General features: G+C 39.2%; 3 protein-coding genes, 2 long non-coding RNA genes and 1 pseudogene across 8 annotated transcripts in view; 3 read left to right on the forward strand and 3 right to left on the reverse strand.

Annotated features, from left to right (window-relative positions):
* The first annotated feature begins 5,391 nt into the window (after positions 1-5,391).
* LOC126601432 (E3 ubiquitin-protein ligase UPL2-like) lies at positions 5,392-21,190 on the forward strand. 3 transcript variants are annotated; one of them, XR_007615736.1, is made up of 18 exons: positions 5,392-5,606; positions 5,827-5,953; positions 8,051-8,146; positions 8,221-8,427; positions 8,565-15,129; positions 15,223-16,322; positions 16,414-16,716; positions 16,801-16,999; positions 17,112-17,377; positions 17,486-17,784; positions 18,153-19,272; positions 19,351-19,497; positions 19,627-19,707; positions 19,792-20,017; positions 20,108-20,247; positions 20,649-20,755; positions 20,910-21,062; positions 21,100-21,190. XR_007615736.1 is itself a non-coding variant. In XM_050268144.1 (17 exons), the coding sequence occupies exons 2-17, from the start codon at positions 5,858-5,860 to the stop codon at positions 21,010-21,012; spliced, it is 11,055 nt and encodes a 3,684-aa protein (XP_050124101.1). In that variant the 5' UTR covers positions 5,392-5,606; positions 5,827-5,857; the 3' UTR covers positions 21,013-21,190. The 3 variants fall into 3 exon arrangements, 2 of the variants coding, with proteins under 2 accessions (XP_050124101.1, XP_050124102.1); XM_050268144.1 differs by having other exon boundaries at positions 20,910-21,190; XM_050268145.1 differs by having other exon boundaries at positions 5,830-5,953; positions 20,910-21,190.
* A 1,414-nt stretch (positions 21,191-22,604) lies between these two features.
* Positions 22,605-34,428, forward strand: LOC126605874 (uncharacterized). The gene is made up of 2 exons (XR_007617057.1): positions 22,605-23,109; positions 34,184-34,428. It is a non-coding gene; the product is annotated as an uncharacterized LOC126605874 (long non-coding RNA).
* LOC126605876 (uncharacterized) lies at positions 22,665-23,909 on the reverse strand. The gene is made up of 2 exons (XR_007617058.1): positions 23,299-23,909; positions 22,665-23,207 (listed from the first exon to the last, which is right to left on the reverse strand). It is a non-coding gene; the product is annotated as an uncharacterized LOC126605876 (long non-coding RNA).
* Positions 34,429-34,868: 440 nt separating the features above from the next.
* Positions 34,869-41,287, reverse strand: LOC126605873 (kinesin-like protein KIN-14R). Its single transcript, XM_050273321.1, has 19 exons — positions 40,983-41,287; positions 40,537-40,835; positions 40,242-40,413; positions 40,073-40,143; positions 39,805-39,988; positions 39,555-39,664; positions 39,376-39,475; positions 39,219-39,305; positions 38,973-39,149; positions 38,568-38,841; positions 38,149-38,310; positions 37,800-38,015; positions 37,681-37,718; positions 37,225-37,388; positions 36,853-37,104; positions 36,693-36,758; positions 36,180-36,254; positions 35,618-35,680; positions 34,869-35,528 (listed from the first exon to the last, which is right to left on the reverse strand). The coding sequence occupies exons 1-19, from the start codon at positions 41,176-41,178 to the stop codon at positions 35,052-35,054; spliced, it is 3,183 nt and encodes a 1,060-aa protein (XP_050129278.1). The 5' UTR covers positions 41,179-41,287; the 3' UTR covers positions 34,869-35,051.
* A 3,415-nt stretch (positions 41,288-44,702) lies between these two features.
* LOC126601763 (uncharacterized) lies at positions 44,703-59,289 on the reverse strand (annotated as a pseudogene).
* A 9,098-nt stretch (positions 59,290-68,387) lies between these two features.
* LOC126603953 (E3 ubiquitin-protein ligase BRE1-like 2) overlaps positions 68,388-72,089 on the forward strand; it is a 7,637-nt gene continuing 3,935 nt past the window's right edge. Inside the window, exons 1-11 of one of the 2 annotated variants that reach the window (XM_050270979.1) lie at positions 68,388-68,702; positions 69,172-69,333; positions 69,441-69,528; positions 69,606-69,836; positions 69,981-70,148; positions 70,397-70,590; positions 70,722-70,805; positions 70,906-71,025; positions 71,103-71,289; positions 71,373-71,533; positions 71,934-72,005. In XM_050270979.1, coding sequence (XP_050126936.1) covers positions 68,595-68,702; positions 69,172-69,333; positions 69,441-69,528; positions 69,606-69,836; positions 69,981-70,148; positions 70,397-70,590; positions 70,722-70,805; positions 70,906-71,025; positions 71,103-71,289; positions 71,373-71,533; positions 71,934-72,005 — 1,575 coding nt within the window. In that variant the 5' untranslated portion in view covers positions 68,388-68,594. The remainder of the gene's footprint in view (positions 68,703-69,171; positions 69,334-69,440; positions 69,529-69,605; positions 69,837-69,980; positions 70,149-70,396; positions 70,591-70,721; positions 70,806-70,905; positions 71,026-71,102; positions 71,290-71,372; positions 71,534-71,933; positions 72,006-72,089) is intronic. The other variant, XM_050270980.1, reaches the window with a different exon arrangement.

Below are 72,089 nucleotides of genomic sequence, written 5' to 3' on the forward strand. Positions count from 1 at the left end.
CATACTTAGGGCCTCTGTATTTAGATCTCGTATAAATACTCGAGGGACTCAATTGTAATTATGTAATAAAGGAAGGGGCGAATATGTAATAAGTGAGGAGCCTTTATTCTATAAAATGACCACTCACCCTCACAATTAGAGGGGCCTCACTCTCACCCTCAGATGCCAACTCTTAGGCCTGAAGCCCCCTCACCCTCTCAGATCCCCTCTCACATTACAAAGGTTTTCTCCTTCACAATCCTCTCAGAGAAATACAATATCAATGTGGACGTAGCCCAAACATTGGGGTGAACCACGATACATCTTGTGTTATTTACATTTCTTGCAGATTCACGGTCGGATTTACGTTGTTCCAAGACCTCCGGTTTTGTGCATCAACAAAAATCAATTAAACTTCATCAAAATCCATGATTTTTTAAATCTGTTAAAATCCCTCAAAATTCCAATTAAATACAAAAAAGAAAGATGGGGATTTGAATATGTTTTCCTTTGTAACTACAAGTGTCAATCGAGAACTTAGTTGTTGATATTTTAATTATACTTTGTTTGTACCATACTTAGGGCCTTCGTATTTAGACCTCGTATAAATACTCGAGGACTCAAATGTAATTATGTAATGAATAAAGGGGTAAATATGTAATAAGTGAGGAGCCCTTATTCTATAAAATGACTCATCACTCTCATCATTTAGAGGGGTGAAGGTTTTTGGCCTATAGCCTTAGAGAGAAAACAGAAAATAACCTAGAGAGCACACTGTCTCTAGCCTTCTTGTATATTCGCCATTCAGAGTGAAACAATATCAACATCAGTGTGGATGTAGCCCAAACATTGGGGTGAACCACGATACATCTTGTGTTCTTTACTTTCTTGCAGATTCACGGTCGGATTTACGTTGTTCCAAGACCCCTCCAGTTTTGTGCATCAACATTTGGCGCCATCTGTGGGAAACGACACGAAAAGTTATGTCGGTTATCTTTCATTTTTTTCATCTCACCACCATGAGACCTCACCACAATATTCACCGTGAATTTGCAAAAAAAAAAAAACCCAGGAAACCAAATACTCTATCTCTCACTTTGCTATCCTCTTACAAAAAAAAATCACAAAAACCAAGAACACCACTATCTTTCTCTAAATACCCAGAAAAGCCCATCTCTCTGTTTTAAAGAAGAAGAAGAAGAAAACAAAAATGCGGCTGTGGATACTTTGATGGGTCATCCTCGCGTCACTATCCAACATGAAGCTGCGCTGCCGTTGCCGCTGCTGCTTCTGCTGTCCTTGCTATTTCTGCTCTTCTAGCTCCTGCTGCTACACACTAAAAACCATGGCTAACACAAGTAGTATCAGTGGTTCAGATGCTTACAATATCACTCCAAGGCATTCCAAGATTGCATCAATGAATTTTTAAGGGATATTAGCAAGTGACAGTGGTACATGGATAACGATAAGCTGTACGAGTGCAAGAAGAACTCTAGCATGTTGAATGCTTAAGCATTGCTTCCGTGCAAATGAATTCACGTGCCTATCATGATGGTGAATGGGTCGTCTATTTGTAGGGGAAGGATTTATATAAATCTTTATATTAGTACCTTTTCTTATTTGAACTCGATCGATCTGTGCTTGTTTCTTACGTTCATGTTCGTAAACTAATGTTTCGTTTGCAACTATTTGGTAGAGACGGGTCGGCGGTAGCGGTAGTGTTTGTTGGCAGTGGCGTTCTTAGTCCCCCATTTCAAGAATGTGAATAGGAAGTTGTGCAGCGGCGGCTTCACTGGCACTGTCGCCATTATTCCTGATCAACTCGCACAGCTCAAGCCTTCAGAATTTCAAGCCCATCGGGCGGCTATACATACAAGACAACTTGGTAATTTAATGGCGTGAGCCTGAGGGCTTGGTATCTTTTCCGGTTAAAGTAAGCATGTGCTATCCAAATCTCTTCACATCATCGCCAGTGTATGGGACGGCGCACAACGCTATTGTCAGTTATCGCTCTTTTAGTTGCTGCTCGGGCGGGCCCGACACTACCAGCCCGTTGCTAAGCTGTGAGATTTACCTCAGAGATGTGGCACCCCAATGTTTACGCTGATGGAAAGGTTTGTGTTTCAATTCTTCATCCCCCTGGTGACGATCCAAATGGCTACAAGTTTGCAACTGAGCGCTGGAATCCAATTCATACAGTACTGTCGGCGAGCATGGAAACCAAGATGCAGGCTTGTGGTTGAGCTGCAGTGATGGTTTATCTTCAACAACCCACTTGGACAAAGGGAATAACTTTTCCCAACAAAGACTTAGCTTTACTAGATATTCACATGAGCTAGCATGTTGATGCTCTGTCGCCTAAGGCTAAAGAAAAGTTGAATTCAGAGTTTCATGACGCTTTGAATAAAGGACCGATGACTTTGTCGACCGCATGGAAAAAGATAAGCGCTTTATCTTTTGTCTGATTTATTTAAAATTATCATTTGTTTATTTAATGTCTTATTATTTTTGTCATGATGACTAATTATAAAATAATAATTTTATTATTTTTATGTCAGGATGGCTTTTGATTAAATAATATAATTATTATTTCTAATATCATATGATTACTACCACGTTATTGATTTATACAACATGTGATTTATCAAACAACTGAATAAATCATTTATTCATGATTATATATATACACACACATTTAGGCAATACCTAATATATTATTGATTTATATAACATGTGATTTATCAAACAACTAAATAAATCATTTATTCATGATTATATACACACACACACACATTTAGGCAATACCTAATATATTATTGATTTATGCAGCAAGTCATTTATCAAACAATTGAATAAATTATTTATTCATGATTATATATATATACACACACACACATTTAGGCAATACATAATATATTGTTGATTTATGCAACATGTTATTTATCACACAACATAATAAATCATTTATTCACAAAAGGCACATAATACAATATTATGCATTGACAAACTTTGTCAATTTAATTTATTCATTATACGATCGTACTTATACTGTCATTTATTGTCAGGAATTATTGAGCAACTAGATCCATTGATCAACATTGTTTCTAATTAAAGAAGTCTACCAACTTATAGACTGATAAACCACATGCTCATGGTGATCTCTTGTCTAACTAGACACCCACTTGCTTATCACCAACCAGGTGATTAAAAGTACGTGCAGTACTCCAAAATTATTCGGCAGCCTGCCGCTATTATCACAAACAAGGTGATCAAAAATACGTTCAGTACTCCAAATTTATTCAGCACCCTACTGCTATTATCACTAACCAGGTGATCAAAAGTACGTCCAGTACTCCAAAATTATTCGGCAGCCTGTCGTTATTATCACCCACTAGGTGATTAAAAGTACGTCCAATATTCCAAAATTATACATGAGCATCACTCATGTCAATCATACATAAACATTCATGAGCATCACTCATGACCATCATTCATGTCAACATTCATGAGCATCACTCATGTCAACATCCATAAGCATCACTCATGTCAATCAATATAAACATTCATGAGCATCACTCATGTCAATCAGCTTCGAAAGCTTCATTTACAGAAAACCAGCTTCGAAAGCTTCATTTACAAGAGCTCCAACTTCGAAAGCTTCATTTACAAAGCTCCGACTTCAAAAGCTTCATCTACAAAAGCTCTAGCTTCAAAGCTTCACCTACAAAGCTTTAGTGCATGGTATACAAAGACCACCTCCAAACAACCGCCACTTCGGCTCATACATGGATTGAATTGAAGTCTCCAGCCAACATACTCTATTGACTAAAAACTTAGGGTACTACGCTATGTACCATATATTGGGCTTCTGCAACTGGGTCTCATGAAAAATACTTGGGGGACTTAGCCCATTATTTATGTACTGAGGAGCGAATCCTTATTCTATAAAATGGACTCCCTCACTTTCATTAGAGAGCATCCATTATTCATGTATTGAAAAGCGATCCCTTATTCTATAAAAGGGACTCCCTCACCATCATTAGAGAGCATCGCCGCCTGCTGAGCAACCGCCTCGCCGCGAGCACCAACTCTAGCCTATCATTTTTGTATTGAAGAGCGAACCCTTATTCTATAAAAGGGATTCCCTCACCTTCAACGTCACAAGCCGAGCCAACCAAGACAACATAAGCCATAAACAGAGCAGTTATAGACGACATCTAGTTACTTCAGCCCACACATGGACTGAATTTCAAGTCTCTAACCAAAAGACTCTCTTGACTGAAGACTTGGAGGACTACTGTTTGTACCATACTTAGGACATTCGTATTTAGACCTCGTATAAATACTCGGGGGACTCAAATGTAATTATGTAATGAATGAAGGGAAAATATGTAATAAGTGAGGAGCCCTTATTCTATAAAAGGACTCATCACTCTTCTCATTTAGGGGGTGAAGGTTTTAGGCCTCTAGCCTTAGAGAGAAAACAGAAAATAGGCTAGAGAGCACACTGCCTCTAGCCTTCTTGTATATTCGCCATTCAGAGTGAAACAATATTGTTGATGCACAAAATTAGTGAGGACTTTGGTACAACAGAAAGTGTCAAGTTTGTGACCTTCGCTAGATCGCTCCGGTCATTAATGTGGATAAATATGTAAATGGATAGAGACATGGAAGCAAACACAAGATGTACGTTGTTCACTTAGATTGGCTACGTCTACGGAGTAGAGGAGTTCTTATTAATTGTGAAGGGTACTAGTGAATACTAGTGAATGATTTAGTGCAAATGACATTAGGCAATATTGTGGGAGAATGATCTCCTTTTATAGAAGAGAGTTTCTAGCTTTGTTTTGACATTGACACGTGTCGTGTTGTGATTGGCTTCTGATTACGTGTCGCGCTGTGATTGGCCTCCTGGTTGGAGGGAAACTCTTCTGGGTGACGGTATAATGTTGACCGGTGCTCAGTAGTTTCGGGATTGGTCAAGTATGGTACAAACAAATATCAACATCAGTGTGGACGTAGCCCAAATATTGGGGTGAACCACGATACATCTTGTGTTTTTTACTTTCTTGCAGATTCACGGTCGGATTTACGTTATTCCAAGACCCCTTCAGTTTTGTGCATCAACATACTCCAAAGCTAACAAGTTACAACTTACAAGAGGACAACATACCACGGCCGGCACAAATACCAATACCCTAAAACTTATTATCCCAAAGAGTGGGAAAACTTAGCCCAAAATCAAATGGTTGGAAAAAAAAAACCCTTAAAACTCTCTAGAAGCATGTAGTCCAAGGGACTTTGTTGTTGTTATCTCACTCGTATACACACATAACATACTTTATTTTCTTTTTCCCGAATGGGCTTGAAATATAAAAACGAAAAATCAAGAGTAAAATGCTCGACAAACCAACTAAAGAAGAGAGGCAGACCTACACACACAGCCTACAGCAATACAAATACATACTCTCTCTCTCTCTCTTCTTTCTCCTTCGCTTACAGTTTGGGGTTTCGCCTCTCTCGCTGTCTCTCTTCAAATCTCTCGACTTTCTCGTCTCTCTGCTCGTTACGGCCTTCGGCCTTCGGATGTGTATGCATCCGTCGCCTCCGTCTCTCTCCTCTCTCAGGTGTCCCCCTCCGCTCTCTCTCTCTCTCTGTATCTATCGCTGTATCCATATACCTGATTTACTTTTTCAATCAAGGACAAAAATTTATAGGTTTTCTCGTTTTAGGGATTCGTGGTTTACCCTAAACCGCCAATTTCGTTCATGTTTGCTTTTGATTTTTGTTTTCTTTTCGTGGGTTTTTATATTTTGCTTTTCTGTGTTTGGTTTTGGGGGTTTGAAGTAGTTCGAAGTAGGGAAGCTGAGGTGAAAAGATGACAACCCTAAGATCAAACTTGCCGTCGAGGATTCGGCAACTTCTTTCAGCCGACGGTGCTCTCGGGCCATCCATCAAACTCGACTCCGAGCCAGTGAGTTATCTCTCTCCGTCTCCCTCTCATCTAGTTTAGTGTAAAAAATTTACCTGAACTTGTTATGTGTGTGTATCGTGCAAATTTTTGGATTTGTGTTTATTTTCTCATTCTAGTCCTTTAAACATTAGGGTTTTATCAGAATCATCAGGGTTGTTAGAGATAGGCCCTTAGGTTTTCGGACCGCATTGTAAACCCAACTCTAGGTTAAATTATGTGGAGGCTGTATTGGGCCTGTAACATGTGCTTTTTAAATTTTAGAATTGGTTATATGCTTAGTTTTTGTTAAAGTTATTTAAAGTTAAAGATGGTTGTTTGGCTGCTGTTGTACAAGTGAATTTTCAATGCTTGTTTCGTATATAGGTTATCCACAAATCTACTATTATACTTGTTCTAATCGATGGATTGCTTTATTATAATTGTTAGTAGTACTAGTGTTATTGTTATAAAATAACATGTCGTGTCACTCCTAGTTTCACTATAGTTTTCTTATTATTAAGTTTTACATTTTGATATTTGATGACCAAGGATCGTAGTATATTTGTAGATTTTCTATTCTCCTTTTTCGATATTGTTTTTCTGATTTTTTTTCAGTTATATTATAATTTGTACAATCTTATACATCATGTGGGATAGGGATAGAATATGCTAGTGAGTATCCTGGTACAACAATATTTGAAAATTCAGCACTGAATGCCTAAACTAGCAATTGAAGTAATTATGTACAGTTTCATTTACTTTTTCTGAATCATTAAGTGTTCGGAGGTTATACAGTCCAATAATCAGAAAAGGTACTTTATTTATATGATAGTTAGAGCATTGGCAGGCTACTTTCTGTGAAATTTGGAGAGTTTGGCAGGCTTCTTTATGCTAGTTTGGGTTTAGGGAGAGGAGACTGCTCTTTTCCCTTTTGCTGTCTTTTTTAGTTATGATTGGCTCCAGTTGGTTTTGTGTGGTCCTCTTGACCACCAGCCTTCCGTTCTGTAACTTTCTATGCGTATGTATGTCTCTTTAACCCCAAAAAAAATTGTAGTTAGAGCATGTTCTGTAAGATTTACTGTTATCTCTAAGTACTATACTAAAGCGATTAAGTTGCAGTTTGGTATTTTATACTCTTTACTTTGTATTGGATACATGTTATTTCTTTTCCCTATATATGGGTATACCGGTCAAGAACCAGGTATATGTAGAGTGTTGAGAAACAGTGCATTTGATTTATATCTGGTTTGAGTATGGCACCAAAATTATTTGTGCTACACAGGTTCTTGTAATATTGCCCAGTTTCTCCATGTCCAACTATGTTTTGTACATTTACCTTTTTTATCATGCTTAAGATGCACCCCAAGTTGCTAGTAGCAGACCCAAGTATCTTCAATGAATTTGTGGAGTATGAACTTAAGAATGCCAGTGGTATTATTTGCTGCAGTTGATGCAAATATATTGTGGACAGCATTAACTTAATATGTTCAATTTCCTAAGTAGTCTCTTTCTGTTGTTATGGAGATAATACAAATTTTTTCTAAACCCAAAGTTGCTAGTAATTTTATCAGTTCGATACTTTTTATATTTAATGTAAATAAGTTTTCTAGTTGTTAAAATTACTTTTTGTAGATTTTTTGGTATTTCTTATTGTTATATTTGAGGCTTTCCTTTCTTTTATTTACCGATCTTCCTCTTCTATTTTTCCATTATTATTATTAGTATTATATATATATATATATATATATTTTTTTTTTTTTTTTTTGGTGTTAGGCACTGAGCTTCCTTAGGCTCTTAATTGATTTTGTTTCCAGGATAAGATTCAACTGATGTCAATTTCTAAAATTGAGACAACCTAGCCGTGATAAATTTTTGTTTTATATAAATATTCATTGATGTTAATAATCTCTATATGGTATAGGAGTCATGGCAGAGTTATATATTTTCCTTTTTAGGGTTGTGAAATTTTGCAGCTGAGGAAGATTTATCCCCTCCTTTGAGGATATTACCGATAGCTATATCACCTAATGTTATACATAGCATAGTTTTCTTTGACTACATTTTCTTTCTGACGTTTTTAGTGTGCGATACCTTATGACTGCATTTCGTTTGTTTCAGCCTCCTAAGATCAAAGCCGTTATCAATAAAGTGATACAATGTCCGTTACAAGATATAGCAATACCTCTTTCCGGTTTCCGTTGGGAGTACATTAAGGTACTCCTTATTTTTCTTGGGTGAAATTTCTTCTTATTTTTCTTTCTGTTACTAATATGATGCTTTGACTTCAGGGTAATTTTCACCATTGGAGGCCGCTTTTTCTGCATTTTGATACATATTTCAAGACATACTTGTCTTGTAGAAATGATCTACTGTTGTCGGATAAAATCTTAGAAGATGATAATCCGTTTCCAAAGCATGCAGTGCTACAAATTTTGAGAGTGATGCAAACAATTTTAGAAAACTGCAATAACAAGAGTTCATTTGATGGCTTAGAGGTATGTTTTCTTGGCGGATGAAAAATTGTGCTTTATTTTTTGGGTCTGATCTCTGCATTTATTTTTTGGCTCTGATTTAGCGGAAGTGTTTTTACCATGTGTCTTTATAATGTATCAATATTTTATTTCTTTTTCAGCATTTCAAGCTCCTGCTTGCATCAACGGATCCCGAGGTCCTTATAGCTGCATTAGAAACTCTTTCCGCACTTGTGAAAATAAATCCCTCCAAGATGCACGTCGGTGGGAAGATGATCGGTTGTGCTTCTGTAAACAGCTATCTCCTGTCTCTGGCACAGGGCTGGGGAAGCAAGGAAGAGGGATTGGGTTTATATTCATGTGTTATGGCAAACGAGACTACCCAAGATGATGGGCTCAATTTGTTCCCATCTGATGTAGAAAATGATTCTGACAAGTTGCAGTGTCGAATAGGTTCTACGCTCTATTTTGAATTGCATGGGAATGCCCAAAGTACAGAGGAGAGCTCTAACAATGTAAATAATTCTTCCAGTTTGGGGGTTATAAACATTCCAGATTTGCATTTGCAAAAGGAGGATGATTTAAAGCTAATGAAACGATATATAGAGGAGTACAGGGTACCTCCTGAACTCCGGTTCTCACTGCTGACAAGAATCAGATATGCTCGTGCCTTCCGTTCTCCGAAAATATGTAGGCTGTACAGCAGGATTTGCCTTCTTGCATTTGTTGTGCTTGTTCAGTCTAGTGATGCCAGTGTAGAACTGAATTCCTTCTTTGCTAATGAGCCAGAGTACACAAATGAACTAATCAGAATTGTGCGGTCCGAAGAATCGGTGTCTGGGACCATCAGAACGCAGGCAATGCTTGCCTTGGGTGCTCAGTTAGCTGCATATTCAGCGTCTCATGAGCGGGCACGAATCTTGAGTGTATCTAGTATCAGTTTTGCAGGGGGAAATCGTATGATACTCCTGAATGTGCTACAGAGAGCTGTTAGATCATTAAAAAACTCCAATGATCCAACTTCTCTTGCTTTTGTTGAAGCACTTCTTCAGTTCTATCTGCTCCATGTGGTTTCATCATCAGCTACGGGGAGCAATATTAGAGGGTCAGGCATGGTACCGACATTCTTGCCACTTTTGGAAGATTCTGATCCTTTGCATTTGCATCTAGTCTGTTTTGCTGTCAAAACTCTACAAAAGCTCATGGATTACAGTAGTTCAGCTGTGTCTCTGTTTAAAGAGTCAGGGGGAGTTGAGCTTTTGTCTCAGAGACTACAGATAGAGGTACACAGAGTTATTGGTTTGGCTGGCGATAATGATAACTCAATGGTTATTGGTGAAAGCTCAAGATACAGTGACAACCAGCTATACTCACAGAAGAGGCTCATCAAGGCTTCATTGAAGGCACTTGGGTCTGCTACATATGGCGCTGGGAATTCCTCCAGAGTGCAACACTCCCATGACAGTTCTTTACCTGCAACTCTTTCTCTGATATTTGGGAATGTGGACAAATTTGGTGGTGACATTTATTACTCTGCAGTGACTGTTTTGAGTGAAACTATCCACAAGGACCCAACTTGCTTTTCTGCTTTGCATGAAATGGGTCTCCCAGATGCATTTATATCCTCAGTTGTAGCTGGCATTCTTCCATCCGCAAAGGCTCTTACTTGTGTACCTAACGGTCTTGGTGCTATTTGTCTTAATGCCAAAGGCTTAGAGGCTGTGAAGGAAAGTTTAGCATTACGCTTTCTTGTTGACATCTTCACGAGCAAGAAATATGTTATGGCAATGAATGAAGCCATTGTTCCTTTGGCAAATGCAGTGGAAGAGCTTTTGCGCCATGTATCTTCGCTAAGAAGCACTGGTGTCGATATCATCCTTGAGATAATTGATAAAATTGCTTCCTTCACTGACAGCCACAATACAAGGCCAGAAGGAAAGGCAAATGGGAGTACTGCTATGGAAATGGATTCTGAAGATAAAGAAAATGAAGGTCGTTGCTGTCTGGTTGATTCTGTAGATTCAGCTGCAGATGGGATCAGTAATGAGCAGTTCATTCAATTATCTATCTTTCATTTGATGATACTGGTCCACAGAACAATGGAGAATTCTGAAACATGTCGGTTGTTTGTCGAGAAGTCAGGAATTGATGCATTACTGAAGCTTCTTCTCCAACCCACTATTGTACAATCATCTGATGGGATGTCTATTGCTTTGCACAGTACTATGGTTTTCAAGGGTTTTACTCAACATCACTCTGCTGTCCTTGCCCGTGCATTTTGCTCCTCCCTTAGGGACCACCTAAAGAAAGCTTTGTCTGGATTTGGGGCAGTTTCAGGATCCTTTCTGCTGGAACCTAGGATGGCATCAGATGGTGGAATTTTTTCTTCTCTGTTTCTTGTTGAGTTCCTCTTGTTTATTGCTGCCTCAAAGGACAACCGCTGGGTAACTGCATTGCTTACGGAATTTGGAAATGGTAGCAAGGATGTTCTTGAAGATATAGGACGTGTCCATCGTGAAGTTTCATGGCAGATTGCTCTTCTAGAAGATACCAAGTCTGATGCGGAGGATGATAATGCTGGTTCTACCACTGAGTCACAACAGTCAGAAACGAATACAAGTGAAACTGAAGAGCAAAGGTTCAACTCTTTTAGGCAGTTCCTTGACCCGTTGCTCAGAAGGAGGACTTCTGGCTGGAGCATTGAATCCCAGTTTCTGGACCTTATTAGCCTATACCGCGACCTTGGTCGCGCCACTAGTTCTCAACAAAGGACAAATTCTGATGGTCCTTCAAATCTTCGGATTGGATCCAGTCATCAATTCCAACATTCTGGGTCTTCAGATGCTGTTGGTCCTCTTAATAAAAAGGAGTATGACCAGCAGAGGTCATATTATACTTCTTGCTGCGACATGGTGAGATCACTTTCTTTTCACATTACCCATCTGTTTCAAGAGATGGGGAAGGTCATGTCGGTTCCTTCTCGTCGACGGGATGATATAGTGAATGTTTCTCCTGCTGCAAAATCTGTGGCTTCTACTTTTGCGTCCATTGCATTTGATCACTTGAACTTCGAAGGGCCTGCTAATTCTTCTGGATCCAAGGATTCCATATCAACAAAATGTCGGTACTTTGGTAAAGTTATTGATTTCATTGATGTAAGTCTACTGGAGAGAGCAGATTCATGTAATGCTGTTTTGCTAAATTGCTTATATGGTCATGGAGTTATCCAGTCAGTTTTGAAGACATTTGTAGCTACCAGTGAATTGCTCTTCACAGTTAGGGCTCCTGCATCCCCCATGGAAACGGATGATGGGAATTCAAAGCAGGATGAAAGGGAAGATATTGACCATTCATGGATTTATGGTCCTTTAGCTAGCTATGGTAAACTTATGGACCACCTAGTGACATCTTCTTTCATTTTATCTCCTTTCACAAAACACTTGCTAGCACAACCCCTGGCAAATGGAAATATACCTTTCCCGCGCGATGCTGAGACCTTTGTAAAGGTCCTCCAGTCCATGGTACTGAAGGCAATTCTTCCTCTTTGGACTCATCCTCAGTTTGTTGATTGTAGTTATGATTTTACTAGTACCGTTATTTCTATAATCAGGCATGTATACTCTGGGGTTGAAGTGAAGAATGTTAGTAGCAGCAACACTGCCCGTATTACTGGCCCCCCTCCTAATGAGACAACTATTTCAATGATTGTGGAGATGGGCTTTACCAGGTCCAGGGCAGAAGAAGCTCTGAGGCAAGTTGGATCAAATAGTGTGGAGTTGGCAATGGAGTGGTTGTTTTCCCATCAAGAAGAGACTGAAGAAGACAATGAACTTGCTCGGGCACTTGCCATGTCTTTGGGTAATGAATCAGACACTAAGGAAGCTGTTGCAAATGAGAATACTCAGCAGCTTGAAGAAGAGATAGTCCAACTTCCTCCTGTTGAGGAGTTGTTATCTACATGTGCAAAGCTTCTGCAGATGAAGGAACCTCTAGCTTTTCCAGTTCGAGACCTGCTAGTAATGATATGCTCCCAAAATGATGGTCAATATCGGCCTAATATCATCTCTTTCATTGTTGATCAGATTAAAGAATCTAGTTTATGTTTTGACAGTGGAAAAAGTACTTTGCTATCTGCTCTTTTTCACGTTCTTGCTTTAATTCTTCAAGAAGACACAATTGCACGAGAACTTGCCTCGAAGAATGGTCTCGTGAAAGTTGCATCAGACCTACTCTTCCAGTGGGATTCTGGTTCAGTTGGCAGGGAGAAACATGAAGTTCCAAAGTGGGCAACAACAGCTTTTCTTGCTGTTGATCGGCTGTTGCAGGTGGATCAAAAACTGAACCCTGAAATTGCAGAACAGTTGAAGAAGGATGGTATCAGTAGCCACCAAACACCACTTAGCATTGATGAGAACAAGCAAAATAAGTTGCAGTCTGCATTGGGATTATCTTCAAAGCATATAGAAATGAAAGAGCAGAAGAGGCTTATTGAGATAGCTTGTTCTTGCATCAGGAACCAGCTTGCTTCTGAAACAATGCATGCTGTTCTGCAGCTTTGCTCTACTCTCACAAAAACTCATGCTGTTGCTGTTCAATTTCTTGATGCCGGGGGTTTAAGTTTACTGCTTTCTTTGCCAACAAGTTGCCTCTTTCCTGGGTTTGACAATATTGCTGCTACCATTATCCGTCATGTTCTGGAAGATCCTCAAACTCTTCAGCAGGCAATGGAATTTGAGATAAGGCACAGCCTTGTGGCAGCTGCGAACAGGCATTCTAATGGTAGGGTTTCTCCCCGCAATTTTTTATCAAGTTTAAGTTCTGCAATTTCCCGTGATCCTGTGATATTTATGCGTGCTGCTCAGACTATTTGTCAAGTTGAGATGGTTGGTGAAAGGCCTTACATTGTTTTGCTGAAAGATCGTGAGAAAGATAAAAGCAAGGAAAGGGAAAAAGAGAAGGATAAATCTTTGGATAAAGACAAAACACTAATGGCTGATAGTAAAGCTGCTCTGGGTAATATAAATTCAGTAGCTTCTGGCAATGGACACGGCAAGGTTCATGATTCAAAAAGTGCTAAAGTGCATCGAAAGTACCCCCCTAGTTTTGTCTCTGTGATTGAGCTTCTTCTAGATTCTGTGTGTACTTATGTACCGCCATCTAAGGATAATGTTGTCACTGATGCACCACCTTCAACTGACATGGATATTGATGCTGCTGCTACAAAAGGGAAGGGTAAAGCAATTGCCTCAGTGTCTGAGGATAACAAAACTTGTACCCAAGAAGCTCCTGCATCTCTTGCAAAGGTTGTATTTGTTTTGAAGCTTCTAACTGAGATCTTATCAATGTATGCTGCATCTGCACATGTTCTGCTTCGGAAAGATGCTGAAATTAGCAGTTACAAGGCCGCCAGTCTAAAGGGTCCTACTGCTGTATGCACTGGTGGAATATTTCACCATGTTCTTCATAAGTTTCTTCCATATTCACGCAGTGCCAAGAAGGAAAAGAAAGCAGATGGTGACTGGAGGCACAAATTAGCAAGTAGGGCTAGCCAGTTTTTAGTTGCATCCTGTGTTCGTTCTTCTGAGGCAAGGAAGAGAGTTTTTAATGAGATCAGTTTAGTCTTTAATGAATTTGTAGAATCATGCAATGGTTTCCGGCCACCTAACTACGAAATACAAGCTTTTTGTGATCTACTTAATGATGTTCTGGCTGCCCGTACTCCTACTGGTTCATACATTTCCGCTGAAGCTTCTGTCACTTTTATAGATGTTGGTCTGGTCGGGTCATTGACTCGAACTCTCCAAATGCTGGACTTGGACCATGCTGACTCACCTAAAGTTGTTACTGGTCTTCTCAAAGCTCTTGAGTTGGTAACCAAAGAACATGTTCATTCTGCTGACTCAAATTCTGGTAAGGGTGACAATTCTACCAAACCTCCTGATCATAATCAATCGGGAAGGACAGACACTATTGGTGAGAGATCCCAATCTATGGAAACACCATCCCAGTCCCGCCGTGATTCTGGTCCAGCTGAGCACATTGAGTCTTACAACGCGGTCCAGTCCTTTGGTGGTTCTGAGGCTGTGACAGATGATATGGAACATGACCAAGATCTCGATGGAGGTTTTGCTCCTGCAAATGAAGATGAATATATGCATGAAAACTCGGAGGAAACAAGGGGTCTTGAAAATGGCATTGATACTATGGGTATACGGTTTGAAATTCAACCTCACGAGCAAGAGAATCTTGATGACGATGACGAGGAGGAGGATGAAGATATGTCTGAGGATGATGGAGATGAAGTAGATGATGATGAAGATGATGATGATGAGGAGCATAATGATCTGGAAGATGATGTGCATCACCTACCACATCCTGACACTGACCAAGATGATCATGAGATTGATGATGATGAGTTTGATGAGGAAGTATTAGAGGAAGATGATGAAGAAGATGATGATGAGGAAGATGGAGTTATACTGAGGCTGGAGGAAGGCATAAACGGGATTAATGTTTTCGACCGTATTGAGGTTTTTGGTAGAGATCCTGGTTTTCCTAATGAAGCACTTCAGGTAATGCCAGTTGAAGTTTTTGGTTCTAGACGTCAAGGGCGCACTACTTCTATTTACAGTCTTTTGGGAAGAACTGGCGAGAATGCCACTCCATCAAGGCACCCTCTTCTGGTTGGACCTTTGTCGCTGTCGTCAACCCCCCCTAGACAATCAGGTAAATATGTTTAAATGCTTTTGATGTTACTTCTTGTATTTGATATATTATTTTGGTAATTCTCTTCTCTGATGGTGGGTTCCTGGCTTCCAGAGAATGCCCGTGATATGGTATTGCAAGATTTAAACTCAGAGGTCACGTCGTCAAGATTGGATAATATTTTCCGATCACTGAGGAATGGGCGTCATGGACACCGATTGAACTTGTGGATGGATGATAACCAGCAAGTTGGTGGATCAAATCCAAGTTCAGTGCCACAAGGACTTGAGGATTTGCTTGTGTCCCAATTGAGGCGACCCATGGCTGACAAGACACCTGAAGAGAATAAGACAAAAGCAATGGATCCTCAGAACACAGCTGAAGCTTTAGAGTTACAACCACAAACAGGTGTCAGGCCCGAAATTCCCGTTGAGAACAATGTCACTATTGAGAGTGGAAGCCTGCCTCCTCCGGAGACAATTGATGACTCTGGAAATGCTGATTTGAGACCGACTACAGTGAGCGAATCTCTACAAGCAATGGACATGTCTAGCATGCATCCTCAGTCCGTTGAGATGCAGTTTGAACACAATGATGCAGCTGTGAGGGATGTAGAAGCTGTGAGCCAAGAAAGTGGTGGAAGTGGAGCAACTTTAGGGGAGAGCCTTCGTAGCCTTGATGTTGAAATTGGGAGTGCTGATGGTCATGATGATGGAGCAGAGAGGCAAGGTTCTTCTGATAGAATGCCACTTGGTGATTCACAGGCAACTCGAGCAAGAAGAACAAATGTATCTTTTGGGAATTCTGCCACTGTCAGTGCAAGAGATGTTTCTCTACACAGCGTAACCGAAGTGTCTGAAAATTCTAGCCGTGAGGCAGATCAGGAGGGTCCAGCAGCAGAACAGCAACTTAACAGTGACGCCGGTTCTGGGGCAATTGACCCTGCTTTCTTGGATGCCCTTCCTGACGAGTTGCGTGCTGAAGTTCTCTCAGCACAGCAGGGTCAAGCAGCTCCACAGTCAAATGCTGAGCCACAAAATGCTGGAGATATTGATCCTGAATTCCTTGCTGCCCTTCCTCCTGATATCAGAGCAGAAGTTTTAGCCCAACAGCAAGCTCAAAGGCTACATCAGTCTCAGGAACTCGAAGGTCAACCAGTTGAAATGGACACAGTCTCAATAATTGCAACATTTCCTTCAGAGTTGCGTGAAGAAGTACGTTATTCAGGTTCCTTGGGCTATATTAAATTAATAATCAAATTTGTAATTCAAGCTGTAATATTTTGTTTTTGGTTTATGTGCTCAGGTTCTCTTGACTTCATCTGACGCTATACTTGCCAATCTTACCCCTGCTCTAGTTGCGGAGGCAAACATGTTACGTGAAAGATTTGCCCATCGTTATAATCGTACCCTGTTTGGTATGTATCCTAGAAACCGTAGGGGTGAGACTTCAAGACCAGGTGAAGGCATTGGATCTAGCCTGGACAGGATTGGGGGAAGCATTGCGTCACGTAGATCAATTGGTGCCAAGGTAGTTGAAGCTGAAGGCGCCCCATTAGTTGACACAGAAGCTCTGCATGCAATCATTAGGGTTCTTCGTGTTTTTCAGGTAGTATATGAGTGTAATAATATTTATTCGTTTTTATTTTGATTTTCCTTTTCTTACGAGAAACTGATTGTCACAATTTTACAGCCGCTGTATAAAGGTCAGCTGCAGAAGCTTCTGTTGAACATATGTGCTCATAATGAAACCCGAAATTCGCTTGTGAAAATTCTCATGGACATGCTAATGCTTGATACAAGAAAGTCCGTTGATCACTCAACAGCTGCTGAGCCCCCGTATCGGCTTTATGCTTGCCAGAGTAATGTGATTTGTTCACGCACTCAATCTGGTAAGATCTCCTTTATGGATGATTTGTTTGAGATATGTGAGGATGTAACTGTGGGATTATACCGTAGCAGCTAATTTGGTCATCGGTTCTAACATTGTCTGTTACTCTATAGGTGTTCCGCCATTGTTATCTCGGCGAATTCTTGAAACTCTGACTTATTTGGCTCGACATCATCCTAATGTGGCAAAGATTTTGCTTCACTTTTCTGTCCCACAAGAAACAGATAATATCGATCATGGACGTGGAAAAGCTGTGATGGTTGTTGAAGAGACTGGACCAAAGAAAAGTCATCAGGAAGGATATTTATCTATTGCTTTGCTTTTGAGCCTCTTGAATCAACCCCTTTACTTGTTCAGAAGTATAGCTCATCTTGAGCAGGTGAAAATCTTATTTGGTTATTATTTAGTTTTTGTGTGGAGGGATTTACACTGCTATGCGAAACTGTAGTAATGTGGACTTACTTTCATCCTTAAATTCTTTATACAGCTTCTTAACTTATTGGAGGTCATCATTGATAATGCTGAAAGCCAACCATCTGTCAAATCTGGGGTTGGGGTTTCTGTTTCTGAGCAACCGTCTGCCCCTCAAATTTCGACTTCAGATGCTGAGATGAATACAGAATCTGGTGGGACTGCTACTGTTGTGGTTGGTATGCCAGATAAGGTGGTTGATTCCTCCAAACCAACAACTTCTGGTGTTGATAGCAAATGCGATACTGCTAGTGTTTTGCTTAACCTTCCACAAGAAGAACTTCGCCTCCTATGCTCACTGCTTGCACGAGAAGGGTATGGAAATTATAACTTCGATTTTTCTGGCAGCTTAATTGTTTAACTAGGAACATTTTCTTATCTTTTTTTAATTTCTCAAATTGTACTCCTAGTTATTGGGAAGGGGCTGCTTCATGGTTAATGTTAGGGCGTTTAGGAGATGGCTGTGTTTTGTCTGTCCAATCTCTTTGTTCATCTTTATTTTATTTTATAATTATTGTCTCTTTTTCAATAACAATGTATTAACTAAGACCACTTTTCTGGAGATACTTGTATTGTCTTATGCTGCTCCTTCATTGTAACACTTATGTTGATTACAAGGTTAGTCTTATGTAAATTGCAGTTACGCATATCTTGGTTGCTGACATTTTTTGTTTTCAACCCAGATTGTCAGATAATGCATATACTCTTGTAGCGGAGGTAATGAAGAAGTTGGTGGCAATTGTTCCTACCCATTCAAACCTGTTTATTACTGAGCTAGCAGAGGCTGTTAGAAATTTGACTAGAGCTGCTATGAATGAGTTACACACATTTGGTGAAACAGTGACAGCACTCCTCAGTACCATGTCTTCTGTTGGAGCTGCAATCTTAAGAGTTCTGCAGGCATTAAGTTCCCTTGTTGCTTCTCTGATGGAGAAAGAGAAGGACGCACAGATTCTTGCAGAAAAGGAGCATACTCTTTCTCTTTCTCAAGTTTGGGACATAAATGCGGCTTTGGAACCTTTGTGGCTGGAGCTGAGCACTTGCATAAGTAAGATAGAGAGCCATTCAGAATCTGCCCCTGATACGATGACTTCATATCGAGCTTCTACATCTAAGCCATCTGGTGTAATTCCTCCGCTGCCTGCCGGCACCCAAAACATCTTACCATACATAGAATCTTTCTTTGTGGTTTGTGAGAAATTGCATCCTGGGCAGCCAGGCCCTGGTAATGACTTTGGTGTTGCTGCAGTTTCTGAAGTTGAAGATGCCAGTACATCTGCTGGCCACCAGAAAACCTCAGGTTCCTCTTTGAAAGTTGATGAAAAACATGTTGCTTTTCTGAAGTTCTCAGAGAAACATAGGAAATTGCTAAATGCTTTTATTCGTCAAAATCCTGGTTTGTTAGAAAAGTCTTTCTCACTTATGCTTAAGGTTCCACGCTTTATCGATTTCGACAACAAGCGTGCTCACTTCAGATCAAAAATAAAGCATCAGCATGATCACCATCATAATCCTTTGAGAATTTCAGTAAGAAGAGCATACATACTTGAAGATTCATATAACCAGCTTCGCATGCGATCAACTCAAGATTTGAAGGGGAGATTGACGGTTCACTTTCAAGGAGAGGAAGGTATTGATGCAGGTGGACTTACTAGAGAATGGTATCAGTTGTTGTCCAGGGTTATTTTTGACAAGGGAGCACTACTATTTACAACTGTGGGCAATGAATCAACATTTCAGCCAAATCCGAACTCTGTTTACCAAACAGAACATCTTTCGTATTTCAAGTTTGTTGGGCGAGTGGTGAGTACCAGAGTTGTTAGTTGCTCTTGTTGGATTGAGTTGTTTTGCTAGAAGTTTTATCTGACGTATCTTTTACAGGTTGGGAAAGCACTCTTTGATGGCCAGTTATTGGATGTTCATTTTACTCGATCTTTCTACAAGCATATTTTGGAGGCAAAGGTCACTTATCATGATATAGAGGCCATCGATCCTGATTACTTTAAAAACCTCAAGTGGATGCTTGAGGTATGTAGAAATCTAGCAACTTCCCTACATTCTCTTGCACTCACTCTCACTTTCACTTTCTCGCTTTCATTTTTTAATTAAGTTATTGACTCTCTTTCTCCTACTCCTTGCTTGGCGATCGTTTTACAGAATGATATTAGCGATGTACTGGACCTTACTTTCAGCATTGATGCTGATGAGGAAAAGCTGATATTATATGAAAGGACAGAAGTAATGAACTGTTACCCTGATGAACTAAATGTTCTGTTTTTAAGGATTACATTTATTATACTAATTTTGTTGAACATAATGCAGGTAACAGACTATGAACTGATTCCTGGTGGCCGGAACATCAAAGTTACGGAAGAAAATAAGCACCAATATGTTGATGTAGTTGCGGAGCATCGGTTAACAACCGCTATTCGTCCTCAGATAAATGCTTTTATGAAAGGATTCACTGAACTAGTTGCAAAGGAATTAATATCTATTTTTAACGACAAGGAACTGGAACTTTTGATCAGTGGGCTTCCAGATATTGATTGTGAGTTCCCATGTCAACTCCATTTCCCCTCTTCTCTACCTTTAACAGGACATGCATTCTCATAAAGATTTATTTTTCCATGTATTTCAGTGGATGACATGAGGGCAAATACCGAATATTCTGGATACAGCCCTGCGTCTCCTGTCATTCAGTGGTTTTGGGAGGTTGCCCAAGGTTTTAGCAAGGAGGATAAAGCCCGTCTATTGCAGTTTGTAACTGGCACCTCTAAGGTATTAGTTTGCACTTGTTTTCTTCGTTTACTCTTGAACTGGCATGTAATTGAGAGAAAACATTCATAAATTTATTACTGCTTCATGCTTTTTTCCCCTTTTGTTTAAGTCGTACCGTAGAATTATTTTGGAAGCTGGCTTTGGAATTAAAAAATGCGGTGGTGATGTTCAAGCGGTTATATTCATGGCATAGCAAAATCTGAACATGTGGAAAGGTTTTTGAATGCATGGGTCTTGTACAAGTTAAATTGTTCCTGTATCCCGTGCTAGTGATATCTTGTTTTCTTATTTATTATACATGACTTCCTTTTACATTCGACATAATTTCACGATGTATTATGATATCTACTATATTGTTTGTATAAGATGTGGTCTGAGCATTGCTGCTCCGTATTGTTCAGGTGCCTTTAGAAGGTTTTAGTGCACTTCAAGGGATCTCGGGCTCACAGAAATTTCAGATACACAAGGCATATGGAAGTGCAGACCACTTGCCATCTGCACATACTTGGTAACTTCGACTCTCATTTCATTTTTTCTTGAATAGTTATCTGTTTGAGTTATCATATGCCGTTTGAAACTTTTCGCTTAACTTCTAGCCTCCAAATTATGTTTATCCAATCGCGAGTGCGCAGCTTATTGAAGAAATTTACTTATTTGTGCAGCTTCAACCAGTTGGATCTACCGGAGTATCCTTCTAAACAACATCTCGAGGAGAGATTGCTTCTTGCGATTCACGAGGCCAACGAAGGGTTTGGATTTGGTTAAAGAGCCTCGTTCTTTAAGGTATCACCGTGTAGATAATATCAATCTTGTTAAAAGATCTCATGGAAGGGGGAAGTGGTAAATGGTCGTATGAGATGATGAGTTTTTCTTGATACATTATATACTGTACAGTCGTTTCTTTTTCGCAATGAAAAGTGCTTTTGGCAGTTATTTTTTGCCATTTCGCTTTCACTCGTCATTTTAATGTTTGATCGCTGTTTGTTTGGATCCGAATCTCTCTCCCTCTTCCACACCACCGTCGTTATGAACGCCCTTGTAACCTTTTCGGTTTTATCATTTTCCCGTATCATATGGGCATGGGGCACTCGAACTTCCGACCTCTAGAAACAATTCCCTTTCAACCTTTGGGGATGTTGCGGTGTAAATTTTTCTGTGCGTCAAAGAGAAGTAAACTGTAACATCCACATCGTCTAGGAGTGATTCTTAAATGTATGTTCACATCCCTACCTAACATGAGGCTTTTTAGGAGTTTACTGGCTTCGGGTTCCTTAGGAACTCCGAAGTTAAGCGAGTAGGAGGCCAGAGCACTTTCAGGATGGGTGACCCACTGGGAAGTTGCTCGTGAGTTCCCAAAAATAAAACCGTGAGGGAATGGTAAACCCAAAGCAGATGATATCGTGCTACGATGGTGGAACGGGCTCGGGATGTGATGGACCCGGCCCGGGATGTGACATAAACGCCCCACGGTCACATTAAATATAATCAACATGGGTAAACTATATTAAAAGACCCAATTTTAAATTCATACATGAAAGAAATGAAATGTTGTTGATTTTATAATGCATATGCCACTTAGTACTATGGTTTAGTGGTCTATTGATATTCATCTTCACTTGTAAGTTACGTCCTAAGTTTGAATCTCATAAATGATTCTCTCCACTCCATAGTATAAATATATTCATTATATCAAGGATTCAGTACCTAAAACATGTAACATTTTAGTGCCATTCCAAATTGGTCTCAATCTTTTTAAACATTCCAAACAAATACCTAACCTATTAAAACGGTCACATCTATTGAGCCTCAGTTCATTTTTCTGTTAAATGTACAATGGCAACAAGGGGACCCACTTTTTAGCTTACTTGGACATTAAAATAATAATAAAAATAACTTTATAAAAAAGACATGAAGATGAAATAAATAAACAAATTCACAAATAAAATGAAAAAAAAAAGAAGATCGGGAATATCAAGTGAGTCGTGAAGATGGTTGTGGCCGCATCATGGCAGTCCATACCATTTCAGCAACCTCCATGACCTTCTTCTCAGTGTTGGTCGACTGAATTGTAAGGTGGAGTTGGTGGTTGTGCATTGGGTTTGGAGGTGATGGCCTGATGGGGGAGGTGGTGGTAGTAGGTGGAAGCCATGCTTCTATGACCTTTTATTGGTTTTGAAGACAAAATAAGCATTGTTATTTAACATAACTTTAATTAGGGCTTACCAGATGTGACAATTTCAATAGGTTGAGTGCTTGTTTGAAAAGAATATTTGTAAATCAATTTTTTTTTTTCACTCAAACTTTTTTTCTCCATTAGAGAAAATGAAAGAATTTCTAAACCAATAAAAAATTCAAAATTTATAAAAAAAATTTGAAATAAAATAAACAAACGCACTGTGAAACCCCACCCCCAAATAAATTGTAAATTTTACATTTTATTTTAACAATTTATGAAATGATGATCTTGTCCCTTATCCTTACCCAATCCAGATCCTCTTTTTAGATTCTCCTCCTCTCTCTACTTGCCACGTGGCACCACCCTAACTCACTCCTTCATTCTCTCTCTTCTCCTCGAACCCTCTCTCAACTCACTCACTCTCTTTCCCTCTCTCGGACAAACTCTTTCACTCTCCCCGATTTACACACACGCACCCATTCGCACACCCATACCCACCGGCGACGATCACACCATCACCAACCTCGCGAGGCTTCTCTATCTATCTCTCTCTCTCTCTCTCTCTCTCTCTCTATCACCTCTGTTAAGCACCAAGGGAACTGGTGCAGAGCTTAGAGACTCCGATGAGCCCCGTGGGTTTCGAGCAAAGATCTGGCCACCTCCTGCCATTTCATGACGAATCTCAGGTACTTATCTCTCCCTCTCCTCTCTACCTTCGTTTTGATAGTTAGATCAAAAGGTCGGGTGGCCAATCAACGTTGACTGGAGCTCGGAAGGCTCCGACCTTCTTCCTCTCCTCTCTACCTTCGTTTTGATAGTTAGATCAAAAGGTCGGGTGGCCAATCAACGTTGACTGGAGCTCGGAAGGCTCCGACCTTCTTCCTTGGTGAGAAACGGGTCGGTTGACCCAAACCTAGAAGCCCAAGTCCCCTATTCCAGAGTTTTGGGCTGGTTTACAAAGCCTAACCCATTTACAAACCCAAACCTTTTTGGACTAAGGCCTTCGGGCTTCGCCAATTCGGGCCTCCAACCCGTTTAGCCCTAAACCCAAACCCCTTTTATTTAAACCCCAAAACCATTTATCTTGGGCTGGGCTTTCAAGCCCAAGGCCTAATAGAACCCAAACCCAAAACTCGCCGTGAGAATCGGGCCTTTGGCCCGTTAACCCTAGGCCCATGAGGCCTAAACCCTTAAGCCTAGAAACCGTTTAGCCCAACCTAGAGAACCCAGGAACCCCAGGCCGTGCGTGAAGGTGCGTGGGCCTGCGTGTGAAGGGCCTTTTGTACTGGCGCGTGTCACGGCGGTGCCGACGAATTTTCTGACCAACTTTCTCGGTGACCCACAACAACGTGTGGCAGCGCGTGGGGGTACCTGAAGTCCCCCTTGATGTTTTTCGATGTCTTGAATCCGTTTATGACGTCCGTATCGTTTGAGTATAGTTTTATTAATTGGACCCTTTATGTGCTTAGGTGCAATTATTAGAGGCGATTCCTGTTGGAAATGTGCCCTAAAGCCAATCATGTGATGATACTTTACGGACATTTCACATGTTAAACTAATCTAGTTTTACATATAAAGGGCATACATTATTGTTTGAGCCGTCTCATATAAATGTTATATGCTTAAACGATAAAGTCCAAGGAATATGTGATTGGGAGAATGTAATCTAATGAAGTTAGATTCATGAGAGCATTCTTTCGTAGACACATCCTAAACGTTCCTGATCATAGGATTGTCAATTGGGCGTTGACAGTCCGTTAAGATCAGTACGTACTATGTCTTCTCTCAGGGAGAGTGATTAGTCTCGAGTCATTGGTATGTGTGACATCAAGACAAGTACGTAGGTGCTCAATAGAGAATGAGTTCACTGAACGTGATCAACGAAGAGTTCTTATATTCCATGTCACATGAGAACTCATGGTTGGGATAATGCAAAGTAGTCCTTTGACCTGAGGCATCACAGTTGTCTTGTGGTTAAGTCCTTGATCTTTGATTATGTCAAAGTCACCCCCTCGGGGTGTCCACGGCATCGTTGGGGTTAAGCCACTTAGCTATGGAGACAAGTGAATGCGCAACAAGGGATCTCTAACCTTCAAACAGTTGAGGGAGAATACTCTATGATATGATTTGGAATCTCTGGCCAGAGTATGAATGAGATTAGGGAATGCGTTCCAAATCACATTCAAGGAAATCATATAAGCACATGAATCACATTGGATAGTAGACATGAATAAATAAACTATCATACCAAACAATGTGGTCAAGAGTATTAGATTAGAGAAGGACCGTATTGCATTTGTAATCCCAAACTGAATAGGTTCTCTATCCTCTTCTGATTAGCTTGGGTAACCATGATATGCTGCTAGGTGTCACTCATGGTTTGTGGAAGCCCTAAACGTGTGTAATCACTAAAGGGAGAATTGAAAATAGTTTCAATTCACAATCGATGTAAAATGGTTTTAATCGCCCACTACCTCGCTAAAATGAACCTAATGGATCGCACACCATAAAAGGTAGAGATTGGAGATTAAACGGAAATGAGTAAGAATGATTAAATGGTTTAATCATTTATTTATGGCAAGGATTAATTAATATGTTAATTAATCAAACGAATAAGTTCGTTAAAGACTTCGGGATAGTTTTGGACCTTAAGGCCCAATGGGCTTCGAACGTCAAGCCCATTAACTTAAGTTGTACGACAATTTAATGAATAAAGATTCATTAAGGCCCAAAAGCCCAAATCTCTCTATATGTCCGGCCATGAAGATGAATTAGGGTTTTTTGGTTGTTTAGGTCACTTAAAGAAGTGACTATATAAATGACTTTATAGCCAAATATTCATGAAGTGAAAAAGGGTTTATTTTGGGGGAAAATTGGTGAGAATTGTCTCTCCATTTTCTCTCTAAAGAAGCTAACACCTTGGAGGGTACATCTAGCAATCCTACTACTCCAAGGTCACTCATTTCTTCTACAATCAAACCTTGGTGAAGAGACTTAGAGGTTCCCTATTTTGGGAACTTGGAGAAACCTATTCTTCCATCCAAATCCATGGATCTAAGAAGCAAGGAATGAAGGCCCCTATCTCTTTGGGTGATTAGCCTTTGCTTATGCAAAGAGGAATCTACAAAGGTATTAATTTCAACTCACTTTGTTTTGAGTTGATTATTGGTTCACCAATCTACTAGGCTTTGAATTTCATGGGTAATGTTTTGTTTTTGAATGCATACAAGCATGATTCCGCCTTTAATTTGTTAATTGCATGCTATAGATGTTATTCAAATGAACATGTTTTTCAAAATAAATCCTTCAAGTGGTATCAGAGCCTAGGTCTAGTAGTTGGTGAATCCTTTTGGGTTTTGTAGTTCATAAGTTTATGATTTAAAAGTTGTAATTGTTACAAGCTTTATTCTTGCTTCTTTGAATGTAAATTTTGTTTGAAAATTTGCCATCTCAAATGTTGTAGATGTAGTTCATATGAGGATGAATATTGGAGCTAAAATTTGGTGCCATGATTTTAGGGATTTTCGGCCAAATCCAAAGGGTGATTTTTTGGGTTCATGTTTGTCTTGTTAAAATGGTTTTAAGGTGACTTTTGGAACCCCTAAGTACCCTAGGATGTTAGCCTCATTTTGAATGATGAAAATTTGAGTTTTATGGCTTGAAAACATTCATAGAGCTCTTATGGGTTTTCATGGATGTTCTTCATTGTTCTTGATGTTCTTGCCAAGAACAAAAAGGTTTTGTGTTTTGATTCAAAGTTTTGAATATTTCATAAAGTTTATGTTATATGTTTTTCAAATGATTTATCATGTATTTAAAGTGTTAAATATTTGTATAAATGATGATGGAAACATCAATCATCAAAACATATATTATTTTTATGAAAGTATTTAAAGTGTTAAATATTTGTATAAATGATGAAAGAAATATCAATCATCAAAACATATATTATTTTTATGAAAGGTGAAAGCACTACTTGATTGTTTTTGACAAAACTAATAAATCAAAACACCCACCACTCCTTTTTATCCCTAAAAACCGGCCACCCTAATAAAATAGGGTATTTTTGGGGCTTTTATGCAATTACATAAAGTTTTGATACTTTTGTGTATTTGTACTTTGACCCGAAAGTTTACGTTTTGACGTTAAGGCCTAAAAACGCTAAAGGACAAATTGTTTTGCTCCTTTAATGAAGTTTTGAATTTATTTAAATTTTGGGTTCTAGTTGTATTTACATGAAGTAGTGACTTTTGTGTTTTTACAAAGTGACCCCAAAAGTTTATGTTTTCGCAATATGGCCCAAAAAGTTGTGGTTATTGCATGATGGCCCAAATAGGATGAGAACAAAATTGTTTTGTCTCTTTAAATGAGAATTGGATTTTCATTTTGTTTAGCTCCACTTAAATCAATTTTATGGATACAAAAACCAAATGAAAATGTTGCATTCAATTAATTAGTTAAAGCGTTAATTAATTAAAGGAAGATTATGAACCTAAGCCTAATATAATTGAGCTATGTGAAAGGCGTTTCAAATTTGTTTGAACCATGGGAATGTGTAGATTAGATTTTGGTTGTAATTTGATTTGATCAAATGTTGTAAAAGGGCATAAGTCCTTCTTTACTTTAAGGTAATTTGTTTTATGCAAATGTTGTAATGAGCATAAGCTCATCCTTTACTTTGAAGTATTTCTTTCTTGCTTTATATGATATGCATGAAAATGAAGTAATTGGGTCCAACGCCCCTAAGACAACACGCCTTAATGTGATTAAACGCGTAACTAAAATCAATCTCCATCCCTAGACCGAGATTCAACACAAGGCTCGTGTTGAATCTAAACAAAGGTTCATAGTCATCCTAAGGCCCTAAGGCAACTATATAGTTCATCAAATGAATGCAAACCTTATGTTAGTAGTAACATATACTCTTGCTTTAAAAACCGTTTTAAAAGCATAGTGGGAGTATTATGTACAACTAAAACAATCATATGGACCAATAGTTGTAATAGGACCAAAATTGTTTTAATAGAGATTAAAATGTATATTGATATGTGATGAGACCTAAAACCCTCAACCAAACCATTATTAAGTTGATAAGTGGAGAGTGCTTTGAACACTCTTTCGTGGCCTTCCACCGTGGTAGGCTTCAATCGTTTGTGACTCATACACCGTATTCGTCCAGTTCTGGGGTTGCAAAGTATGTGCTTACATTCAGGAGAAGCCTATAAACATATGATGAAGTGAAAGGTAGGCAACGAGTGTGGCCAATATGGAGTTCTTCTGAGGCCATTCTTGAACCCCTACTTGAACTAGCATGGTGGGAATGACTTAACTAAGTGCAATGGTGCCAATATGGAGTTCTTTTGAGGCATCATTCTCTAGAGGCCAGACGAGATGGGTACTTGCATTAGTTGCAAATGAGTAAGCGTACTCTCTCATTATTATTGTTGCTAGCCAATATGGAGTTCTTCTGAGGTGGGCTTGGTAATAGTGAGCCTCCCATAACCTACTAAGAGTTTCATCCAAAACTCTCGAATTCCAATGAGGGATATGGAATTTGCCAAAAATAGTGGGTGGTGCTATTTGATTTAAAGACCCGAATCAAATGGCTTAAAATCAATCAATTTATATTCGTTATGTATTTGTTTACCAATATATTTGCAAACGCTATCCAACACTTGACAAAACCGAATGTTTTAGTTTCCGGACTTAGGTACCACAATCCCAAAGAATGTCTTAAAAGGATTGCATATGTATCTAAGTAGTCTCATCCTCATAATCTTACTATTGATAATGTATCATTAGAAGAATATGTTAGAAAAGGTCTATCATAAAGAGGACAACACTTTTAAATGTCATAATTCTTCAATTACAATTTGTTGTATGAAGAAATAGGAGTTGCTTTGAACAACTCTTAGTCAATGCAAACACTTAGTGCTTGTTTCTTTGTTAAATGAACAAAGAACTTGAGAAGAAAGCACAAAGGCATGAATACATTATGTGCCATGATTCTTCACTTACAAATTGTTGTATGAAGAAATGAGAGTTGCCTTGTACAACTCTTAAAGGTTTGTAATTATGTTTAGAACATAATGGTTGATTGACAAAAATAATCCATTAACATGGACTTATGATGATTTTGAATCATAAAATGTTGAAGTGATAAACCACTTAACGAGACGGAAACTAGGCAAGGACTTCACCTTTGTTTCCCTATCCTAATCGTTCACTAAGTTTATTGTAAACTATGTAGTGAAAAATAACCACATGCTCTCCAAAATGTTTGATGTGTATAACACAATTGAAAAAGGTTTCAAGAGAGATAGTGGGAGTTTAGGGACCATGACTAATGTAGTCAAAGGTGAAAGTCAAATAAAGAAGATAAAAAACTCCAAGGGAACAAACTTTCTTTATGAAAGGATGGACATTGGAAGGGGTATTTGCAAGAAATGTCTTGCAAGTGTCAAGAACACACATTTCGAAGGTGTTGTAAATTGTTCTTGAATAGTTCAAAACAGTTGGTTCTTCTACTTGAATGTATGATTCCGTATTAGTAACTATGTTTTACAAATCGTTGTAAAAGTGTGACTAATAAGAAGTAGAAGATATATGAGAGAAGAAAAGGTGCTTCACATACGGAACGTGAATAAGATATAGATCTCTGCGAAAGCAGATAGTACTTACTTCCTCATATGAACTACCAAAGAAATTGGATTATAGTAATCTAATTGATTGTCTCTATAGTATAGATGATATGGTAGTGTTAACTGTTTAGAATATAATGATGCTTAAAACCCAAAAGGTTGCAAGGTAGTGACTAATCCCAACTAAATTGTGATACCTCTAAAACATAAGTTACGAGTTGGTGAAACAAGGATGCTTTGGATCGTTAGATCCGGATCCAATACCTTCTTGTTAAAATTGTATAGAAGCGAAATGTTCGAATCTTTATTCTTTTGGAAAGAAGAAAGAATCACAAAGTTGTTGAGGTTAATTCACTTAAATGTTAGTGGCACTTGTCCACAAACATAATATTACTCATGTTGAATAACATTCACCGAAGATCACTCTCGGTTGGACTATAGTTTATTTTGAATAAACACAAGTCCGAATACTTTGTAAAATGTTTCAAAGAATTCAAGTAATGTAAGTTGATGAGTAAGACATCTAAAGTATTTACCTCCTTAGATTTGATCCAAGGAAAGGTAACACTTTAGATAAGTTTCCTTGAAAGATATCAAGGAAAATAGCATCATAAGATAATGTATTTCTCCATTAGGAGAAGAACGAACTTGAATAAGATTTAGTTCGTTAAATGTTATCTATTACCCATATATAGGATATATACTTCTAAAACAATATGATTGTCAATGAGAAGATCTTCCAATATTTTCATGACTCCATAAGATGTAGTTGGAAAAGAAAGACAAATCTTAAGCATGTTAAAGATTTGGGGTTGTGTGCTAATAAGCAATATTTGTTTGATAACAATCTTGTAGGATATCCTTAAAATAACTTTTGGATATCGCTTCTATAAACCAACTAACAAATGTTGTTTTGTTGGGTAGTTCATTGTAATTCTACAATGTGATTTGCCTAAAAGCAAATGAACGAGAGATAGAACTCAAAGAATGGGTTCTTTGAGAGACAAGATAGTAATCAACAAATATAACAACCTAGTTCCTATACCACAAGCTCCAAGGTAGTCGATAAGAATGAAAATCCTTATGACTACATTGAGTGCATATACGATATATACTCAAGGAAATGGCAAAGTACCATTTGACTCGAAATAATGAAACCTTCATAGCTAATTGGTAGCTTAAGGTAACTACAATCAAAGAGAATGGTTGACTTTGAAGAAACCATCTTTGAGATAGGCTTGGTTTCAATTAATTCGAAGATTGCTAGCTACAACTAAAATGGTGATTCAATGTTTTGACATAATATGGGTTTCCGAAACCATTATTAAGATAGTCTTGATAATATATGTCCAAAACTATAAATCACAAGACATGTAAGTTGTAGAGATCCATCCATCATGGATCTTAGCAAGTTAGTGGGAGCTATTTGCATTTTATGAGGAAAAAGGATCAAATCGTTTGATTTCTCATCAAGATGTAAATGAATCTTTTGTTTACGAGTTTTACAAAAGATTAGTGGGAGTTAATCATGTTCCTAAAATTTAAGTATATATGATATATTAATTTTGGAAATGAAAAGAATACTTCTTCGTTAAAGTTATGACTTTAATACATTATATGAAGATAGAATGTATATGGGAGATATAGTCTATATACATGGGATGGAAATCTATAATGATATATTTCATGATATAATTGGATTATATCAATCCCTAATAATAGACAATGGATGCTAGGAAGTTTCTCATATGATGATAAACTTCAATAAGAAGGACGATTCTAGTGAGACTAGCAAGTTGCCCTTCTCAAAGGGAACGTACCCTTTGACTCCCATAAAAAAAAATGCGTAAATTGAATCCTTTATGCATAAGCAGAAAGGTGATTTATGTATTTCATATTGTATGAAAAACATTGATATGAGTTGTACCTAGAACGGTACAAGACGATATCAGTGCAAGCCCAGGATCAGAACCGTGGCAACTGTCAAGTGAGTCCTTAAGTATTTAAGAAATACTTAAGGATAGATTCCTCAAAGAATGAGGAGGAATTAGAGTAACGTAATGGAAGCGTAAATGTATTAGATTATGAATCTGATCCATCATTGGATGTTTCTTCATTATGAATGAAGAGATAAACAAATATCTCTTTATTATGACTAAAGAGATATTTGGATGGAAACATTAAAGTAATGACTTTAGTGTGTTCCATTATGAATGCAAGATATATTGCCATATAGAAGTTTACAACAATGTTGTTTGGATGGGAAAGTTCATTTATGAACTCTCTATTCGATTCCAACCATAAAGTGTATGACACTAATGGGGCGATAGCTCAAGCCTGGGAATCAAGGTCTCATCAAGATCCGAACACAAATGAGAGACTGAACCACATGATTGAGAATCATGTATAATGGTGACGTCGTTATTTTCAAGGTTGCTTCTGTGGATAACACATATAGATATCCACTGTCTAGGCCTACTATTCAGCCATTTATGAAATGACTACAGAAGAGGTATCATCAAGATGACCTAGATGATTGGCTCTAGTGCAAGTGGGAGATTGTTGGAAATGTGCCCTAAAGCCAATCATGTGATGATACTTTACGGACATTTCACATGTTAAACTAATCTAGTTTTACATATAAAGGGCATACATTATTGTTTGAGCCGTCTCATATAAATGTTATATGCTTAAACGATAAAGTCCAAGGAATATGTGATTGGGAGAATGTAATCTAATGAAGTTAGATTCATGAGACCATTCTTTCGTAGACACATCCTAAACGTTCCTGATCATAGGATTGTCAATTGGGCGTTGACAGTCCGTTAAGATCAGTACGTACTATGTCTTCTCTCAGGGAGAGTGATTAGTCTCGAGTCATTGGTATGTGTGACATCAAGACAAGTACGTAGGTGCTCAATAGAGAATGAGTTCACTGAACGTGATCAACGAAGAGTTCTTATATTCCATGTCACATGAGAACTCATGGTTGGGATAATGCAAAGTAGTCCTTTGACCTGAGGCATCACAGTTGTCTTGTGGTTAAGTCCTTGATCTTTGATTATGTCAAAGTCACCCCCTCGGGGTGTCCACGGCATCGTTGGGGTTAAGCCACTTAGCTATGGAGACAAGTGAATGCGCAACAAGGGATCTCTAACCTTCAAACAGTTGAGGGAGAATACTCTATGATATGATTTGGAATCTCTGGCCAGAGTATGAATGAGATTAGGGAATGCGTTCCAAATCACATTCAAGGAAATCATATAAGCACATGAATCACATTGGATAGTAGACATGAATAAATAAACTATCATACCAAACAATGTGGTCAAGAGTATTAGATTAGAGAAGGACCGTATTGCATTTGTAATCCCAAACTGAATAGGTTCTCTATCCTCTTCTGATTAGCTTGGGTAACCATGATATGCTGCTAGGTGTCACTCATGGTTTGTGGAAGCCCTAAACGTGTGTAATCACTAAAGGGAGAATTGAAAATAGTTTCAATTCACAATCGATGTAAAATGGTTTTAATCGCCCACTACCTCGCTAAAATGAACCTAATGGATCGCACACCATAAAAGGTAGAGATTGGAGATTAAACGGAAATGAGTAAGAATGATTAAATGGTTTAATCATTTATTTATGGCAAGGATTAATTAATATGTTAATTAATCAAACGAATAAGTTCGTTAAAGACTTCGGGATAGTTTTGGACCTTAAGGCCCAATGGGCTTCGAACGTCAAGCCCATTAACTTAAGTTGTACGACAATTTAATGAATAAAGATTCATTAAGGCCCAAAAGCCCAAATCTCTCTATATGTCCGGCCATGAAGATGAATTAGGGTTTTTTGGTTGTTTAGGTCACTTAAAGAAGTGACTATATAAATGACTTTATAGCCAAATATTCATGAAGTGAAAAAGGGTTTATTTTGGGGGAAAATTGGTGAGAATTGTCTCTCCATTTTCTCTCTAAAGAAGCTAACACCTTGGAGGGTACATCTAGCAATCCTACTACTCCAAGGTCACTCATTTCTTCTACAATCAAACCTTGGTGAAGAGACTTAGAGGTTCCCTATTTTGGGAACTTGGAGAAACCTATTCTTCCATCCAAATCCATGGATCTAAGAAGCAAGGAATGAAGGCCCCTATCTCTTTGGGTGATTAGCCTTTGCTTATGCAAAGAGGAATCTACAAAGGTATTAATTTCAACTCACTTTGTTTTGAGTTGATTATTGGTTCACCAATCTACTAGGCTTTGAATTTCATGGGTAATGTTTTGTTTTTGAATGCATACAAGCATGATTCCGCCTTTAATTTGTTAATTGCATGCTATAGATGTTATTCAAATGAACATGTTTTTCAAAATAAATCCTTCAATTCCATCCTTCCTATTTTGTACGACTCTTCGATGACGGAGTATCTATGAGTGGACCCCTACTAAAATGCATGTTTTAATAGTAGAAATGCATACAGGAAAATCATGATTTAATGGTAACGTTTTATAAGTAAATTGGATTTACATTATATGATTATCATGCTTTACTGAGAATATTTTGGAATACCATACTTTATCGAACTATTTTTCTTTGTAGTATATATGATGGATGACTATATACTATTTATGAACATGTTTTTACACTTATTTATAGTATATATGATGGATGACTATATACTATGAAGATGTTTTTGAGATATATGTACTTATGTTGGAAAGATTATATTCAATGTTTTGTGCGTGTCTAATGGTCATTGTTTTGGCTTTGGGCCGAGGGAGATATATGTATATGGCTTCGAGGCGAAGGAGATATATGTAGATGGCTTCAGGCCGAGAGATATATGCAATGGCTTCAGGTCGAGAAATATAGTGCCTATGGGCGATTTGATACCACTATGTAACACACTATATATGATGTATGGTTTATGAAGGTTTTATGGCATGCTAGGGTTTTCAGAAAACCTATTACATAATATGCTATTAAATTTCCATAAAACTTTGGGGGTTAGTATGTTGTTGAATAACTGTTTCAGTAATATATATATATATATATATATATATATATATATATATATATATATATATCAACTTGGTCCACTCATGTTTGTTTTGCGCCCCTTTAGGACATAGGAACGAGGCTTACAATTCGAGCTACGAGGCATTCCCCTACCAGTGATTTCGTGCCTTCATCTTTGCTTTGACATCATTGTAATAGCACCTTCCGTTGTATTCTGAATTAGATGTATGCTCTAAACATGTCATGCACTATCACTATCTTTATCATTGTTGGCAGTTGAATATTAGTATATTATTTTATGTAGTTCGAACGAAATTTATACGCATGATTTATATGTTCTCAGCATATGCATTCATTAAATGGCTTGCGTCACCCTTGGATGTCGGCTAGCACGTGGTCATCCCGATGTCCGAGGACATCGGGATCGTGGTGTGTCACGCACACATTACTCATTGAAACAGAATGTGTAATAAACACACATTATTCATGTGGGAGAATTAGATCCTAACGTGTAAGTTGCATGAGCCAACAAGAATATTGGATACATAAGCGTGGTGGAATGTTAGGATCTAGTTATCCCACATGAAAAGTATATAACATATTTTGTTCAATTTGCCACTTAAGCACTTAACACCTGTGCCAACGTGTGAATAGGGATTAGTTTGGGGGATTTTATGTAGTTGACCCAAAAACTAGATAGAGAAGATGCATATGACTACTTCAAAAGGTAGACCTCTTAGAGAAGAAAATCGTTGTACTAAATGAAAGAACGTAAAGTTATAAATCTCAGGTTAAGGGTTATGAGCATCGGAGAAAAAACCGAACTTCCATTCCAAAGATTGCTTGGACAATTGATATAGTGCAACAACTCATTGTTCTTTGTAACTCAAACCTTTACTGCTCATATGTAAAATCTCAAACATCTGGAGGATGTCAGAATATGGTCATGGAACATTTTTGAGGATGCCTTGTCTTTATCGTAACCAAGTCCTTGACCTGGAACCTGGAACCTGATCTCTATAGTTTTTGTTGCTCGGGTTCGAAGGGCCTGGTTTTTGACCAGTGGCTGCCGGTCTTGTTAAACTTCTTGTGATCCTGGACAGTGGTTTTTGGTCACCAGACTTGTCAGTGCTGGATTCGGCTGAGGACATCTTCCTATCAGCCAAAGTAGCTGGCAACATCACATTCTCATGACCTTTGCTGTGCAACTCTCTTCGTCTCCTCAACTCGCGAAGGGAGTCGGTTCCCTTGAGTAGGATGGACTCCCGGATTGTCATTTGGTTACTATCACTCAAGTTACTTAGCCTCAACGGGTCTATGTCACCAATAGTCTCTCTTCTCGGCCAGGATTTTCTGTCATTGGGGGTTGATGCAGCTGACTTGTTGCCACAAAATGTCGATATCACATGTTCTTGTTCTTTCTGTCTCAATTTCTCTTCAAGCTCTTTAACCTGGCAATATTTTAGGAGGAAAACATTACTCACTGGTATATCAATCTGTCAAGCACTTTTAATTGCAGAATGAAACTCATATAAAGAACCTTCACTTGCAGAGATCCCTTGTTGTTTTCCTCCGTTATCAGCCTTTTCTCGAGTTCTTGAACCTGCCACAATAAAAAAGCAGTAAATTAAAGATGTGGTCAATTTGCAGATGTGAACAAAATATGACATTTTATGATTTTTTTGGTCGAACAGAACTATAGCATTGAACCCCCAAGATAGGAACAAAATATGACATTTTCTGATTTCCTCAGTCGCAACTGAGTCATTCCAACTAGTACACATCAGCATATACACATAAATAAATCAAAGCCTAGTGTACTGCTACTGCAAATCTACATTACGAAGTACCTACCCATTATGAGACTGTATATGATATTGTATCACTGCTACTCGCAAAACAGTAAATAAAAAACGTGGGACTTACCATTTAGCTACAAAAGTAAGTAGTCTAGAAGAGAAAGACCATTTGGCAGGATAAACTTCTCTGTGAAATTTTATAACTAGGACGTGTGAAAGACCTAAAAGAATTTTTTGATAATTTGCATTGTGACATTAGAGAAAAATAAACTGAAGGTTACCCTTGGAATTTTTGAAAATTACCTTCCGCTGAAGTACGGCAGTATTGTGCTCATACTCTTGCGTTCTTTCTTTTAACTTGTTCTCGAGGTCCCTGACCTGTGTAGCATGAGCGAGAAGTCAAAGCTCAACAGATTTACAAGAGCCAAACTTCTGTTAGACGCATATCAGTCAGCATTTTTCTTTAATGAAATTCCTACCGTTTAGCATCTGACACAGGAACTAATTCTTAGTTGATGACAACCAATAGTTCAGACAGAGCTACAGTTGCTTCCCCTAAGTGTGAAGATGACTAATAAGTAGTACAACTCGTGTCACTCCGAATAACGGAGCCACATTACAGGACAAAGCGCTGCAATAACACTAGAAGTGTTATTAGAGCTTCCCTTCCCACAATATGCAAGTGGTGTAGCTAGAGCATTCTATCAAATGAAAGTCACAGATCATAAAAGCCTTATTTAGTCTATGATATTCGTGGTGGTCAAGGAAAACAGCTACGTCAAAATTATAGTTTTAGGTAGATTTCACTTCACATACCTTATTTTGAAGAACCATGGAATCTGCATGTTCCCGTTCTTTCAACTTGTCCTCAAGCTCTTTGACCTTTGGGTAAAACAGAAGCAATATGTTAGCCAACATAATTAAACCGTGCACAACAAAGGAACATGAAATTAACATAAATCATCTGCCAAGCAACCTTTTTGTGAAGATTCAAGCATGATTCTTTCTTTCCATTTGCTTCATCTGAAAGTTCCAACAACTGATTTTCCAGTTGTCTGCACACATCGGTCTTCACAGCAATCTGGCCTTCAAGTTCATTAATCTCTTCTTGTCGACTTCTAGACAGTTGAAACTCCTGTTTTGCTTTACCTTCTCGATTCTGCAAGTTCTCTTCTAATTTATGTAAATCATCATCTTTGGATTTCAACTCTTGCTTTAGCTTGTCAAGCTTCAAAACAAAATAAAAGAGTGGAAATTAGTAAAATCCACCATCTGTTAGTTGCTTCTTTAGTTGAAAGTTCTCTTCTAACTTGTGCAGAGCACCATCTTCGGCCTTCCCAAAACTTACCATTAGTTTTAACTTTTGAACCTCACCCGTATCTATTTGCTTCCTTGCAGGACCCAATTCAACACCTCGAACCCGTGTTGCAAAGTTAAGAGAACTTAGAGTCTCACTTACATCCTGCTCAGACGGGCTTATTTGGACAAACATTAGAGTTTTAGCATCACCACCTGTGACATGCCAAAAGAACTATATGATATTACACACTGATCTCTATATAAATAAGAAATTCCAACTTGATGCTTGTTTTAAAATTCTTTTATCAATTATCAGTTGACACACCAAGTCTTTAACATATCAATCCTCGCATTCGTGAGACCGTAATAAAAGTTGTTTCCCACTTCCTACTCTAAAGTTATAATAAGGATGTGATGTATAAAGATTGTGATGTACAAATGCTTCCGTTTCCTGGCATAATAACGGAGCATTCAATCTGCAAGCAACATTCAATTTCATGCTTACCCAAGGAGTCTTGAAGTAGATGTGTGAGCTTGGAATTCCTGCAAACACCAACACACACATCAGATTATAAAAGAATGGGATAGACAAATGTCAATACAAAAAAAAAAATAGAAACAAACCTGTATGGAATGTGGCTTCTTTTTGTTGCCAAAGCTGAGATGACATCCCCCAGAGCTGAAAGAGATCTATTGATGTTTTGAGCTTCCTTAAGGCGTTCCCCTTGAACTTCAGTTTTTGCTAGTCTCTCACTGCCAGCCAAATCCACAAGCCAAAGCTTGCTCATTGTGGACTCACCAGTGATCAAATTCTGAGCTTTTACCATGATGCAGAGTATGCTGACAGAAGATGGAATGAAGAACATCAACAAATATAATAAGCAATATTATAAAAGCCAACACAAGCACACCCTCTTTCTGTATGGATCAAAAGGTCAGACCAATATATGTAGATTAAACTAAGGTCAATTACCAATGAGATCGGCTGCTATGCTCGTTCACATTGTTTGATCCAACTGCCCTTGCACTGCTTCCAGCTTGCAGAACATTCCAAACCTCTTTAATGCTCTCAACTTTGGCTTCAACAATTCCAGGTATGTGATGAACACCTTCAGGAGCTTGCCTCATCTCCAACCTATAATGAAAAGAAAATTTCTTGTCAAATCGACAGTCTCTGCATGTTATAAGAACAAACCAAGCCGCATCTACACTATGCTAATAATTAAAAAATTTACTGGCTAATGGAACACTGTTGCTCAGGTGAGACCTCTGAGTTACAAACAAATCAAGCGGCATGTACACTACGCTAATAATCCAAATTTAATGGCTAACAACAAACTATTGCTTAGGTGAGATCTCTGAGTTGCACTAAATTGTACGAGTAAAACTTACCTTTTCGATGTCGGAGAGGCTGCTAGCAAGTCTCTGATTTGCTCATTAGAAACTTCAAGCACGCTAACAGATATGCTATATGTAAAAATTTCTTTCCTTTCCTCAGCGGTTTTAAACAACTGTTCCAAGGTCCTGTAATTGACCCCTCGATTAGTTTCAGAACCTTCCATCGTGAAAGTTTTTCCAGTCCCCGTTTGCCCATAGGCAAATATGCAAACATTATAACCATCTAACACTGAGGTTATCATTGGTGAAGCATCTGCAAATACATCAACTGTAACAAGACAAAACCTTAAGTCAACAAATTTTCGTGTGTAAAATCATTGACTGACCAGTTCCCCGTAATCAACTAATACACCAGGTTAAGTAAGGTAGAAAGTTTTTACTGTGGTGTATGCACAATACCTTGATCATCCTCTGGTGTGTAAACTCTGTCAAATCTGAACATCTTTTTAGTGGACCCACTAGTAAGTATCCCAAGTTCTCCATCCTTAGCTGCGTCAAATTTTACAACTGTTGCATGCCCAGCTAATAACTCATCCTTCCGCAATGGGCGACACCGACAAAACACCCGAATGTTCCCTGAAATGTACAGTTCAAGGTAAGAGCACCAACCAATTTGATTCACAACTACTAAGAAAAATATTGTACCTTTTGCCTCCTGCATTTGGTTATAAAGTACCTTCCTCTTTGCCTGCTCCTCATTGAACTTAAGCTTAAGTTCATCAGACTGTTCAACTAAAATATCCATAGTTTAATTAGATATATGGTTTCAGATAAATCTTATTTAACACTGATACAAACTTACCCATCGTTTGAATTGCAAGTACCATATTGTTGAATTCTGGAATTACATCAGTAAATTTGTGCACTTCAGAATAGAGTTGAGAATAGTCTTCCTTCATCAACTGCAAATTATTTTCAGTTCTATCTACCAAGGGGTCACTACATGAATTTGGAAATAATAAATGAAAATAGTGTACCTACCTTGACTTTACTTTCTAAATTGTCAGCAACTGCGGACCACAACCCCTTATCATGCTCATATCTAGTAGAAATATCTCTCAATTTTGCTTCAGCTTCGTCTCTAGCATGATCTGAAAAGGAACAAATGATAATCATAAGACTATATGTGATCCAATATAAATGTTCTAAAACCATCAGATTGACCGTAGCTCCCTTATGATACTCAAAAGTAAAGTATTAAACACTATTTCATAGTTGGATCTTGCCTTACCTAAGCAATGACTTTCATACAACTTGTTATCGAGTTCCATGGTGATATTCTGTAACTGTTTGTTTGCAGATGTCAGTGACATCCAGGCCTCATGGCATTCATCTGTCTTGAGCTGGAACTGTCTCTTCAGATCCTCTATCTTCTTTTCATACTTGGTTGTAAATTCCAACCTCATATATTTGTCCTGCAATTTTCATCAATTCAGAGGCAATGTAAAAGAAAAGTCAAGCGTTCCAATCTTCTTATATCAATTGAAGCTAAATCTAACCTGAGCAGATGAAATTTCTATCTCAGCAGCACAATTTTTACATACAAGATGTCCAAGTTTCATCTTTGATGCTGCATTCAAGTTATATAACACAAGGCATGAGTTTCGAGAGTAAGTTACATACAAATACATCTCATGTGGCCAACTAAAAGTAGAAATATGAATATACCAGGTACCGTAGCTTCCCGCTTTATACAAATTCCCCCAACAATTGGACTTCCATTAACTCCATCAAACCTTATCAAAATTGCCCCATCCTCCCCCACCGAAACTGCAACATCTACCAACTGTAGCGCCTTATTAGCTCCAACTATGGAATAGATATCAATTCCTGATAGAACCTGTTATCACACACCGAAAAACAGACCACTTCCAGAAATTACTAGTCAGCGAAATTATGCACGAATCAAAATTCATGTACCTAACAAACATGTTAGCAAACTATTTTAATTAGATTTACTTGCCTTCTCGTCCTGCATGAAGACATCAAACACTCTCATTCCTTTCGGACCATTCGTGTATACAATTTCCGCAAAGTGAAGATCCACGAAGTAATCTCCGGGAGACAGGTTCTCAAAACGGTACGAAAAATCCCCAAACCTTGCAGATTGATAAACAGATGACACATCACTGCCGTCAATGGTCTCGTTAGTTCTTAGAACATCACCTCCTTGAAAAAACCCGTCAGGCTCAACTCGAATCCCGGGATTTATGTTTTCCGTTACAGCCTCCCCTCCGGCATTCACAAATAACACAATGCTATCTGATTAAAGAGACAAATCAGTGTGGAATTATACACCAAGAAAAAAAGACCAACCAAATGCAAAATTATCAAACCCTAATTGTACAAATTGTGGTCAATTTATTTGATTAGTTTCCAAGAAATGAGCGAGTTGCGTTGGTTACAAACCTGAGCAAGTGGACTGAACAAACCCGGTTCGGACCAATCTCGAACCTCGCACACAGAGCGCGGAGAGGGTCGAGTCTTCGTCGTCAGCGACATGGCCACTGTCGATCGGTTTGGGGTGTGTTTCGAGGCCAAGAACGTTGCAAGACCAAGAACCAGGGAATTCAGCGTGGGAATCGGTGGGCTGTGCCTCTGCCATGAGAGAGAGATTTCAGTATGCTTCCTTTCACTGCTTCACAAATTTGAAATCTGAAATTAATCGACCGTTTGAGGGTTTGAAATCTCCGTCTCCTTCCTTTTACTGCTTCACAAATTTGAAATTTGAAATAATTGACCGTTTATTATTAAGCTCGCTCATTAGGCTTTTTTTTTTTTTTTTTTTTGAAAGAATTAGGCTTCTTTTTTTTCCCTAACGAGGCAAAACGATAAATTTGGTGGGTGGGCCTAGTAGTTTTTGCTATTGAACATAACCATCTCTAGGGATGGTTTCGGTTTGGGCCCCGAACTAAAAATTGGAATTTGATCTACTTCGGACTTTAGTATATGAGCTCAATGATTCATAAATCTGAATCACACAAATTGAATCAAACTATTCCCATTAACGACTGCGATTTCTTTTCCACACAAATGTGTGGCCCAGATTTGTGGATCCCTAGGCTTCGGACACTAAGGTTCGGAGTGGATCCAATTCCTTGGAAACCCAATCCCAAAGCCCGAACTGCAATTATCGGTTTGAAATCTTTGTCTGGATTTCAAACCGAAAGTCTTGGAATTCCAAAATTCGAGAACATCGAAATGTGTTTGGATTTCAGGTCGGGTTGGGAGTTAAACAGGGCTTTTTTTGGGCCAATTTTGAAGGTCCTGATGGGGTTTTAAATTATGAAGATGGGGTTCGAAGGAGGACAAAGGGACGATGATTTCCTCTCTTTCACGCCACGCTTGCATGTAGTGAAGATTTCCGATGCGCATTAGTCACTTATGTGATTGATGTCCTCGCCCATATCTTTGTTTGCTAATACAACTCGTTTCTTTCCGTCCTCACCCTGCTTGAGTTTAACCGCAGACGCTCAAGACTTTAACTCATTCAAACAGGTAAACTTGAACCAGAATCAAATGTAAAACTTGTGGGGATGTGGTGAGATTAAAGCATTGATTAACACTTAACCACGAATTATGGAGTTTCAATGGTAACTGCATATACGATTGAGCCGAGATAAATCAAGTAAATATCATAGTTAGGTGTCCTTTGGTGGAGGGTTAGAAGAAAAAGAATTGAACAAGCATGCTAATCAAGTCCAAACAGCAAAATTTGTTGCCTACTTGTTGGCTCCCTCCAACCTTCTAATCAGTGCGCATCCCCACTGCCACCAAAAGAAAAACAACTTGAGGTTTGAAGAAAGCTATTTCATGCTACTGTTGGAATTGGACCTTAAACCGGAAAGGAAACCGTTGGGAGTTGTCAGGCTTGGCATATCTTTGTCTATCAATGCCTCATCTGCACAAGCGGTTAGAAAGTGTCAATGCCTTCACCATGTACAATGCTAGGACAATAAATCTTTGCACAATATTATGATAAACAAAAAATGCCCGATGAAAACCATGGGAAAACAATGCACAGGGCCGGTCCTGAGATTTTTGAGGTCCAGGACAACGTCAAAAAATATGCCCTAACTCCATATAATAAAATTTATTTGTTTTTACAGGTAAGACTTCGATAAAATAACACTTAGAAAAACACACCAAATTTAATAATTTAGAAAGGGTAATGTTAAAAAGACTAAATTTGTAGACAAAATATGGTAAACTAAATGACATAGAAGTTGATGATTGAATTATTATTTAAGGGTTGATTAACGTGCTTATTTCTATTGATGACACAACATTTGGTTTGAGAGAAGGGAACCAAAAAACCCCGGCTTACAAGTAGATGTTTCCCCTCAAAATTTTAGAGTGCTTTTATATAAAACTGTGAGGTGTTTTTTCTTATTTACTTACTTTGTCAATATGTGACTAAAAAAATATATCATATTTTTGAGTTTTTAATTGAAATGTATAAGCAATGCATGAGAGAATTAAAGATAATTAAAATTTTGAGTTCCACCACCTATCTTTGTTCTTCCTCAAACTTTAACTTTTATCTCTTTCACTTCCTCCACGGGTCGCAACAGCTATGCCTCTCGACATGGAATTTCTCATCATCGTTCACATTTTAACCCCTAAATCTTGTAGAACTAATGACATTTTTTTCGTAATTTTTTCTGAAATTCGTTAGCTAGGTAAATTTGTCATCAAAATCCTTCTCCAATTCTACCTCTTCGTCCCTATGCCTTTGCAATTTTCTCCGACCTACAACCATATGTGATTGTTACTGTAAAATTATTTTTTCAAGAATTATATTTCTTTATAAATAAAATAAGAGAAATTGAGAGGCATGGCTTATGGCCGTTGCCCAGGGAAGTTAAAAGAAACGACAAAAGGGTTGAGGAAGAACATTAATAGATGTTGGGCACCATATTTATAATTTATTGTTTTATTAAAATACATCCTGCTGTTGGGCACCATATTTCTAATTTGTTGTTTTAACTTATTTGTAATTTAGTTTGTTGTGCAAATTACATCCCGATGTTAAATGGTGAGGGGAAAGGCATGAAAGGAAAAGCACAAAGTGCTTTGCTTTGATCCCAAACAGAATATCGTAAAAAATTGGAAAAAAAAATGAACACATAGGGTTTCAAACACGACACTGTCTTGTTAAGTAAGCAACGAAACACCACCGCTCCTGCCTAAAGTTCTTGTTGATTTAACCAAGGTTTCAAAATTTATATGCTTATGAAAATATATATGAATATACTACCCTATCAATTTTTGATGCCCCTCGAGTTTTTGGGTCCTGGACGGTCGCACTGCTAGCCCTGGGCCATGGCCGACCCTGCAAATGCATGTAGGGATGAAAAACAAACGCATTGGATACTAGATGCTAATGCACATAAAAAATTCCTAGTAGCTAGCTGGATAATTTGGAACGCTTGTATGGCAGTATATTCCAGCTACTTTGTCCAAAAAAGAAATATACCTGCCGCTTGCTAGAGAAAAACAATGGGAAGTTTTCAGATATGAAAAGTTCAGGATTTACGGTACACTCTTGTAACAAATCTCAACCAGTCTTGATTATGAAATGTCAACATCTCTTAACTTGACAGTTGGATAGTTTTACACTAAGTAACATTCACTGACTGGTGGATATATCATGATTACATGAAATGCCAAGAAAACTTTTAACTTTGTAGGCATGATATAGATTCATATGCACATGTCGTTTTGTACAACTTCAAGATTCTGACCATACAGAAACATAAAGGAGAAAAACAGATGCAGTCATTCAGAGATGAGTTGTGATTAGGTAAGAAATGCATAAGCATGGCTATAGTCCCACCACCAAATATTCTAATTAACATGGTACAATTACTAATCAGTAGTCTTAATTCAGATACCGAAATAGTCATTTTCCAGATTATACAGAGGCTCAAGTATTCAATATAAAGACGCATTTATCCCAAAATGGTTGGCATACGATGCCGACAAGCATGCCCATGAGAACGGGACATGCTTTCCAGTTTTCCAATAAGCTTTTATAACATGGCCATTCATGTCCTACATTTATACCCACATATTTAGTATAGAGCAACAACGTCAAGGGAATATAAGGCAGTTATCGCAGAATCATACATCAAGAGCAGTCGTTGCACGTTAGAAAAAGTCCAAGTGAAACAAAACAAGAATGCAGTTGGCTCAAAGTATAAAGGAGCACACATTTCATAAAGTAAACTTGCTCATTTTTCAAGATATCATACATTATACTTTACATGATATACCTTGTGCTTCTTATGCCTCCCCATTCCACCCCTAGCACTACTGAAGCTTGCTACCTGCTCATCATTCTCATCGTCCAAAGGTAAACCCTTGATTTCATCATAGAAATTGTCCGTCAAACCAAGTAATCTAAGAGAAACAAGTTCAGAATAGTCTTCCATCAACAAATCTTACATAAAAATAAATTTGGAATAATTGAAAAAGAATATCATAAAATAAATTCTTAAGTGTGCATACCCATTTCTTGACTTCTTTAAGTGTTTCTCTCTCTGTTTCTCTTTCTTTGTAATAGGAGCACGCTTAAAATGTACCTCTTCTTGTCGTTCACGTTCATCCCTCTTTGCCCTGTATCGGGCTAGTTCTATACAATCTGTAAATATCAGCAAAAAGCAGTTACGAGAATAGTAAATCCAGCCATCATGCCTGTTACCCCTATAAAAATAGGCCACAATAAGCCTCTTCAGGCCTCCCCTCCAAATCATCCACCAGTTCCCTCACAAAAGCACTTTGCTTAGCTTATCGTAGAGTATTCTTATCCCTTCTCAATGCATTTTTGTCCTGCTTTGACAACTTATCTTCCTCCATTGAAGTCGGGGCAAATTTGGGGGGTCGATACACATCATTATGATCTTACAATATACAAAATAGAAGAAGAAACCTCAAATATTGTTTGGCAGGTGACAAAAGAGGAATTCAAACATTGTACTGATGCACATTTCACCTTAGAATTCACATCTGTTTTGCTAACAAGCATTTCAGGGTTAGGGCGGTATCTCAACAAATCATCTGTTTGCCAAGGCACACTGGATTGTGGTTCATTTCCACGTGGCCTTACATCTTCAGTTGTGCTTGAAGTAGCCTTCGTAAGCTTCTCAACTTGGTATTGGAGCTTCTTGTTAATGGGTCGAATATGTTGCAAAAGAAAAAGGTGAGAATCGATTGATACGGAATACACAGTTACTAGAATGACAAAGAAAAAGAAAAAAAATGATCACCAGAGGCCCATACCTTTTCCAGAAACAACCTTATCTCCACAAGGTTACGAACAATGAGATGCCCATTTATTGAAAACCCTTTAGCCTTCCGAAGTAAGTAATAGACAAGTGACTGGCAATAGTTTAGAAGCAGCAAATGCTTGGCTTCAAGATAGCTTATCCCGTCTACTGTTGGATAATTATTTGCTTTCACCTGATATGTTTGTACCATACTTGACCAATCCCGAAACTACTGAGCACCGGTCAACGTTATACCGTCAAGGACCCAGAAGAGCTTCCCTTCAACCAGGAGGCCAATCACACTGCGACACGTGTTGACATCAGAAGCCAACCACAGCGCGACACGTGTCAACATCAGAAGCCAATCGCAACACGACACGTGTCAATGTTAGAACAAAACTAGAAACTCTCTTCTATGAATAGGGATCATTCTCCCACAATAATCTCTAATGTCATTTTGTACTAAACTATTCATTAGAACTCACAAAATGAGAGCTTGAACCTATGTATTTGTGTAAACCCTTCCCAATTAATGAGAACTCCTCTACTCCGTGGACGTAGCCGATCTGGGTGAACCACGTACATCTTGTGTTTGCTTCCCTGTCCCTATTCATTTACGTACTTATCTTCACTAGTGATCGAAGCAACCAAGCGAAGGTCACAAACCTGACACTTTCTGTTGTACCAAAGTCCTCGCTGATTTTGTGCATCAACATTTGGCGCTGTCTGTGGGAAAGACACTTACTCCCACTCTCTTCAGCTTTGTTAAGCTGGTTTCCACCGCTCGTACACTTTCTTTTGGCCAAACATCTCTCTCCAACATGGGGAGCCAAAGAAGCCATAGCATACAAAATGACACCCCCATTGGACCTAGTATGAAGCAACGAAAGCAGGAAGGAAATAGAGTTACTTTTCAAGCTAAAGTCGATGAGTTAGAAGCTCAGAACAACAAGATAGTGACGAGGAACGAGGTCCTCCAAGAGCAGTATGAAAAACTTTTCGAGATGCTTCACGAGGCTAGGCATGCTCAAGCACACAAGCTCGTCGCCCCTGCTGAGGTCAACAATCATCTGAATGCCCCCCAACACGGAGGGTCATCGATATCCAACACGGACATCCCTGATAGGGATCGAGCTACACATCAATGTGATAATCAACATGAGATTTCTCTCAACCCAGCTGTTTCAACCTGAAGCAGAAGGAGTAGAGGAAAACACCTCCTCATAGAAGGAGTGGAAGGATCAAAAGTCGTCTATCGCGATTGTCGAGACTTCCTAAAGCAACGTCGAGAGAATCCCATCCACATAAGCTCGAAGATCAATGACCCAAGAGTTTCTGAAAGACTCGGTCCTCTCCCACGACCCAGGCCAGTAGTTAATTTAGGGAATGAGCAACAAGTCCCAGAAGAACATGAAGGTACAGGGGACTCGGAAATGTTCCGACATACTCACTCTAGGAGTCAGTGTGACGAGTCCAAGGAAAAATCATGTTATCTTGATCAAACTTTCCTACTTCCAAGAGGCGATGGGGACTTACGGAAGAAAACTTCAGTGATGCACAACTCCACTCAGGACCCCCTCGTCCTATAGCTCCTGGAGGAAGTAAACAAGTTGAAGGCTGAACGTCAAGCCGAGATACCTGACTGGAACCAACCCAGGCCTGGCCCCCTCACAAGAAGGATCCTCAACACCCCCCATCCAAGCGAAGACAAAGCAGAAGCTTGACTTACAACTCTATACTGAAAGGGAAGACCGGATTGAACACCTTAACCTCTTTGAGTCCACCATGGTATACCGGAGACACACCGATGAAGAACGGTGCCTTCTCTTCCCCTCCACCCTCTCTGGCGGAGCTTTAAACTGGTATTGCCGTCTTCCACCCGAGACGGTAGACTCATTTGAAGAGTTGAGGAAGTTGTTTGTTTCTCAACATATCTTCCAGACCGATCGCTTGCATTCCGCAGATGACTTGTACACTATTCGCCAGAAGCCGGACGAGTCATTACGAAAGTATGCTGGCCGCTTCAGCCATGAGTATTCCCGCTGCTCTGAGGCAGATGACAAGACCGCCTTCAAGGCCTTCATGGCAGGCTTACGTGACTGTTTCTTCAAGTACATGATCAATGCCAACACTTGGAAGACTTACTCTGAGGTGATGGCACAAGCTTACAACCATGCCTCTGCCGAGGCAATGACATATCAAGGGAAACCCCCTACAGTCATCCCTTATCAGCAAGTAGGGAGTGGAGGCCAGATCCAACCGAATGAAAAGACCTCAACCTTCCAAACAGTAGCAGCACACCCCCCGGCCTCATTTAATGCTTCGCCAAGTCAGTAGACATATCAATCCCAGGGCAAAAGGAAAGATTTCCATCCTCACCAATCTCATTTTAATAAAAAGAATAAGAGGCACTATCGCGATAACTCAGTATATCGTCACAATAACACCCATCCCCAGACAGTCAACGCAGTGGGCCAATCGCGTGTCAAGACAGGCCCTACCCCGAGGTATGAGACATACACACCTTTGAACGCTACATGCGCGGCCATCTACCACAGTATAGCTTACCTGATACTAGAGCCAAAGCCAAGGCAGCCAGATTACAAGTCCACGAAGAACACGGGCGTGTTTTGCTGCTACCACGAGTATAATGGCCATGACGGCGAGAAGTGCATCATCCTCCGTGATCATATCGAAGCTTTGGCACGTGAAGGAAAAATTGATCAGTTCATTCTTCACCCTCCAAGGGATAACCGTAACCAACGCCAGGTGAATGTGATATACTCCATAAGCGGCGGCACACCCATGTCTGAATCTTCTAATAGGGCCATGAAAAACAGTGAACGAACTTTGAGACATGGCCATCAAGTGTTTCACGTGGAAGACATTAGGGGAGGCAAGTATCAAAAACCTAACTGGGATCCAATATGTTTCTACCCTGAGGAAGAAAGAGGTATCATCTACCCTCACAACGATCCGCTGATCGTGGAGGCTCATATAGCAAATTTTGATGTGAAACGAATCCTGATAGACATAGGTGCTTCAGTCAATATCATGTTTGCTGAAGCTTTCAAGGCACTTAATGTAGCTGAACACTTGCTCGATCGCTCGATTTCTCCTCTGATAAGCTTCTCTGGCGATATCGTGCAACCTTTAAGGAGTATACACTTACCCTTCACCATTGGTACAGGCCCCTACACAGCTACTATTACCACTAACTTCCTAGTGGTCAATTGCCCGACGACATACAATGTCATCTTTGGGCGCACAGGCATCAGTGATTTCAAGGCCATGGTATCCACACATATGTTATTGATGAAGTTTCCAACCCTTTTTGGTAATGGATACATCAGGGGAGATCAACTTAGTGCTCGATCATGTTACAACACTTTAGTTAAGTAACAACACTTGCCTATCCCCAAGGAGACCCTCTCTATACATAACCAGGTAGTAAAGACCAGTCCAGATGAAGCCAACTCGGATCTTCATGATGGCAACAGTCAACCCGACGACCCTCGAGATGACTCATTCACCCAGCAAGCACAACCCGCTGAAGAGTTAGAGAATGTCTCTATCTCCAAAGACCATCCAGATCGCATGGTGAAGATTGGCACCACTTTGTCAACACCCCTTCGGTTGTCGCTGATCTCCTTTTTGCAAGAGAACGCCGAGGTTTTCGCTTGATCATATAAAGATATGCCGGGCATCTCTCCCGATATCATCTGTCACCACTTGAGTATTGATCCCAAGACCAAACCAATAAAACAGAAGCGAAGATCTTATGATGTTGAACGATACGAGGCGATGAAAGCAGAAGTTGAAAAACTCAAGGACATAGGTTTCGTCCGTGAAGTCAATTACCCAACATGGGTAGCAAATGTTGTCCTTGTTAAGAAAAATCCGACCAAGGAAAGTCTCCTGCTTCAAAAGGTCTTATGGAGAATGTGTGTCGACTACACCGACCTAAACAAAGGATGCCCGAAGGATAGTTTCCCCCTTCCTCTCATTGATAGACTTATAGACTCTACGGTAGGGTGTGAGCTCTTGAGCTTCATGGACGCTTATTCAGGATACAACCAAATCCTCATGAACCCCTCAAACCAAGAACACATAGCCTTCACTACTGACAGGGGACTATATTGCTACAAAGTCATGCCTTTCGGCCTAAAGAATGCAGGAGCAACTTATCAGAGACTGGTCAATTTAATGTTCGCCGAACAGATTGGGAAAAGCATGGAAGTTTACGTTGATGATATGCTAGTCAAGAGCAAACATGCTGACCAACACATCACCAACCTATCTGAAACTTTCACCATTCTAAAGAGGTATCGAATGAGGTTGAACCCCAACAAATGTGCCTTCGGCGTGGGATCTGGCAAATTCTTAGGCTTCATGATTAGCCAACGAGGCATTGAAGCTAACCCCGAAAAGATCAAAGCAATCCTCGACATGAAAGAACAAGTAACTTCAAAAGACATCCAAAGCCTTACTGGCAAGGTGGCAGCCTTAACCAGATTCATCTCTAAGGCCACAGACAGATGTGCTCATTTCTTCAAAGCACTCAAGGGAAATAAGAAGTACATTACATGGACGGAGGAATGTGCCAAGGCATTCAGGAACCTCAAAGAGTACATGAGTAAAGCCCCTCTGCTCTCAAAACCAGAAGTTGGTGGCACTCTCATTATCTATCTATCGGTCTCGGCTTCAGCAGTCAGTTCTGTTCTTATCCGAAAGGACAGTGGTGTCGAACGGCCCATCTACTACGCTAGCAAGGCCCTACAAGATGCGGAGACACGATACTCCAACATTGAGAAATTAGCTCTAGCATTGGTCATGTCTGCTCGAAAACTTCGCCCTTATTTCCAAGCACACGCCATCATCGTGCTTACCAATCACCCTATTCGACAGATACTTCAGAGTCCTGACACGTTTGGGCGAATGATCAAATGGGCGATAGCATTGGGTGAGTTTGACATCTCCTACCAACCAAAACCAGCCGAAAAGGGTCAAGCAGTAGCAGATTTCATCGCCGACTTCACATATCCTGTTGACATTGCTTCTACACCTGAAACAATAGCTTTATTACCATCGGAAGCTCAGAAGATAGAATCAACAACCCCAGCATGGAGTCTATATGTTGATGGCTCATCCAACCAACAGGGCTGCGGAGCAGGATTAGTCCTCACTACCTCTGACAAAATGGCGATAGAATACGCTCTTCGTTTCAAATTCAAGGCATCGAACAACGAGGCCGAATACGAAGCCCTTCTAGCAGGCTTACGTTTGGCCCAGCATCTTGGAGTTAAACAAATTGATATCTTCAGTGACTCCCAATTAGTGGTCAACCAAGTCACGAACAACTTTGATGCTAAGGATAGCTCCATGGCAGCATATCTTGCGCAAACACGACTTTTGCTCAAACACTTCCACTACCAGATCACCCAAGTTCCTCGAGCGGCAAACAGTCATGTAGACGCTCGCCTCGGCAGTGGAAGACAAGATTGGGAGAAAAATTCATGTCGAATTGTTGGCAGCACCAAGCACCATGGTCGCGGAAGTGTGCAATTTACAACAAGGAGATAGTTGGATCACCCCAATTTATAAATTCCTTGCCCATGGCACCCTCCCAAATGACAAAGTCCAAGCTAAGCAGATTCGATACAAGTCTGCTCGCTACCTGATCATTAATGACCAACTCTACAAGCGCGGTTTTACCCTGCCCTACCTAAGATGCCTTACACCTGCGGAGGCGGAAATTGTCATTCGGGAAATATATGAAGGAGTCTGCGGAGATCATGCTGGGTCTCAATCCCTAGCACACAAGACTTTTCGCCAAGGATACTATTGGCCAACACTCCACCAAGATGCCATCAGAATATCTCGCTCATGTGATAAGTGTCAACGCTACGCAACTATCTCTCACTCCCCTCCCGAGCCGCTCACTCATATGATCAGCCCTTGGCCCTTCGCCCAATGGGGACTTGACTTGATCGGCCCAATGCCTGCAGGGAAGGGCAAGGTCCGCTATGCAATCGTTGCAGTTGACTACTTCACAAAGTGGGCTGAAGTAGAACCTTTGGCAACCATTACTGAGGCAAAAATAGAAGCCTTCGTATGGAAGAACATCCTCTGCAGATTCGGCATTCCCAATGCGATAGTTACGGACAATGGACGGCAATTTGACAACAAGAACTTCAGGATGTTATGCTCTAAGTTCAACATCAACTTATGTTTTGCCTCTCCAGCCCATCCCCAGTCTAATGGACAAGTCGAGGCCGTTAACAAAATAATCAAGCACACTCTGAAAACTAGCTTGGACAAAGCTAAAGGTTGTTGGCCAGAATTCGTACCCCAAGTTCTTTGGTCATACCGCACTTCATATCGGACTTCCACAGGAGAAACTCCATTCTCACTTGCTTTTGGTACAGAAGCAGTTATCCCGGTTGAGCTTGAGCAAGCAACATACCGAATCCAGAACTACATGCAGAGTGAAAACGACAAACAACTCACCCTCAACCTGGATCTAGTCGAGGAACACAGAAATCAGGCTCACCTAAGGAATGTCGCCTACAAGCAGCGCATCTCCAACTACTACGACTCAAGGGTCAAACCTCGCTCCTTCAAAGTGAGAGACTGGGTACTGAAGAAAAGATTACTCTGTGATAGAGTCTCGAGTGAAGGAACACTCAGTCCTAACTGGGATGGACCGTTCGAGGTCGTCGGCATCAGCCGTCCTGGCTCCTACAAGCTCAGAAGCTCCGACGACAAGACTCTTGGCCATCCATGGAATGCTAACCACTTGAAGTACTATTACAAATAGACTCACATTGTACAAGTGTTAAGCTACAGTCGTTCGACATCCTATGTAACAAAGACCATTTGGTATGAATTCAATAAAGAGGTGATTTAGCCAACTCGGCCCTAAACTCTTTTACATTCTGAGCAATGAAACACTCAAGTGTTGAAGCTTCAACGTAAATGTTTCCAATACAAAACAAAATCTAAGTATGTGTCAACAAGACTATACAAAGGATCTACATCATACATTCCAACACATTCATACATAAACATCATACATTCCAATACATTCATACATAAACATCATACATTCCAACACATTCATACATAAACATCATACATTCCAACACATTCATACATAAACATCATACATTCCAACACATCCATACATAAGCCAACTGTGCTTTGAAATGGTTCAACACACTTTGTGTCATTCGACATTTGCCACAATGTGCCTCGACACCTTGCCCTTATTCTCACCAACTAGGTGATGAAGGAACTCACATTCGTACCACCAACTAGGTGATGAAATGTACAACCCGTACTCTAATATTATTTGGAAACTTGCCACCCTTATCACCAATCAGGTGAAGAAGGAACTCTCCTTCATGCCACCAACCAGGTGATGAAATGTACAACGCGTACTCTCCTTCATGTCACCAACCAGGTGATGAAATGTGATGAAAGGTGATTAAGGAATTCACATTCGTACCACCAACCAAGTGATGAAAGCAACCCACCATTCATTCCACTAACCAGAAGACGAGTGGTACAACTTGTACATGTGAACTCCTAGCATTCACAAATAATAAAAAACCATCAAGCTTTACAACTCAACTAGGGGAGCACTTATGCCTAACAAGAGCTATAGTCACCAACAAAGTCTTATTGCAAGCCAACAATGGCTTCAGTGCATGGTATACGAAGATCAAGCTCTTCAGCCTTCTTGCATCTGCTTCAGACATTTCTCCTCTGTAACAATGCAAACACTACAACTCATAGAAAGCTTCACACACTCTTGATCAAGACTGTTCGAAGCAAATTCAATTTATATGGTTCATCCACACCTTCGACTACTACAAGATGTGGCTTGCATCACAATCTCTCGCTTAACAGTATGGAAGCAAAATTTGTATACGTTGTCTCTTCCACATTTTCAAATTTCTAGTTTTCCCAAAAAAAAAAAAAAAAAAAAAAAAAAAGGGAGGAAATTGGAAATTGGGAAATTCAACAAAGCTTCATCAATGGAACACAACTACAATCCTCAAAAGCTTCACACTATCTTCATCAAGATAGTGTGAAGCAAGATCAATTTATGGTGCCAACAAAAGCTTCATCAATGGAGGACAAATATCAATCTCAAAAGCTTTGCACTATCTTCATCAAGATAGTGTGAAGCAAAATCAATTCATGGTGCCAACAAAAGCTTCATCAATGGAGGACAAATATCAATCTCAAAAGCTTTGCACTATTTTCATCAAGATAGTGTGAAGCAAGATCAATTTATGGTGCCAACAAAAGCTTCATCAATGGAGGACAAATATCAATCTCAAAAGCTTCGCACTATCTTCATCAAGATAGTGTGAAGCAAGATTAATTTATGGTGCCAACAAAAGCTTCACCTATAAAGCTTCAACCCCAAAGCTTCACCTATAAAGCTTTAACACCAAAAGCTTCACCTATAAAGCTTCAACCCTTCAACACCAAAGCTTCACCTATAAAACTTCAACACCAAAGCTTCACCTATCAAGCTTCAACACCAAAGCTTCACCTATCAAGCTTCAACCCCAAAGCTTCACCTACAATACAAAATTTCAACACCAAAACATATAAAAGCTTCACACACTCTTCATCAAGATAGTGTGAAGCAAAATCAATTCATGGTGCCCAACAAAGCTTCAACCTCAAAGCTTCACCTACAAAGCTTCAACACCAAAGCTTCACCTACAAAGCTTTTAAATATATATATATATATATATATATATATATATATATATTATTTTTAATTTTTATTTTTTCGAAAATTCGAAAATTCAAAAATTCGAAAATTTGAAAATTAAAAAAAAAAATAATAATAAAAAAAAAAAAAAAATGCCTAGGCCTCCTCTTCTTTGGGCCTAACAACTTTCATAACAAATATATATGAAGAAGGAGTTTTGGGCTACCACTTAGAAAGGAAATGCCTCATTCGTCAACTCCCTCGACCAGAGACTTGGGGGACTCCTACCATATGCTACTGCACCTTGATACTCGGAAGTCTCACGACCACTCAGTGACTTGGATTTTTCAAGTCTCCAAACGAGAAGTTTTCCTCACTCGGGAAATTAAGGGAGCACTACCTCAACCTACATGTTTCACTCACAAAGTTTCAACAGACAAGCTTCAACAAAAGGAAAAATTCAAAGAACTTAGTGAAGAAGGCCTTGGTGTATTTAACACAATACGTTGAAATGAAGCAAATCTTGTTTATTGATATTTCCGATAAGTTACAAATATGTACATATACATGAATCAAAATAAACAAACAAGAGGGAGCCTTCACAAAGGTTGCTCAGGGGAAGTCTCAGCAGTCGGTGGAGCCCCAGAAAGAGAAAGCACCGGAGGGTGGTTATCCGGAGCCTCAGTACTGGACAGAACCCCAGAAGGAGGAGGCATCAGAGGTTGATCATTTGGAGCTTCATTACGCGGTACAGCCCCAGAAGACGATGGCAATAAATGCCTTTGGAACAAACCCATAAACCGCTGATGATCAAGTAAAACATGACCATCAGATTCCTTCATCTGGTCAAGCTTCCTCTTCATGTTTATAGCATAGTCATGTGCGAGCTGGTGCAACTGTTTATTCTCATGCTTGAGCCCTCTAATCTCCTGTTTGAGACTTATCACTTCAGCAGCCAATGATTCAACTTGGCGGGTTCTAGCAAATAGGCGTTGGGCCATATTAGACACAGAACCTGCACACTGAACACTAAGAGCCAGAGAATCCTTAACAGCCAACTCATCAGACCGTTTGGAAAGTAGTTTGTTATCTTTGGGAGTGAGAAGGTTCCTGGCCACCACCGCAGCGGTCATATCATTCTTCATCACATAATCCCCAACGGTAAGAGGACCAGTAGGGGATATGAAGGATGGGCGCCATATATTGTCTGGAGAAGGCGTGGCTGTCTCTTCTCCAAGGTTCAAGTCAAAACGACGGTCGGATGGGCCAGACATTTTCAAAGGTGTTGAAGAAGGAAGAGGTCAGACAAATCAAGATCTTAGAAGTGCAAGAAGGGAGCTTCTACTGGTGGAGATTCAAGTGTGCTGTGGAACTTAATGCCAACCTCTATAAAAATCTGCACTTGACGGAGCTTCAGAAATCGAAAAGGCGTTTGCTTTCTCGAAAGCTGAGCTGCTCAGAGACCACGAGGGCCGATCTCAGAAATCGAAGAAGCACCTGCTTTTTCAGCCTCGTCAGCACCTGTCACATACACACTCAGCTTTGCGGAAATTACGGGCAATCTGTCGAAGATTTCTGGTGAAGTAGAAAGCACGTGAATCTTACTGTTCAATCACCACTCTCCACACGCACCATCAACTCCTTGAGTACCACATATAACTTTGCCAAAGATCTCTGACAAAGTTTAGGCACGAGAATTTCGAAGTTCCAGCTAACCTACTATTACCCACAAGGGTAAAGGAACATCACCATTGCTTGACAACTGGAAAGTCCCTATGTGTGTCGACCTCCGTGTTCTATGGCAAGACAGGCTGGGAAGAACGTCCAACCTTTACTCACATTCGAGAAAAGACTCCCAACATAATTACTTTCTCAAAAACCGAAACGGCACCGCTTTCCGAATCTCGAGAGCCAGATCCCCGACGGGATTGCTTGTTCGAAAACCGAAGAGGCACAGCTCTCAGAACTTCGAGAGCCAGATTTCCTTAGATAAAGCTTGTCTGTAATCTTCACACGCAACATCAGCTTTCCAGATACCACATACCACTTTTTCAAAGTGCTCTAACAAAGTTAAAACACGTGAAGCTGGCAGCTCCCACTACATTGCTGTGACCAAGAAGGGTAAAGGAATAACATTACTACTTGTTATTGGGAAATCCCTATATACATCGACCTCCCTCCTCAACGGACTGGCAAACCTGCAAAAATGCTCAACCCTTTCTCGCATTCGAGAATGCACTCTCAACATAACCTCTCGAAATACTCAGCTTTATTTCCCCCCGATAATACCTCAGCAAATAAGCTACACCAAAAACAAGAGTATCTCATATCATCAGGGTCGAAAGCAAGAGTATCCCATATCATGCTTTCTCCCTGTCATTGTCTTCGTCCTGCATGACAAAGAGAAAGAGAGCAGTCAGTCGGAACCTGAAATCAAACCTCCAATCTGGAACTGACTGCCTGAGACCTTTGCCTGGTTGCTTACTTAGCATTGCTTTCGAGAACTTATCCTCAACTGCTGTCAAGGTCAAGAATTCCACAGGCAAATACCTCATGACAGTTGATCAGATATTGGCTCTTTACACTGAAGCTGCCAAGCGTGGATGAGTCACTATGAAGGAATGTTCTGAATGACCATTTAAATGCAAAGGTTGCACACCACTTCTGCCATGCAAAAGATTGAAGTAGAAGGTTCAACGGTGAGCTGAAACAGATCACTACAGCATGACACCTTTCCATACCACATTCACTATTCCGTCAACAGCAAAAGTATCCCATATCATTAAGGTCGAACGTACTCTAGATTTAATGGACTTGTTTTGACCCTCAAATTCTTGAGTCGGCCTTATACTCTGAAGGGAACCAGAAAACCCTCCAGCACAGTTCAAGAATAAGCCTGTGGAAAGTTACTTCTTCAAAAGCAAAAGTATCTCATATCATCTCTTCTTCATTTGCTTCTCCTTATCCTGGCAGCTGAATGAGAGACAAGGAGAAGGAGAACAATCAACCGGAAGCCAAAGTCAAACCTCCGATCCTGGGTTGCTTGCTTGGAAGTTTGACTGCTTACCTTGTTTGTCACCTATTTCGGTAGATCTCCTAGCTTGGCGACTTGGGGGACTCCTACTATAGGGTTTGTATCGCACTTGACCAAGCCCGAAACTACAAGTAAACTTTAAGTGAAATTGATACATTACCTTGTGCATCTTCATCGGTTAAAGATACCACCCATGGATGGAGGAAAAATACTTCCAGAGAAGATGCCACATCTACATATGAGACAGATAAGGCACGTGAAAATGATACCACACTTCGGTACTTAGAAGTTTCGTGATTACTCAATGGCTTGGATCTTGCAAGTCCCCAACCGAGGAGCTTCCCTCACTCGGGAACTTAGGGGAGCACTGTTTGTACCATACTTGACCAATCCCGAAACTACTGAGCACCGGTTAACGTTATACCGTCAAGGACCCAGAAGAGCTTCCCTTCAACCAGGAGGCCAATCACATTGCGACACGTGTCAACATCAGAAGCCAATCACAGCGCAACACGTGTCAACATCAGAAGCCAATCACAACACGACACGTGTCAATGTTAGAACAAAACTAGAAACTCTCTTCTATAAATAGGGATCATTCTCCCACAATAATCTCTAATGTCATTTTGTACTAAACTATTCACTAGAACTCACAAAATGAGAGCTTGAACCTATGTATTTGTGTAAACCCTTCACAATTAATGAGAACTCCTCTACTCCGTGGACGTAGCCGATCTGGGTGAACCACGTACATCTTGTGTTTGCTTCCCTGTCCCTATTCATTTACGTACTTATCTTCACTAGTGATCGAAGCAACCAAGCGAAGGTCACAAACCTAACACTTTCTGTTGTACCAAAGTCCTCGCTGATTTTGTGCATCAACATGATACATTTGACATGGAGAAGAAAACAAATGAAACATGTGCTTTTTGATGCAAATCATGCTTGTTGTAGTAACATGCCAATGGGATTCCTATAATCTCCAATTATTAAAAGATTGCTGCAAAAATTGGAATATTTCACGAAGAAAACATAGCTTTATAGTCGAATGGTTTTTATCCCTCATTATTATTAAACCTCAGGGAAGTAAACTATCAATCTAGAAACAGTTTTCCTACAATCTACAAACTGGCAGAACAATTTCGAAACAAGATTTTTCGACCGAAACAAACGAAGTGATAGCGAAACTAAAACGACCCCAGAAGAGGGAACTCTTTCACCTTTGCAATTAAAGCTTGGACTTTTACCGTGACTATATCTAATCCTTTCTTCATTTCTCTCAAAAGCAGCAAGCTGGGGAGCTTCTCTGAAAAACGAAAGCAACATGAAGTAAATATCATACATAATTTGTATATCGAAACCCAATTAGCATAATTGCAGAGTGAGAAATTGAACTTACTGCTTTACTCTTTTGTCGGGGATTGCGTTTGAATTTGAAGCGTCTTCCATGCTTGTGAAGTTTCAGATTTCAAAACCCTAAAGGTCGTTCAAGACGTAAAGCTTGATGAGAAAGAATATGAACTAGAAGAAAATGAGGAGGAAGAGAGAAACTTGTGTCGTTGCCTACGAGAGGAAGAGAGGAGGCGGGACTGGAAAAACCCTTGCTGTTCAAATTGAGGTTTTGGGTTTTGTTTTACTTTTTTTTTTTAGGTTTTAGAGCCTATAGATTAAAGATAAATTAGGTTTGATTAGATTAGCAATGTGATTGTGTATATCCTAGTGTATCTAGCGATATCTTGTATATTCCTTTAGCTAAATAGCTAAAATGGTCCATGATATTTGCATAACTTATCACTTTGGTCCCTAACATTTCAAATCGATAAAAGTGGTCCCTGAGATTGTCCACCATCCATCGTTTTTGTCATTCCGTTAAAAACTCCGTTAAGTGTCCTAGAGTTCTTGACCGGAAGTTTGAGCAATTTTCAAAGCTTCGTTACTCAAGCGTTTTTTAACCAAATTCGACCCATAATATATCAAAATGAAGATAAGAAAGTGTAGAATAAGATTATACCTATCCGGAAGCCCAATGGATGCCGGAGATGGCTGGAAAATAGCCTCAAAGTTGACTAGGCCGAGGGAAAACTGGAAAACTCGCCGGAAACTAGGTAAACTTTAAACGTTCATAACTTTTTCAATACTAAACGAAATCAAGTGATTCAAAAAACTAAAATCATACTTCTCGACAAGACAAAGAGAGTGGTACATTTTTAGATGGATAAATCGCTGTGGTTTGGCCGAAAAACGGCTCGAAAGTGGCTAATTCGAGACCAAGATAGCCACTTTCGAGCCATTTTCTGGCCAAACCACAACAATTTAGCCATCAAAAAAGGTATTATTCTCTTCGTCTCATCGAGAAGTATGATTTTCATTTTTGAATCACTTGATTTTGTTGAGTATTGAAGAAGTTATGAACGTTTAAAGTTTACCCAGTTTATGACCAGTTTTCCAGTTTTCCTTCGGACTAGTCAACTTTGAGGCTATTTTCTGGCTATCTTCGGCAGCCACTGGCCTTCCAAATAAATATAATCTTATTCTACACTTTCCTATCTTCATTTTGATATATTATGGGTCGAATTTGATTAAGAAACGATTGAGTTACGAAGCTTTGAAAATTGTCCAAACTTTCGGCCAAGAGCTCCGGGACACTTAATGGAGTTTTTAACGGAAGGACTAAATGATGGATGGTGGACAATCTCATGGACCACTTTTATCGATTTGAAATGTTAAGGACCAAAGTGATGAGTTATGCAAATCTCAGGGACCATTTTGGCTATTTAGCCTATTTTTTTTTAGTAGTTAATATCCTATTAGAGTTGTAATTCTAATAGGGTAAGGAATTAACATTTCCTACTACTATAAATAAATGTACAATGGGGTGGAATATAACACACCTCACAATTACACATATCTCTTTCTCTCTTTATTCCGTACATTCCCTCTCTCTCTAGCTTCCATAATTGTTCAGTAAATTATGTCTACAACACATTATCAACATGTTCTTGACGCTGCGCTATATAGAGTTTATTTTTCAATTAGGGGAGTATTACGTTTTAATCATTCTTTTTTATGATTAATTTATTATTTTATTGAATTGATCTACATGCTATTGATTCAATTTAATTTTTCTGGGTTGAATGTGATACAACACATTGAAGATGCAATTCTAGCTTTCTGAGAAGGATGTTCTACAAATTCAAAGGCTTTTGTAGTTTTCTACCAATCAGGTACACTTAAAATAAAGTAAGATGTTTGAAACAACCATGAAGCATGAAAACATTCCTCATGATGCATGAACCCCTTACATTTATATTTACCTTCCGATATATGTATTGTATATGTTTATATATTTGTTTCATGCATCACGCAATTATATTTGTTATGTGGAATATGTGAGTCAAAATATATTCATAAATTAGAAGCAAATCTAGGGTTTGTAAAACCCTAACAATTTAAAAAAAAAACTAATAATAAAATAAAAGAAGGGAAAATTAGACACTATGGCATCACCACCGTTGGCAAAGTTGCTAGCCTGAAGCCCAGCTGACCATCACAGCAACCAGGCCTCAGCCTGGGGTCAATCTTGATAGGGCCTGAAGCCTCGCGCCCACCAAACCGTTCTGGTCCGATTGCCAGCAAGCCTTTGTGTCTGCTAAGCCTTGTTGTTGCCTCGGCCTGCAACCATTCCACCAGCCTAGTTGGCTGGATCCTTTCCCACAACCCGTGCCTCAATTAGCCAGCCCACGAGGCTGGGCTTAGTCCTCATGCAAACCCGTAGACCAGCACTTTGCTGGGCCTGACCCGTGCCTCCCCTTCAGCCCAAATCAGAAACCCAGCTGCAGCTAGGGTTTCTCTCGCACTCGTAGGCCTCTGGGCCTGCCCTATGCTATGGTCTCGGCCCAATCTCGCCAATAGCTTATTGCTAGGCTCCTATCATTCGGCCTGTGGCCTGAAGCCACTCTATAGGCTTTTATTGCAGCTATACCCGTGCCTTTTGCTCACGACACTTAGCCCATTTTTTGGGGTTATGGTATTTTCGACCCAACGTTATTATTTTAGCAATATTTTGCTTCTACGATCGACCCTGTTTGGTCCCAATAATTGAATTAATTAAAAGTAACCTGCAGTCCATTAATTTGATAATGAATCCAAAATTATTGACCTAAAGATCACTTTTGGATATTAACGATTCAATAATTTATTTTTATACTTTGAACCGTTGACTCACTTTCATAGTCCAGAAGCGCTCACACTTGAGTTCCTGAAGCAACTCAAATCCACAACACTTAAATCAACATATTGCATTCTATGTTCTTACAGAAACTTCTCCTTTATGAACTAAACGTTCATAAACTAAATTGAACCTGTAGTTTCAAATTTAGTGCCTTTAAAACCCGAAGTTTTCATAAAACAATACACCCATGAAAACCCAACTTTTTTCATGAAAACCATGTCTTAGAACTCAATTGTTCTAACTTTGATGCTTATGGATGGTTCATTCCCATAACACCAATCATAATCTTGTTCCCTCCAAGTTCAATGGAATGTCGAACCGTCACAAGTTCGATTTCCCTTATTTGGACGTTTCTAATAGAAATCACTTTTATGTGGGGTACAAGACATTGCCTAAAGCACACCATGATTACGTCTATGAATGAGTACAATTCTGAAGTTTATAAATCCGATCGAATTTTGACTAGAGAATACTTTTCTCGTCTTTCTATGTTTTTAACTCGCTTCTGAAGCAGCAGTATAGAAAGTAGAAGTTTACCAAATTCTCGGATCTGATTATTACCACAAACGTGAAAGAACGACATAAACTCGGTTCTGCTGGAGTCTATCGAATGGCTCGACCTAGTTCAATCACAACTTACCGAAATGTGGTGCCTTGCTTCAGCAGAGGTGCACCTAACGATGCTGCTCTGCTTCACCAGAAACCTATCGAACAGACCCTTCCAGCTTCGATTGGAGCCTACCGAATCCAATTCGAGGCCTGTCTCTTTCACGATCCAATTTCGTTTGTTTTTACAATGTCTGGTAGAATCAGGGCATTCCAATGTGTGGCATCATGCCCGAAGCATGATCTTTGGCACCTAAGACCTAAAAACTTCAAGAATAAGGAAAAATATTCCTGAACCTTAACCCTGCAGAATCTACTTCCATCTCGTTGGAATAGATCATTGGTTATGCACTTGTTCGTGCCCCTACCAATGTTGTTGAAGAGTACCATCCTCATAGTCAATATGTGAGACTAATTTTGCTCCACCAAACACTGTTAGAAGAGCATAATTTTGACATGGATGGCCTTGTTGGCCGAATCCCCTTAGTAAACCATTTACTTTGTGAACATTTTTCCATGTTCTTGGATTCAAGTTTAGTGTATGTTTTACTTATGGATAATCTTATTGATATTGTCTTCAAATACGGGTTAATTGAATCATGTTTATTGTATACATGTGACCGAATTCAATTAAACACATGATTAGGTAGGAATGTGGGAAAGTTAGTTGTTTGGATGAATGCAATACTATGCACACTAACTTTACACCTAAATCACATCTCTAAAAACAACTTTAGGTCTATCCAACCTAATTAAGAGCATTAGCACGCTCCTCGTTGTATGAATGGTACTGAATTACCATTTAATGGACTTTAAATTCTCCCTGTCATTGAGTTTTTAAGGATATTTGAGAGAATAATGATCATAAATGAAACCATCGAAGAAAATAGAGTGGAATATCTTTGCACCACCTCTAAAAATGAGCATGCAGTTTTGATTTGGGGCCAATGGGTTGTCTCTCAACTGGGAACACACCACCTGTGGTCGGCCTGGAGCCTAGTGATTGATCAGTTTACTTGCTTTGGCATGACCATTTGGGACACTTAGGTCGAATAATGATGCTACGACGCATCTCCTTACCCATCTTGTGCCTACAAGCACACTTTGCCAAACCTGCTCATTAGGGAAATTGATTTTCTATATCATTCCTCGCAAAGATACGAAATCACCCTTTTTCATAGTGGATTCACGGGAATATATGTGGACTAATCCAACCAAAATGAGAGTACTTTTGGCTTTGGTTGATAAATCGACAAACTGGTCACATGTTTGTCCACACACATTGCTGCTAAACCTCCTGGCTAATTAAGGGTTCACCACCCTACTTATTCCACAAAGTCCGTGAGACTGAATAATGCCGGAGAGTTTATATCAACGGTTTTTGATAAAGTATTGCATGTATTTTGGGTTTATAATTGAACATCGAATTCCCATATTCACCCCAGATAGCCTCGCCTAGCGATCATAAAGCGCAATTTAAATGATCGCCCGAATTTTGGTAAACGTACCAAGTTTTTAGTTTCTTCCTAGGGTTATGCAATCTTGTACGTAGTTATGTTGGTTTGCCTTAAGGCTCATTGCCACCCAACTTATATGACGTTACAATTGGTTACTGGGTATGAACTTGATGTTTTTCGTATTTACGTATTTGGGTGTGCATTCCATGTGCCAAGTTGTGTCGCCGCAACGTACCAACATAGGTCCTAAAAGAAGGATGTGAATCTTTGTCGATCATGATTCTCCTTCACACTAGCTCTCTTAGAGCCTTTGCACATGATCTCTTTACCGCTCATTTGCAGGTTATCACTTTAATGAGACAGTCTTCCCGCTGTTAAGGGGAGATAAGAACATCAATGTTTCTGTAGAACGGTGCAAAGTTGTGTGGACGTTGCCCACTATGTTTCATCTCGATTCCCATACCGCACAAGTGTGATAAGCAAGTGCGATGAATTCTAGCTTTCAGAATGTTGCTCCAAACGCATTCCTCTGATCAGCTAAAGTGACGAGATCATATACCAGCTGCAAACATGCCTGCAAGGATAGATGTACTTAACGGAAGTCGAGTCAACATCATTGGAAGGTGTGCCACCCCTATTAGACTGTTTAGAAGCCCCTGTTGGACGGTTCGGTACACTGGCGGATAGCCAATTAATATGTCTTGGCCTGGATCATGACATATCACTCGGTTCGTAGGATTTACTTCCCTAGAAGAGGAAGACACGACACAACAATGAATCTAAACTCGATCACTGTCTTATATCATTTCCATCTCATGAGATTAATTCGGATTACTCCCAAGACTTGAAGTTCTTGGTCCAGTATACTAGTTTGGATGCGCTAAATGGAATTGAAATGAGATTACCATCGATGATGTTTTCACTTATATGATAGCTATTGACATAAATGAAAAGTGACGATATCAAACCATGTTCTGTTGATTAAGTGACAACGTAAAACTGATTGGACAACCAAAATTACAATTTAGGTTAAATTCCTTACCAAAGTGTGTATTGAACCTGTCGTTCCTACACTGCCCAAGGTAACCCTGTTGTGTTACAAGTGAGAAATGAAGCGTCATGAGATGAATGAAATAGTGCGAAATGATGCACGCCTTATGGCGCAAGGTTTTTCTCAAACGTCATGTGATTGATAACAGCATTATGAAATGTGGTTAATGTTTTCTCCATGGGGATATAGATACGGAGATTGATATGTAAGTTCTCGAAGAATTACATGGACTGGTTCAAATAGTTCTAAAACCATGAAACACCCTCTTAACTTGTTTGAGGCGTTCACTTACAATCTGACGGATGTGGTATACCCATCTAAGTGATTATTTGATCACTCAGAGATATGAATTATTCCCTTGCTTGTTAAACTATGAAGTCTTATTCTTAATTACTAGAGTTATAGTTTATGTCGTTAATACGAATCTCACTAAGACTCCAGAAGAGCTTAAGAAAACTGTCTCACACTTGAAGATGGAATTTGAGATGAATGATCTTAGGAAAACTTGTTTATGCCTTGACCTGAAGTTCAAGTGTTGTTCTGACAGTACCTTGGTCTACCAGTCGAATTACACCCTGAATGTGTTACCTTTGAGTATACTTATGACCGTCCATACCTTATATGTAAATGAGACCATTGAAGAGATTATGGAATCCGAAATTCCATATCTAAAGTTCAATTTTGCGCTTCGTTGTACTTAGCTCATTGTATTAGACAGGACATCTCATTCGCTGTTGATTTATTGGTAAAGATGCAGCACCGTGCCTACATGTAACCATTGGATTGGTATTAAAGACGTACCTTAAAGGTACTACATGGTCAAATCCCAACGCATCTTGAGCAAATTCAACCCCCCGATCCTTAAAATGATGCTTGCCTTATTTGTTATGCTGACGCTGGTTACTTATCAAACCTGCACAAGGTAAAATCCCTAAATGGTTATGTCTTTATCGTTAGGGATATCGCAATATCTTGGATATCCATGATATGACCTTAGTTGAAAAATCTTCGAATCGTTCCCAGACTCACTTCATTTCACTATGCCACAAGTGAGACATGGTTAGTTCTTGTTGAACATATTCAAAGTACTTGCTGTTTTCATCCATCGTTGAGTCCCGATCTATGAAGACCATGTATCCACCCAACCAACGCATGATACATCAACGAAGTCAACGCCAAGATATATTACGTCTACATCTACATCAGTAAAACATCAGGAAATTGAAATCATGCAAGTCGATCCCATACAACCTTGTTGACCTTTACACGACGTCATTGCCGAAGTTAACCTTCCAGGAGCTTGTCTGAGGAATTGGTATGCCTAACTATCATGTGCAATGCTTGTAGTTCTCATTTGGAAGTTATGTCAAACTCATGGGGAGTATCCAGAAGTATACTCACTTTATCTTAATGTATTCTTTCTCTCTACGATTAGGAGCATTTTCCCACTAGGTTTTTGCTACCCAACTAGGTTTTAACGAGGGACCCATCCTGGGCTGATTATACCCATATGAGCTCTTCTACTTGCGTCCAAAAGACATATAGTTTTGACTTAATGCATATTTTCACTTTTCTTCTTAGTTTATGAGTTTTTCTCCTACCTTGGGTTTTACCATATCGAGGTTTTGTGAGTCTTACTTTTTTATGCATTCTTTCGTTGATCTAAGACTCGCATTTGTTCATTGTGCCGACGACTTCATCAACTGTACTTGCTTCATCACTGAAGACTTGATGCGCCATTCATTTAAGTATTTACACACTCAAGGGGGAGTGTTGCAGTCCTATTAGATTAGGAATGTGATTGTGTAAATTCTAGTGTATCCAGAGATATCTTGTATATTCCTTTTAGTAGTTAATATCCTATTAGATTTGTAATCCTAAAAAGGTAAGGAATTAACCTTCCCTACTACTATAAATAAAGGCACAACGAGGTGGAATAGAATACAACTCACAATTACACATCTCTCTCTTTCTCTCTCTATGCTGCACCTTCCATCTCTCTCTAGCTTTCACAATTATTCAGTAAATTATGTTTACAACAAGTTTTTGGCTTTTTAATTAAAAAAAGGGGCACACCTCTTTTTACTTCTTATACAACCTTTATTAATTTTCTTTTGATCTTCTTTAATTCATTTAATTTGACTGCTGCAAATTAAAAGGATGTGTAGCACACCCCTTTAAATAGAAAAATAAATCTTTAATCAACTATCTTTTTTTTTTTTTTTTGGTCAAGCGATAGATTTGTTCGATTAGGAAGCCGACCGTTCGAATCCACGTTGTGGTGCAAGGGCAACACTCCTCCCCATCACTATGGTAGATGGTCACTTGCTTTAATCAGCTATGTAAATGACTAGTATCTACAAGCTAAAGAGTAAGTTAAATATATATTTTTTTAACAAACGATAGTATCTACACTATAGGGAGATGGTGGGTTAGCAATAATGTGGTTCAAATTCGTATTTGGCGAGAATAGAACTTAAGACCTCTCACTTACAAGCGAAAGAAGAATAATACTAGATCGTAGTACTACGTGACAAAAGTAAGTTAAATTTTAACCTAAGTTAATATAACTAGTGGCTCATCGATTGGCACGTTTGGGACTTTCAAGTGAGCAATGAAGTGTGGGATTTGAACCAGGAGGATCCTCGTTGGATCCTCTTTGTGAGGATCCTGAAAATCCTCAAATCACATCCGTTTATTGTATATCGTACGGTTAAAAATCATTGTAAATTTTTATATTTAAAATTGAATATATATATTATCTGACAAAAACTGACCGCATGATGTACAATGAACGGATGTGATTAGAGAATCTCCGGGATCCTCACAAAGAGGATCCAGCAATGATTCTCTCGTAAATTTGAAGACCCCTTGATATCATGAGAGATCAGGGAAGAATAGTTTATCTTTATAACTAAGGTGCGAAACACTCTTTGTTTCTTCAACCGGATTAAAATTGTCGGCAATTTTTTTATCGAAGCCCTTTATTTTGCATCACATCCTCTATGTACTGTACCAATTTCAAATTCCTTTACATATGAATGTCGTACCTTGAACTAAAAAAACAATAACTATTACCGGAAGTGGTGATTAGCAAAATAACATTTGGATCATTTTGCTAACTACAATAACAAAAATTTAGCTAATATTATTGGAGATGCTTTGGGAGTTTGTACTGGTTTGGTATTAAGATGCTTTTATAAAAAGTGGGTATAAAAAAAGATGAGCTCATAAATGTGTTTGATAAACATTTAAAAACAGTTTATTTTCACAATTTTGGGTGAAAAAAAGCTGATAACATGAAGTAGCAAAAATAAGCTTTCTCACATCACAACATAACCAATTTTTTTTCAAAACACGACAATACCGAACCAGCCCCTTATATTATATTACAAGTGCTCGTTTTTTTCTTTTTAAAAAAGTAGAAAAAAATTGTGATGGTTGTAAATTCCTTTGTGACCTGCGGCGTCGTCCGTCTGTAATCGAGCGCTCTCTCTTCCTCTCCAAGCACTCTCTGCGGAACAGCGGAAGTCTAAATTTTTCTAGGGTTTGAGACAGAAATCTCTGAACTGAAGCTGAGAGAGAGCTGTAATGGTGTGGTGGATTCCGTAAGCAGCTCCATAATTTACAGTCGATGGAAAACTCAGACTCTGACGAGCCAGAGAAGAAGAGGCCTCATTTGAACTCCCTTTACCCCACCATGGCTCGTAGCTCCTCCACCTCTCCGCCCAATAACCACAGCGTAATCCCTCTCTCTCTCCCTCTCTCTCTCTACTGTCTGCTTGTTTGCTTTTCTATTGAATTTTTGGGTTTGAGATCAAAGGTATGTGATCGAAGGGTGAGGGGATTCATTGGGTGTGTTTAATTTCTGCTTTGGATTTGCTTTTGAGAATGTTACAATTTCTGCTCTTCTCTGTTGGGTTGTGGAGGAAGTGTACGAAAAGGGGAATCGAATTGCAATTTTGGGAGTAGGATAAAAGGGTTTCTGTTTAATAATGTTGTAATTTGGGGTAACAGCAACACGGTTATGCGGTTAATTTCTTTTATGCAGCCATTTCTGGAGTTAGTGTGATAATCTATGTATATGCACATAGTTAGATGAGTGTACGTTTATGGTTCGATGTGTCTCGAGTACACATTAATTTTGATTTGAAATAGAAAGCAGATTGAAAATATTTGTATGTGTATTTTGTGTATGTATGTCCGTCCAGGTCGATGCATCAGTTCTCCAGATACAGAACCAGCAACTTAATCAGCTGGTAGACAAACAGAAGCTTGACTTGCAAGATCTTGAGGCGAAAATTCAGGAACTGAAGGATAAGCAAGGTTCTTATGATGATTTCTTAATGACAGTGAATAAACTATGGAATCAGGTTATCTTGAATGTTTGGTTGGTTTACTTCCTTTTTATAGTCTGTATTTGTACACCAGGATGACATGCACTTTTTGCTGACAGAGATTTCATTGTTTTGCTATTTAGTTGGTTGATGATCTAATTCTGCTTGGACTATGTGCTGGAGGAGCCCAAAATGCTTTAGAAGTTTTGGATGGTGCTGATTATTCTCGTGGTATTTTCGACCATATCCAAATTTTAGTTTTTTTTGGTCTCATCATGTAAATTGGATTAACCTGAAGTTCTTTGTAGGCTCAATTCCATCGTGTTCTGCGGAAGAGATGTTTCTTTTTAGACTCTTACAACAAGATTCTTTAGAAGCTAATGGCAATGATGAAATTGTTAAATATGTTGAAGAAACTCTGGCTTTGCGGCATACGTCTACTATGGACTTGTTAGAACTCTTAGAACAGGCAATTTATACTCATAGGGAAAAAACAAAGAACATATCCCACACTTTGGATGGAAAGATATCTTCAGAAGGTCAGAGGTTCAACTTTATATTCATAGTTGTACAAACCAATTTCATAGGATCACAGTTGCATTTTATAACATGTTTTGAAGGAGTAAGTGCACTAGGAAATATGTATTGAACATAGACCGTCTTTGCTTTCTTGCAATTCTCAGAGGCTATCATCCAGTTTCCTAAAATTGATGATATGATGGAGAGGGAGGTTAAAAATCTACGTGAAGCGATTGATATTCTTCACCTGAAGCATAAAGAGTATGCTGGCATAATTCGGACTTACCTCAGCAGCCATTCAAGAGATCAGTCTGAAATTAGGCGCATTACAGGTTCCTGAGATTGTTATTACGACAAACCTTTGTTTTTATGCACATGTCACTTGAAGTAAAGCTCATGGAAGCACATGTAGAGATACATCGTCATGTATTTTTTTTTTCTTGGGCGAAACATCATCATATTTGATACCTATAGATTTTAGGAACTATGTTCAATTTGTAACAGTATCAAAATTTACCAAGTTTTTCTACGCTGCCTTTGGAGTGTGTTGAATGCGTAAATTTTTTGTTACGGGTGACAGGTGAGCTGGATGACAAAATGGCTGACCTAGAGTTGAAGAGAAGGAAACTAGTGAATCTGAAAATGCAAAAGGATGTTGCATCTGCGGTGCAGAACCATACTTCTAGTGCACTTAATGGAACCCTGTCACCTGAAAAATCAACAGAAAGGACAATCAGCTTGCGAGAACTTAGAAATGCAATCGAGGAAACAAAGGTATAGATGTGTTTCCAAACCTCCATCCTACCGGCTTCCTTTCTCTTCTCTCTCTCTCTCCCTCTCTCTCTCTCTCTCACACACACACACACACACACATTCATCTTGATGTTTTTGAGCATATATTGCAGATACTAGAAGCCGACCGCCTTTCTGAGTATCAAGAGGCACACGAAGAAAATGTAGTGCTGTCAAAACAATTGCAAGAATTTCAGGTTTCCAATTTTTAATTCAAGTTTTGATAGTTATTCATTTTTTTTGAAAGATTTCATTGTCTGTTTACTTCTTTGATAAAAAACTGTATGTTTGTCCCAGGATGAAGTGGAGGATGACAAATATGTACATTCATCGAGACTGTACACTATGCTAAATGATCAACTCCAACATTGGAATGCAGAATTGGACCGATACAAAGCAATGACTGATTCTTCGCAGGTTAAATTGCTTGGTTTATTTGCAGATGCTTGGAATGCTTGCCCTATATTTTTTGTATTTTAAAAGTTTAATTTCAGGCTGACAGGGCTCTTGTTGTGAGAAGGGAGAAGGAACTAAATTTTAAATTAGAGTCAGTAGATGCAGTTAGGAATGCCATTGACAATTCTGATTCTAGGATTGAAGAACTAGAGCTTCAGCTGCAGAAGTGTGTAATTGAAAAAAATGACTTTGAGATAAACATGGAAGAAGCTGTCCAGGATTCAGGTAAAAGTGATAAGTTTGATATTTGTTGATAGTTACTGTGAATTTACCCAAGCTTGTGGCACTTAAAATGCTTTTTTCTGCAGGACGAAAGGACATTATAGCAGAGTTCCGTGTGATGGCCTCATCGTTGTCTAAAGAAATGGGAATGGTGGAAACTCAGTTGAAGCGGTGGAAGGAAACAGCTCATGAAACACTTTCTTTACGTGACAAAGCCCAATCATTAAAAGCTTCATTAAGTACAAAGGTCTACTTCCATTCCCAGTTAACTCTCTCATACAGTCATACTCATATCAGTTGTACTGCTTTTTTTTCCGTTTATTGTTTGGAGGTGATGAATACAGATCAATGGTACTCGTGCAATTTGGAAAGAAAGGGATACAATGATCTATATGATTGTGTTGCAAGAATCAACTCACACAAACACACACACATGTATACTGTATGCATAGTGTAATCCAGTTTTTATTTTCTTTCTGCAAGTTGGTTTTTTGGGAGAACTTCTTTCTGATCTTAGTAAAAGATTTCATATTAATGGTAACTGATTGGGTTTCTAATAGTTTTATGATTTATACTTTTTAGTTGTTACTGTTAATTAGTATTTAATTGTGGAATATTCTCTGAATTTCTCAAATTTTTTTTCGAAGACAAATGAGCAAAAGAGCCTTGTGGACAAGTGTGGCGAACAGGTGATAGAGATAAAGTCTCTTAAGGCATTGGTGAGATTCTCTATTAGTCTTGATTACTGTTGCCTTCACTTCTATTGGATCCATGTTTTTCGATTTTTTGACCATTTAAATATA

The sequence above is a fragment of the Malus sylvestris genome, chromosome 15 (genome assembly GCF_916048215.2).
Source record: "Malus sylvestris chromosome 15, drMalSylv7.2, whole genome shotgun sequence".
Taxonomy (NCBI): Eukaryota; Viridiplantae; Streptophyta; class Magnoliopsida; order Rosales; family Rosaceae; genus Malus; species Malus sylvestris.

Coding starts and splice junctions, on each gene's coding strand:
- LOC126601432 (XM_050268144.1), top strand. CDS start 5,858: ATGACAACCCTAAGATCAAACTTGCCGTCGAGGATTCGGCAACTTCTT. Junction 16,323..16,413: donor CTTCAGAGTTGCGTGAAGAA/GTACGTTATTCA, acceptor TTATGTGCTCAG/GTTCTCTTGACTTCATCTGA. Junction 19,273..19,350: donor TCAAGTTTGTTGGGCGAGTG/GTGAGTACCAGA, acceptor TATCTTTTACAG/GTTGGGAAAGCACTCTTTGA.
- LOC126605873 (XM_050273321.1), bottom strand. CDS start 41,178: ATGGCAGAGGCACAGCCCACCGATTCCCACGCTGAATTCCCTGGTTCT. Junction 40,414..40,536: donor TCTTCATGCAGGACGAGAAG/GCAAGTAAATCT, acceptor GTGTGATAACAG/GTTCTATCAGGAATTGATAT. Junction 39,989..40,072: donor TAGAAATTTCATCTGCTCAG/GTTAGATTTAGC, acceptor TGAAAATTGCAG/GACAAATATATGAGGTTGGA.